The sequence below is a fragment of the Myodes glareolus genome, chromosome 4, assembly GCF_982192425.1.
Source record: "Myodes glareolus chromosome 4, mMyoGla1.1, whole genome shotgun sequence".
NCBI lineage: Eukaryota > Metazoa > Chordata > Mammalia > Rodentia > Cricetidae > Myodes > Myodes glareolus.
In genome coordinates this window covers 83,036,322-83,107,843 of record NC_142029.1, presented here as the reverse complement: position 1 = coordinate 83,107,843, position 71,522 = coordinate 83,036,322, and the positions used below count along the sequence as shown (strand labels likewise).

Here is a 71,522-nt window from a genome sequence, read left to right as displayed (position 1 = left end):
AACCACGAGAGCCAGAATCTTGAGGATCAGGCCCCAGTGAGAGAAAACGGTGTCTTTTGGCGAGAAGCTGATTTCAAACCATGTAGAAGGATATTGGTTTGTCCTTTCTCCTGCCATAAATGTATAGGCAGAGTCCCCAGGTTTCTTTAGCGGTTTAGAAAAAGCCATCTCAGTTGAATAGATACAAAATTTGGCCAAGAATGCAGAGGCAAGATTTCCCTCACATGTACTGACTGAGTAAAGGCCACCGGCCAAAAGTGAGCAGCTTGGGCCAAGAGACTGGCATAGCCAAAATGGCTGAGTTGTATAGAAGCCAGAGGAACCAGAGGGAGGAAAGCCCAGTTGAAAATTCAGGGTAGGGAAGGGGATGTACCAGCCAGCAGGACCCTGGAAGTGGTAGGAACTGAGGGATGCTGGGAGAACCTGGAGACCAGGTTCTCTTTGATATGTTAATGGACATCTCAGCTAGGCTTTTGTCCCAGGTGGATTAGCCAGTTTTTGGTAGACCCTTAGATTCTTTTGGAGATTAGAAACAGTTTGGAGTTCCAGTAACCAGTATCTTTGGGCTAAAAGGCATTCTTTTTCCATTTTAAAGAGATGAAACTCCTTGGGTTTAACTATGTTCTTCGCAGGCAATTAAAACACAGAAAAGGGAGTTGAGGCAAGTGACTGACCGAGTTCATAAAAGCAAGATGCAGTTCTCCTATTGAGAACTATTTGCTGATGTTTGTCTCCGTGAGGCTCTGGCCACTCTATGCTGAGTCGCTCCCATGATGGACCAGCATCCAGGCAGGATGATTTCTCAACTTCTAGAATGACATTGAAGATAAATTTTAGGCTGGTGATGTTTGCAAAGTCACGATCAGCAAGGAGTTTGGGGTTAAAGGCGAGCTACTCTAAGCCTGTTAGACTAACAGTGTGGTCTGTCCAGGGCCAGGAAGCACTGTAAGCACTGGCTGCGGTCTTTTGTCTTAAACCTTCAGGTGAGGAAGGGCTGTGCAGTTGTTTATTGAACTGGCTCAAAGCAGCTCTCTTCTGCCTTGCTTTCCTTTCTCGTGTCTCCCCCTCATTCTTTGACTGCCAAATATCTCGAAAGAAGAATCCACTCTGCTGTTTCGATAGCTGTCTCCCCATCATCCGGGCGAATCAGATGGACGAGGAAGCAATGTGTTTCTGATTGCTGGTGCCGCTGGCCTTGTTCCCTGTCCCTAGCAGGTCAGCGTAAAGAGATCTGAGTAGATGATTTATCTTCCTAAAATAAATGGCCACCTCCCGATTTTCCTTTTTGCTTCATTAAGGGGTCTTAAGCTGAGGCTATCCCTCCTGGCTCTGATCAGAGAACTGTCCCCATATTATCCCCGATCTCTGTCTTCTGTGTTGGAAATTTGAGTTATGCGAGCCTGGGGATTCTGGTATGAGAGTCCCACCATTGCCCTCCAGATTTGTGCCTTCCGTTCCTGGCCCCTGCCCATGTCCCTCAGTGTGTTCAGGGCAATCATCTCCTTCCCCTGCAGTTTGCTTCTCCCTTTGGCGTCTCTAGAGACACATCCCGAAGGACTTGGAGGGGAGGGGAATAACATACCTAGGCAGGAATCCTGACTTGGGACTTTTCTATGCAGTCTCTAGAAGCAAATTCCTGATTTCTCATGCTCATCACTGTGCGGTAAGCACGGGCTAACTTTTCCCATTTGCACGATCATTTTGCCTCTGAAGGGGGCTTAGAACAATCCAGCTGTTCAACAGTACATTTTCCCTTCCCTTATACTTCCCCAAGTCCATGTAAGTTCGTTGGAACCATCTCTCACCTAGGTGCCTCCTTCCCATCTTGAAGCTATTTAGGCTCATGTAGCCAGTCCCTGACCCCAGTCCCCGGCTTGCCCATCCGCCCCTTTGCCTACCGCCACTCACTAAAAAGCAGTTCTAAATGGAGACATTCGCTGCTCAAAAAAACCCTCAGTGCCTTTACCTTTGATTCCATATTTTTCAGGGTGTTTTTAGGGGGGTGGAAAGGTGAGGTGGGGTGGGGGAGGCTGTTTCGTTTTTATGATCTGCTTCAAATTTACTTTTTTGTTGTTGTTGCCAAATTTAGGCTGGCTCAGTCAGTCAAGCAAGCATACTGGGACCTTTGTGAGTGGGAGAGGCAGTGTCCCATGCAAAGATAATCACGCTGGAGGTTAGGGGGAGTCCTCTTGGTTCCCCAGTGACACCCCAAGTCAAATGAGTCTTCATCTGCACGTAGGTGCTAGGTTCCTATCGTCAGGGCACGTGGGGCGCCGGTGGTCCTGGGCAAAGGAGAAGGTCAGAGTGGTGAAGTCAGCAGGCAGCTTAGCATTGGAGGAAGTGCAGAATGGCCAATGACATTCAGCGAGCCTTAGAAAGCAGAGGTGATGATTTCAGCTCCGTGCATCAAGAATGATGGAGGTGGGGACTGGGGAGGAAGGGATTTAAAACAACATGGTAGTTCTTGGCGCATAAGAGACAGGTTTATTCTGGATTCTGAGGATGCAGGAACCCTCTGCTGTTTCTATTTCCTGGCGTCAAGCAGGTGTCTTGAAAAGCATGCTTGCTTTTTTGATTTGAGATCACTAGAATGATTGCTTTCCGCAGAGGTTCCAAGTTAATCTAGTAACTCTTTGTAACAAATATCAGGCTAATTGGAAACTGGATGTTTTGGACAGAAGATCCAGAGGTGGCATTTTGGTGTTTTGGTTGTTGAATGAAGAAAAGAAATAAAAGGGAAATGACAGGACTGCCCCTAGGTGTGGTGGAGGAGACGGTTTATTGTAGATGAAAGGGAGAGCAGAGCCGGAGGCAGGGGCAGAGACATCTGGGAGAGTCCAGAGAGAACAGAACCTGACCTGGGGACCTGGGCCATGTGAGCAGAGGAGGAAGGGAGAGCAAGAGAGGAGCTGCCAACCAAAAGTGGGCAGCTTGGGCCAAGAGACTGACCAAGAGACTGGCAAAGCCAAAATGGCTGAGTTACATAGAAGCCAGAGGAACTAGAGGGAGGAAAGCCCAGTTGGGAGAATTCAGGGTAGGGAAGGGGATGTGCCAGCCAGCAGGACCCTGGAAATGGTAGGAACTGAGGGATGCTGGGAGAACCTGGAGACCAGGTTCTCTTTGATATGTTAATAGACATCTCAGCTTGGCTTTTGTCCCAGGTGGATTAGCCAGTTTTGGTAGACCCTTAGATTCTTTTGGAGATTAGAAACAGTTTGGAGTTCCAGTAACCAGTATTTTTGGGCTAAAAGGCATTCTTTTTCCATTTTAAAGAGATGAAACTCCTTGTAGTTTGGAAGTATTAAGTGCAGGGGTCTATTCTACATGTATGAATTCAGCTGCTTATAACTAGTTAGGTCTTGTGTCTACTATTAGCAATGCACCCCCCTCACTCTGGATCTGTCCTTATTTAATAGTTAACATTTACTGAGTGCTTACTATGTGCCAGGCACTTTAGGATGTGGTTCCCAGGAAATTGAGCAGGAACCTAATGTAAATAGGAACGGGGAGATTGAGCATCTGCGAGCTCCTGGGTGTCTGGGACCTGCCTCAGCATCATGCCTGCCCTCCTCTAGGTCAGAAGTGGGCTGCAACTCAGTGATGGGCAGGAGCCTGGGGAAGGAAGAACAGCACGGGTGTTCAAGCTCCATTCTTGCCAGCCTCTGCTGGAATGGGTGGCAGAAGCATTGTGTATGACATGGAGTTGGAAGAATTGGAAGAATATCCCATCCCTGTCCCCAGTCCTTTCCACACAATCTTCTATCCCCCCCTCCCCCCACCTCAGGGTGAAATGTCAAGTGTTTATTTTGTAAATACCGATTGTTGAACAGTTCTGTCTCCTATTTACAAGAAGAGATAAAAGACTAATGGACTTTTCCTGTTGAGGGATGAAGAAAGGATGCCCAGGATGCCTGAAGGGTAGGAAGGGGGGGGGGAGCCAAGAGCCCTATGCGCAAAGTCCTTCCCATGAAAGCACTGTAGAAGGTCCCACTGGACCCTCGACAACATGGCTATTCGCACACTTCCTTGGGAAGAACACGGAGTGACGAAAAGTGGACCTGAGGTGGTGTCTCTAACTGAGGAGAGCACACCCTTGGAACATGGGTCTCGGGGCAGCAGGCAGGTGCAATGGCTTCAGGAAGTCTGTTCTGTGCCCAGATTTGTCCCAGACGTGGCACAGGCAATGGCCACCCAGTCAGCCAACCTCTCATTAAGGGGCTCGTCCCTAAATTTATGACTTTTTGACAAAGAATTTCTTTAACATGTTGTTGGAACCTTGTGTAGTGTTGAACAGGGTATTTGAAATGTAAATTTTCTTCATCAAAAAAGAATGGAATTCCGTAGAAAGTAGGACGCATCCCAGACAATTAAACGTTTCTCATCGTTAGAGACGTGTATCTCCCACTCCCTTACAGAGAATGCAATTAAACAAAGCTTCTAGTTCTTTAGCAACAAGCCCTGCCTCAACACACACACACACACACACACACACACACTGTTTCTCTTAGCAGTGCAAAAAGGAAGTTATGTGTGCGTTTGTGCGCTGGGCTTACTGCTTTATTGCAGATCCTTTGTGATTATGTTGAGAGTTGGCAAGGTGGCCTGGATTTTAGAGCTTCTTGTTGAAATGGACTGAATGCTGAGTGTCGGGGCAGCTGGGAGGGCAAGGGCACAACAATCTCATTTTATATTACTAGTAAGTCGAGAAATGAGTGAGATCTGGGAGGCTGTACCATCCTGGGAACAAAGCAGATCTTAGCTCCAGGGCAAAGATGAAGTGTTTAGTTGGGAGCCAGATATTGGCCAGGGGTTCAAATCAAGGCATTTCTTCCAGAAAAGAGGGAAGAGGGTGTTAGGAAAAGAGCCAAGGTCAGGCGAGAGAGTGTTCTCTGTGGAAAGGGCAAGGGCAAAGCCGGAGTACTAACCATCTGGAATGAGCAACAGACTCTGAACCAACCATGCGGATGAATTCCTTAGGTAGGAGATTTCAGAGTTCAACAGGGGGGTCTGTTGAAGCAAGTGGGGCCGTGGAAAACCTGTGACTCAGTTAGCAACTACTGAACACTAGTGGTTGGCTCTAGGGATCAAGGCTTCAACTCCTGCCACAGGGATGGGCAGGGTGTAGGACCCCCACTTTGGACAGAGGGCAGAGCTCTGGAGCTTGAATAAGAGCTGCCGTTTCAAACACGAGTGGTCTGGGGAAGTAACAGGACCGGACATGAAGACAGCTCAGCTGCTAGCATCCGAGGAGTGTCAGGCAAGGTCCAGCTACTGACTGCTACTATCGGCATGCCAGGGGGAGGAAGATGGGCGAGACGTGGTCCTTACTCCTGAGAGGGCCGTAGTTTTTGTTTTTTTCTGGGGGCTAGGGTGAAGTGCAAGAGAACAATCAGGGCCTTGGATCTCGGTCCAGCTCATAGATGAACACAGACAACTTTGGATTCCTTATATTTTTCACCGTCTGGCACTGGCCATTACTCTATTCTCCCATGGAGACGTTGAACTTCCCAACATTTCAGCCCTGAACTCAACCACCAAGACTTACACAGGCTTTGGTTCTCGCCCATTGAGCTGACATTGCTGGGAAATAGTTGTTTGAAAAATGATCTTTGGAATTTTGTATAAGATCTAATGAGGTATTTGAGATGTTAAACTTGATTTAAAAAAAAAAAACCAGAAAAACAAAAAACAAACCACAGGAAGGATCGACGCAGGCAATTCAACATGTCTGGTTGTTAGAGACTTGCGTTTTCCAGTGAATTCAATGAGCTAAAACCCTAACTCTGTAACAGCAATCCACCTTTATTACGTCCGTGCCATATTCAACATATACAGAAGTCACCTCCCATTCCTCTTGATACTGACAGAAGTAGGAGTGTATGTGTGTGTGGAGCTGCACTGGCCCAACACTGAGGGAAGGGATGACGTCGACTACATTTTATAGTCTTAGCCGGGAGAAAACCATGAGCCGGTTAATCATCGATTTGTGGGTTTTATTGGACAAATGGGAAGGGGAGAGGGAAGGAGGAAGGACATTTGAGAGCAGAGCTGGACAGAGCGGTTAGGCCCTAGGACATGGGTAGGGTACAGGGAGCACAAACAGTAACAACTGCTCTGCCCAGAGCGGAAGCACCAAGTTCAATTGCAGTGACTCAAAGATCCCCAGGAGAGAGGGCTCTTAGCAGCCTCAAGGGTAGCACCTGTGGGATCTGACAGGGCCTGGCTTGGCGACGCCTTGAGTTCAAGTGAGCTCAGCCTCTGGCTTCCCAGCCAGCCACTTCCGAGCAGACTAGCTCCAGTCTGCCAGAGAATGAGTCTGTGTGCACCATGGACTCCCTGGCACCAGCGCTGCCTCTTGGAAACGATGATGTTAACCTGGTGGCCTTCTGCAGCCACCTTGTCTCCTAGTTGGAACATGATTGTTTTCTCTTTCATTGTTCTGCTTGGACATTGGCCCAAGGGTCTGGGAAGAATAGGATATTAAGGAGTACTGTGGGAAATTGTGGTCAGTTTGCTAGTTAATTTCCAAAGGACTTGGCTTTGCCTATTATTTTTTTTTATTAGTGTATAGTGACTCTACAGATAGGTTTCATTATGACATTTTCATACATGTATATAATGTATTTTGATTATATCCCCCCCCAGAGGATTCCAATTAGTTCTGGAGCCCATGCCTGTGGTTGAGTGATGTATGGGTATGGGTAGAACACATGGTGGCAAACCTCTCCAGTTGGTTCTGTTCTCATTGGTGCCACCCCAGGGATGAGAATGTCAGATGGGAGAAATAAAAGGCTCTCTCTGCAGGAATCAGCTTTGTAAGGTAGCAGAGCCTTCTGTGCCCCCCAGAGGCCTCTGAGGCACGGATCCGAAATCTGCTGGAACTTCCATTCTCATAATGTCCTGGGTGAATGGTCTTGCCTATAGTTAAACCAAGTCTCTCCTGTTCATGGGTCCTTTAATTGCCTTCTGTGGGACTTTCATCAGTATTCCAGTAGTATGTTGTGTGCTCTCTCTGAAGAATGAAAAGTGGGGAGTCTCAGGCTTGGAGACAGGCAGGGAAAGTGCTGCCTGGAGCAGGCACTCACAGGTTGCTTTTCTTGAGGAGGATTCTTTTCTTTCTTCTAAGGACAGTGTTCTTAAAATACGGTGTTTGGACATGCCTGGTCAGGATACGTGTGGTTTTGAAATGCACACCATATACCATGTGGAAGTACTTTGTACCCTGCTAGCTGGAGACTGAGTCACAGAGGAATCAGTCTTCCGAAGAGAAAACCAAGACCCAAATAAAACACAAGAAAACCAAGTGTCCAAAGATGGAGCAGTTAGATTTGCTGCTGTTTGGCCTTTGTTTCTGCTCACTTCATTAAGGATGTGTGCCTGGGGCCAGCTTTATGGAGGCGGGTGGGGGGGGTGGCGGGGTGGGGGAGAGTGTGTGCCTACCTGAGTGTGGAGGCGGGGCTTGGGGAGTATCGCTGATCTACAGATGAGTCATGACTGAGGGACATGGGTAGAGAGCAGAGGAGGAAGACTGGAAGGGGGCTGCAGAGACCAGGAAAGAAAAGGAGGCGGCCTGGGTGGATAAGTGGGAGTTTGACCTGTTTTACTTGATGGACTTTAACAAAACGGTCATTGTTGGCTTATAATTGTGTCATGATTAGTAATTACCTCATGTTTTCCTCTTGAGGATTATAAGATACCAGAGTCAATTGGTTCCAGCCAAATATTCTTAGGATTGATATTGCATGCACGTGTCTTGTGGGGCCAGATCCCTGGCAAGTTCTTCCCTCACAACAATGCCAGAGTCCTTCCGATTTCCTGCCTCATGTTTTGTGTTTTTTTTCCTCTAAGTAAGACTTGCATATAAGTACAATTGAGAACTGTCAGCTAGTAACTGGGTGTAAATTACCAGCTGTGAAGAAGGTCATCCCGAGCCAAGAGATCCCCAGAAGAACAGCATGGCTCTTTCGTCAAGAAAAGTGATGAAATTGAAGCTGGGTGCTTATTAAACTTTGATCCTTTGTTATATTGGCTATTACACAAATTGCAGCACAAGAGATTTCCTGTCTCGAATGTCTGGTATCTAACTAGAGAAATTGGGCGGGTACTGTGGTTCTGGAGCTCTAGGCGGTCGGCTTCCTCTAATACAATCTTCTACATGTTGGACGGTATCTCTGATAGTTTCCTGACAGAGGGTGGCTGTGGTGCCATCAAATGGCAGGCCTGCTCCCAGACTGTTAGTGGGCTCAAGTTTGGGGCATTCTATTGAAGCAGAAGACATTTTCTAAGGTAGAAGTTGAGAAGGAAAAAGAAAGGGGAGGTGGGTCCTGGTTACAGGTCAATTCTTTTTTTTTCTTTAAATATTTATTTATCTACTTATTAAGTATACAATATTCTGTCTGCAGACCAGAAGAGGGCACCAGACCTCATTACAGATGGTTGTGAGCCACCATGTGGTTGCCGGGAATTGAACTCAGGACCTTTGGAAGAGCAGGCAATGCTAATGCTCTTAATCGCTGAGCCATCTCTCTAGCTCCCGGGTCAACTCTTCTGACATGTCCATGATGTAGATTTTGCAGGAGTGCTGGGCACACTTGTGAGGAATCTGGGCGGGAATCAAGGGGGTAAAGCAGCCTTTGCTGAGGAGTCTGGGGTCAACAGTGCCAGGAAGGAGGATGGCGTGCGTGGTCTTTGACAGATGGCTGAGCACAGAGAAGGTAGCACTGACCAAAGGTCTGGAGTCCACTCATGAACCCCAGGCACTTTCTTTCAAGAATTATCATACTGGAGATTCCTGGGGACTTTGACAAAGATTTTGCAGAGCCCCAAAAGGCAATTAGCGCGGGCAGAAGCTTGTTAAGGGACCTTTAGTAGGCAGGAGCTGCCCTCCCCAGGGAGAGCTGACCCTTGTTTCTTCCCGACCACTAGGCCTAGAGTTCAAGAGTCTGTAGTGCTTTGCTTCCCCACACCCCAACCCTACTCGAGTGGTCACTTTTGTGTTAGGCAGGACTGCTCCAGGGCAGGCTCTCTTTTCCTTTCTTCCCTCGGTCTTTGGCTTCTAAGAGGAATTTCTGTCCAGAGAAGGCATTTGGGAGGGTGAAATTGCTTGAAACAAGCAACCTTATATCGGTAGGGACTCTGCTTCTGTTAACTCCTCTAGAGCCTTTAAGGTGGTACCCTAGACTTTGGAAACATTCTTCAACCTTAACTAGATGATCATGTTTCTCTTGAAGCTGTTCTGGCTCTTTTTCTGGGACTCACTTCCTGAATAAACAGGAAGAGTCACTACACCGGAACCTTCCCTGGGCACAAAGGGTCCTTCCTGGTAGCTAATGAAGGGCATCTGATCTTTCGTAGAAATGGTGTCTGCTGAGTTGCAGCTAAGAAATAAGACTTTGGTGTTGGGGGTGGGGTGGGGACTACTGGCAATTGAGGAATAGGTAAAATAGCACCAGGGTCTTTGTGTTTAGTTGAGAGTGGCATCAAGGAATGCTTGGTGGCTTCTTTAGTGCCTGGCATCTCTATAGAGGATGCCTTGGTGCTTGATGCTACTGCGTGTACCACCTGTTTCACCTGGAGACAGGTGCTCACTGTTCCAGGCTTCTATGAGGGATAGAGCAGCTACCCCATTCTCGAGACTGGGAGAAGCAGCTTACAGGGGCTGGGCAGATTGCCAGCAGTGGTGGGCTTGGTGTTTGGGGACTCTGGTCCAGGTACCCAGGAATAAGTGGCCTGCCATGCAACGATAATTGAAATGACAATGGATCATACTTCTTAGTATGAAGTTACGTGGGTAATAAAATATTTGCTGTGAAGCTTCAAGTTTGGGGCATTTGCCAAGCTTACTTCCTTTGGTAATCTCAAGTACTAGCAACTGGATGGGTTCTTAACTGCATTTGCCCACTTACACTGGGCAGAGGAGGATCTTTGGCCCGCCAATGTCTTGAATCCAGGATGGTGCCTCAGTTACCTCTTGATGGGCAGGAGATGGCCAAAGGCAGGTAGATGTTCTGGAAATAGAAGTTGAGGTTTCTAAGTGAATGGCCATGGGGTAGGGGAAGACAGGGGAAAAGCCGAAATAGAGAAATCAGAATGGCTGGTCAAGGAGGGTGGTCACACACGTAGGGCCAAAACCCTGATGTCTATAGAGACTTCTAACTGGGGGACTGACTCACGGCGAGTCTAGAGTTAAAAAGGGGTTGCAGTTTCTTGGAGTCTCCCCTCTCCCTTTTTCTTGGTTGACTTTTACAGTAATGTATAGTTGCAATTCTAATGCAAAATCCCCAGCAAAGTGCTTGCAATTATAGAGGGGGGGAAGGGGAAGATGATTTCCACCCTCAAGGGACACACGGTCGAACTCCCGAGTAGTTTCCTATGCCGCTCTTCTTGCTCTTTCTAGATACTTTATTCTCTTGCCTTTGTCTCTCCCCGAATCCCTCTGATCTCCAATCTCCCAGTTTGCTTCCCTGCCTCTTGAAAAGTGGTGGCAGCAGAGAAAAGACTAGAAGAGAAAGCACATACTCACAAGGACACATCTGTTTGGTTAGCACACCTGCGTTCACTCTGTGACACTCAAGATGCTGGGTCCATGTTTAGTATGGATCGGTAGAAGTTTGGCTTTTCTTTTCCCCTTTTAAGTTTTTGCTGGGTGTTAACTGCGTCACATTTCTACAGGGGTGATTCTTTATGGGGATGCTTCTGTATAAACAAATTGGAATCCATTGTGTGCTTTTCATTTACTTTGTGGATTAACAATGGGCCATTACAATGGCTGAGCTAAGAACAGGACCTCTCCATCCCAGTGTAGCCCCCCCCCCCCAACCACATCCTTTAGCCTCAGTTGGCCGTCCCTGCGACAGTACACTGATTACTCTTACAGTACACTGGCTAAGCTCAGGGCATAAAGGTCTGTGACGGTAGCTTGTTGGAGTCAAGAGGGAAATAAAAACAGAAAACACAAACTCAAGAGCTAGGGTATTCTTCTCATCTCTTACCTCCCCCCCCCCTTTTTTTCTTTTTTGAGGCAGGGTCTCACTGTGTAGCTCTGGCTGGCATGGAAATGCTTTCTAGACTATGTTGGCCTTGAACTCATAGAAATCCTCTTGCTTCTGCATCCCAAGCACTGGGATTAAAGAGCCATCAACCACAGGTTCACCTCTTACCTTGATTTCCAAGACTTTGATGTCTTCTGTGCTTCTGCCATTCCCACCTGTGATATGGGGGTGAATGAGACCTTTAAGAATGGAAGTAGAAGAGATTCAGGACAGGGTTGCATTATTTAGCTAAACAGTGAAGGCTTATTTTGCCCCAAATACCTGCAGTCCTACCTGTTGAGGAGCTTGAAGCAGTAGCATTGATCTGTGTATTAAAAGAATAAGGTTCTCTTTTATCAGTATCATTCCTAAGAAGTAAATATGATCCAGATGTGCGTGTGTGATACATTTAGCTGAGAGTTAACTTGAGAGGGGAAGGCTTTTGGGCAAAGTCAGTAAGAAGAAATGTTTACTGAGACCCTCAAAGCCAAACCTGAGCAACTTAATGAACTAAATTTGTTTCTGCCCTTCAGCTAACCCATATCTGAATATGGAGTAAACAAAAGGTAGGGTCTTTTACATTTAAGGCTAGCCTTCACTTCTCATAACACACACATACACACACATATACACATATACAGATAAACACACACACACATAAACATACATACATGCATACATATGTATGTATGTATATATATATATGTGTGTGTGTGTGTGTGTGTGTGTGTGTATTCCCGGACCTGAAGCAGTACAGTATAAAAACACCTGGCTAAAAGCTAAGATCCAACTTACGTTTTCCTAAGTGTAGAATTTCCCTTTTAATTTTCTTTTGAAAAGCACTAAAGTAGTTGACAATTCCCACACATGCCCATTTTCAAAACTGCACTCAAGTTTGCCCTGCCAGGCGTGGGTGTATGTATACTTGTGTGCACGCCTGCACCTGTGTGCTCTAAACCGTGCCTTTAGACTACCTGACTAGGATCCCACGAAGAGCAAAAGTTTTTCAGTCGTTGGATAGTGTAACCCCATCCAAAGGGGCCCGTGGCGCCACGCGCTGCTCACAGAGTACGCGCAGATCTTTCCCCTCCTCGTGGTCAGTTTTTTTCTTTGTGATCAGTAATTGGCTTCTCTTGGTACGCTGAGATCTATTACAAAGCCAAACATCCAGAGGCCGAGATGAAATGACACAATTTGGTTATAATTTATGTTGGCCCCTGACATATATATTTTTTTTTTAATGATTTGGTCTCTAAGCAACTGATCTCTTAGCAACAAGAAGCACCTTTATAAAAGATGGCACACAAAGAGTGGCTGCCAGAAAAGCTATCCGGTTTTTAAACGGCTGCTCATCATTAGCAAAACTCACCATCTTCAAGAGTCCAAAAACTAGAAGTGACCAGCAGATCCAGGTAACCACGCTATTTGCACATTTTCCTGGAAAAAAAAAAAAAAGAAACCAAAAGCCTCATGCAACTATTGAAGAGAACAAAATTCTTTGAAATAGACTCATTTGATTAGGTCTTAGTTTGTTGGTCTTGTCTAACTTCTGATAAGAGAATGTATTTTTTTAAATATCTGCTTCTTGATTAAAAAAGATAAGTTGAACGTGGATTTTGTTATCAGCAAACAGCTCTCAGGACATTTCTTTGGCGTGAGAACAGAAGAGGGGAGCGGTTTATCTTCTGCAGATTTTCATTTGAAGGGACAAATAGTCTATATTGTGCAAAGATAGATGTGCAGAATGTCTCACCCACGCCACGCACACTCTAGGGGAATAAGTGTGGTTGTAGATTCTCAAAATATTGAACGAGTAGCAAAATTATTTTACTTCTAAACTTCAGCTGTTTGTTTAATCCAGTGTCAATTCCATTTGTTGCAGGTGGTAAAGGCTCTCTCCCCCTCCCTTTGGTAACACAGAAGCAGGCATTTTTTTTCATTAGTGTTAAAAGAAAAGTGCATTTCCAAACTAAAAATACTAGAAATTACAGCCTTCTGTGTCTGTCTCATTTGTTTTTTTCAGGTACTCAAAAGTTGATGTTTAAAATTCTCTCTTGAAAATTAGAGTTAGAGAAAGGAAACAGTTATTTCATCTTTAGTCTTTAAATTAAGATTACGTAATTATCAGCTCACTTTAGGGGTACTCAGTAGACAGGAAAGGGAGAAGAGGTTTTGGCGGGGGGGGGGGGGGGGGGGGGCGGGAGGGGGTGAGGGGAGGGAGCGAAAGAATCTTGGAAGCAGCATTCCCCGGGAACATCCCAGAGGACAGGGTGTCACAGCTTCAGGACGGATGAGTGGGGTGGTGGTTAGCGATGGTAACCGGTTTCTGTATGAATGGTGGCGCCTGCTTTCTTTAAATCAAATCACTTGCTGACAGCCTTTAGAAACAATGAAAGCAAGGACAGGCGAGTCGGAGAGGGGGGGATACACAATCAGGACAATGCCAGACACTTTGGAACGGATGTCTGGAACCTAAGAAGTGCCCCAAGAGCATGCTCTGAGGGCTTTTTTTTTTTGTTTGTTTTTGCTAGCAACTCCAGGCAGAATTCCTTTTCGTGCTGGCTGCAGTTGGAAGTTAGTAATGTGTAAATTTTTACTTGAGTTGCAGAAACTTTAGTAAGTAGTATTCTAGGAATGCACAGAGGAGCACTGCAGTGTGCTGATGATTGTAAAAAGGTGCCTGTGGCTTTCATGCTAAGGAAATTAGACAACTAATCCTATTGTATAATTTGCTGGCTGTGTTTTCAGTTTTAAATGCACTGTAGTCTCTTAGACACGGAGGAGGTTTAGAAGAGAAGCAAAGAGCCAATAGCAATTGTATTGCGAGTGGCAGGAGAGATTTTGGGGGCTCTTTTGGATTTTTCAAATGAAGCCATGGTTGTCTTCTGTGTGAGTCATATATTCTGAGTTTTGGCTATTCATAAGGTGACAAAGAGCCCAAGGTATAGCAGGGCTCATCATTTTTGGCTGACTTGATGAGCCATTTCTTAGGATGGATAAGCGACTGCAGGATTTGAGACGTACGATTGAAACACTCTGAACAAATTGGCCCTGTAGACTGAGCCAGTTCCTGCTCTGCAGTCTTGAGATCAGTCACTTCAGACCCACACATGCAAATGGGTGGTCTCCGTTTAAATGAGAATGACAGAGAGCTGGGACCCAGTCCGGAGAGCTTACCAGGAAGAGCTTTTATTTCAGGTCCCCACGATTTGCATCACAACCATACTGTCTAAAAACCCTCGGCAAACTTGGCAGTCAGCTTCCTGCTGACTAGGCTTGAGTCAGGTGTGAGGTGAGGAGATGGAGGTGGCAGTTAGTAGGTCCACGACTGTGTTGCTGTGAGGAAGTATATGCTCCATTATAACTCAGGACACCTTAATGCCCAAATGAACACAATCAGGACGGAACTTGTTCGACTCCTGTGCAGTCGGCCTCGGGCAGCAATGTCTCAGCCATCCTAAGTGAGACATGCCTGGTGCGATAGTTCCTGCGTTCTGTGGTGCAAGAGAAGCAAGAGTTAAAGCCAGAGCAGCAGTGGCTTTGGACCAGGTGCCCCCTGAGCGCTGGGCAGTGGCTGTCCTGTATGTAGTTTTGTTTAATCCTCACAACAATTGTGCATAGGTATCGGTGTCTCTATTTTACGCACATGTTAAGTAAGCCAGGTTCAGCAGTTTGCCAAGGAGTTCCCTAAACGGTGAATGGCAAAACTGGGAGTTAAACCCGGGCTAGTCTGATTCCCTAGCCTGTGAGATTTTCTTGTGCCAATGGCATGAGCTGCTTCTTAACGCATTGGAACAGCCCCCCCCCTCCACAAAGAAGAGAAGGCTCTAGAAACGGAGCAGGTCTTTGGGAGAGACTTGGGTCCTGTGCTTTCAGGGACTGCCTCGGTCTATGAACTGGAGGAGGACACTCAGTCAGGCTGTGGCGGCCGCCGCCCCAGGGTGCATGGCCATTCCTTGCCGTGATGTATGTCTCAAGTGAAGTAGGGTAGGACTCTTTGAGGTACACTTTTTGCGAGAGGAGAGCTGCCTGAGACAGGCCTCCCTGGTGGGAAGCCACTCCTGGAACACGAGAGCTGAAGAAGGCTGCTCCTCCAGAAAGAAGTCATAGCAAGATGCAAACTAGGTCTAGGGAAACCGTAGGACTGAAGAAGAGAAGAGCTGGGCTTGGTAGGTGTGGCCATGGGGAGTGGAATGACAAGTGTGAAGGGACAGGCTTTCTCCTGAGGGGAAAAAAGTCTTAGAAAAGAAAAGTCGCCTGTAAGGTGACTCCCCGTCCCCTTGGGCTTTCAGCATTGCCCTCATCGGGCTCAACCTTTCAAACGTCCCTGACAAAGGGCTCAGTCTAAGCAAGGTTCCCTCAAGAGCACTCTCCTGAAATGTTTCATGGTGACAGAAGGCTGGGGGAGGAGAACAAGACAGGGAAGACATTTGTGATTGGCCCAGAAGACAACCTGTCTATGCATCCCTGTTTCTTTTGGTTTTGCATGAACCAGCTCAGAGACTTGGGCAGTCTTGCTAAAAAGCCACAGATGGTTTGTGTAGATGTGAGAGCGCTACGGTTCTCTCTTCAGTCTGGGAAAGATGTCGATATATATGTACAGGCAGAAAGATTCTGCACTGCTCTATGGATCCACAGTGGTTTGGGGGTGGGACTTGGCATGGTCATTAAGTGAATACAGAAGCAGAACTTTACCTACCAAATTCAAATCCATCCTGGTCAGAGGGTTGCTAGCGTTTCCAAAGGGTGTAGTGGACAGCTCCCCCCTTTCTCCTTCCTCCTTGCTGAGCTATGACACTTTTCTCTGGTCATAAACCAGATAGCTTAGGAAGTCTGAAGTGCTTGCTTATAGGTGGTTTTCAGCTTTGAATAAGAACAATCCTTGTGCAAAGCTGGACGAGAAGGCTTTATGCCTCTGGTTTATAGCTCCGGTGTCTTAGAATTCTTGTGTGCGATGAGACACGCTCTCCCTCTTTGTGTTCCTGCCTGGTGTGTGGTGCTATGACACATGCTACATGTGTCTGACACCCTGTGAACTTAGCATACATGTGACATGCTGCAGTCCACTCCCTGCGTAGTGCACACCAAGTCTCCTTGTACCTGACAACTCTGGGCAGGAGACGAACCCTGGGCTCATGTTGGTTCTTAGAACTACATAAATTATGATCGATCTGGGAGATGACTTGGAAATTGCACAATTTGGACTTCCCATTTAGAGGAGATGCTCTCAAGTCTCAAATTAGAGCTGAAGATAGAACCTAGCTCTCTTGACTCCCAGTCCAGTGCTCTTTCCGCTGTATGATAATAGTTGTTATTCCTATGGAAAAGGTAATAGCACAGATCACTACCCCAGGAAAAACTGTGGGTATTGAGTAAGTTTAAGGACAATGACTGCTCCACAAAAAAAAACATACAAAAATTATTAAAAACATAAAAGTGATTTAGCAGTGCCCCATAATTAGACGTCTTTATTCTTTCTGTGATGTAAATGTGTGGCTTATTGCTAAAATGGAAGACACTTGGAGTGCCCAAGAGCTCGTCAGCCTTATTAAAACCCCACAGTTTCCTCCCTGAGTGGGTAGAGAGCAAGAGAGGAGGGGAAATGACCCCTCCCATCCTGAATCCTAGTGTCCAAATAGATCACTCATTTATATAGTTGGCGGAAAGGAAATGAGTGTGTATCTGCGTGTGTGAGTCGCAGAGCTACAAACAGTGACAGATGCTTTGAAGAGGTCACTCTCAGACTTGCTTCCTATTGGAGCAAATTTCCTTCCTACTGGTCGCACTTCCTGTGCTTTAGTCTGGCACACTCCTGGTGGAGGATGCAGCAGAAGGGCCCTGCCATCGCGGGCCGGTTGCAGAAACTCTGATGACAGTGCCCAAACCTTGAGTGGTGGTGCCAAACCTCATCAGCCTGGAGCTCCCGGCCTCACATCCTGCGCTGACACCTTTGTGTGGGCTTGACCTTGATAACCTGGTGTGTTGATGTTCTGAGCAGAGGTTCTTCTGTGTTTAAAGATCAGAGGACCACGCCAAAGGGTGATGTTTGTTGAGCTAGTCTTCAGTGTGCGGGAATGATGTCCCCAGTGGTGGCTCAAAGCTCGTGATATAAAGCGAGATAAGACATGCTCCTCCTAGTCTTGAAGACTCTCGCACTCCAATGATGCTTGTTTATAGTTAACTTGGGGACCTGTGTTATTTAAGAATCCAGTTTAATAACAAAGTACTTAATAGATGTACTTTAGAACAAATCGTGAAGGTTGGAAATGATAGAAGAAATGGTAGGCCATGAAAATGTAGAGCTTCTGTAGAAGGTAGCTTGGGGAGGGCTGTGGGAACTGTCAGATAAAACAGGCAAAAGCATGGAAGGGCAGGGTGTGGTGGCACATGCTGGCAACTCTAGCATTTGGTAGGCAGGGGCAGAAGGATTACTGCAAGCTGATGCCAACCTGGTCTACCTAGTGAGTTCTAGGCTAGTTAGGGCTACATAGTGGAATGCTGTCTCAAGCAACAGAAAAAAATCAAAAATGCAAGCGGAAAAGAACATGGAGGAAGAAGTGGATATATCACACAGGACTAGGTAGCCTTTTGCTTCTTCTTTTAGTTGAAGGAATCCCACATGGAGGGACAATGCAATGAGTTTGGTGTTGGGTTAGCATTTCCTGGTGTGTGTGTGTGTGCGCATGCGTGCGTCCGTACAAACATCTATTAGCCCAGGTAGCACACCAGTGGTAGAACAAGGAGAAGACACTCAAGCACAACCCACGAGTAGTTGTCTAGGCTCAGCTACGGCAGAGTGTGAAAGGTTACTTCCCTGAGTGCAGATGGTGCCATGTCACCAGAAAGGCTCAGCCCAACTTGAATGACAACGTCTCCATGGCTGCACAGATGGAGTCTACCTTCCAAACACGCCAGCACCTCCAGGGACTGCATGCAGCTGGGGCAGAATTACCCAGGCTGGGAGGGTATCCTAGAAGGAGGGGCTGGAAATCTCTAGTTAAGGGTGAACTTGTCCTCTCCAATAGTTCCTGGAGTCTTATTGGAGATAGTCATAATTCTGCAATATCTAACACCGAGAGAAAACTCCAAAAAACAGCCGTTTGATTTTGGTGAGTAGGAATAGGAGACACATTAGAATGCTATCTGCTATTGTAAGTTCTTGCTTTTTTGTTTGTTTGTTTGTTATCTATACACCCTATTACAAATAAGTGCAGAGGAAATGGTTTTATTATCTACTTAAACACTGACTGAATCAAACTTTTTTTTTTTTTTGAGACAAGGTCTCACCATGTATCCCTTGGCTGGCCTGAAACTCATGTAGACCAGGCTGGCCTCAAACTCAGGGACATCTGCCTGCCTCTGCCTTCAGAGTCCTGGGATCAAAGGTGTGCACCATGCTTAAGGAGACAAACTTTCGAGATTCTTGAACTAATCAAGAATGGCACTAGTCACAGGGGATGTATCTCCTAACCTTAGACTAGTTTTTTAGAAAGCAACGGAAGGGGCAGAGTGATTGGACAGAGGGAAGGAGACACAAGGATGACAGCATCATCAGATGTAAAGAGAAATGTGGGCTTTTCTACTTGTTTGGGTGGAATTGTGGGTGAGCGTGTTTGCCTGCAAAATTTAGATTTTGGAAATTCTAAGTAAGAATCTTGTTAGGAAGCACATGGCCTCTTTCCCCTTTAGCCTCAGCTTTTCTGTTCCGTTGACCGAGTGCCTGCTGGGAGAGTTCTCCAGGCTTTCCAACAGCCTCCGATCTGCATTTTTACCTGGATCAAAGGCCACGATTTTTCCTACAGTGCTCCAAAAATATTAGTCTGTCTTCTGTTTGGCCTATGCTTGGCCTCCCCTGGCTTTGTTTACATCTGGGCCTGCATCTGCGGGAACCACTAGAGCTTGCGACACAGCTGGATCCCATGGCCTTGCTCTGTGTACCTCCTCCCCTCGCACTCAGTAGTGTCCTCAGCACTACTCAGGAGTTTATTATACTTTTCTACTTTCCCTCCTCAGAAACTCTCTTCTTTTATAATCACTTCGTGGAGTTTGAATGCTCCCAACCCCTCCATTCCCAGAGAAAAGATTGGCAAGAAAATAGAAAGCCTTCTACGTCCCTCCTCTAGCTAGGGCCAGGCCCTTGGCACCCTGTCCCTTATTCCCTGGCCTGAGACCTGAGTTTGAGTGTACTTTGTAAATCTTCAGCTTCTTTCTCACTGCTGGTTTCTTCCTCTCAGCTCTTAAATATATACTGGGATCTGGATCTTCTTTTACACCAAACTTGAGCCAATAGACCCCTATCAATGCCACACCTCCCTCCAGCTGTCACTCATTCTGTCTCCTCCCAGTTGTAGCTACTTTGAGAGTTAGGTAGACTCCTTTCTCCATTCAGTTCTGGCTTCCGAGTCACCATATATCAAAGAAACTGTTCTTGCTGCAGCCACTTGGAGCGTCTCACTTGAACCAAATTAGGTTTAACTCAGACTCACTTTCTGATCAGCGTTTTTCTTCATCAGGTCTTCCTTTGTGTCTTCTATAAGATACAATGTCTCTCACCATCCTCTTCTATAAGATGCAATGTCTCTCACCGTCCTCTTCTATAAGATGCAATGCCTCTCACCGTCCTCTTCTATAAGATGCAATGCCTCTCACCGTCCTCTTCTATAAGATGCAGTGTCTCTCACCCATCCGCTCATTTTTCTTCTAACTTCAAATCCTTAAGTTCTTAGGAAGCCTTGCTCACACATTCTCCTTTGACAGTTTCTGTTTCTCCCATGGCCGTAAGTACCATCTCTACAGTCACTGAGGTTAGGTACCTGGTTTAATCTTTGCTAAAATATCACCTTGTCATATCAGTTAGAGAACTGAATGAAGGGCTTACTTGACTGTTCATCTGTAATGTATTTCTCTCTCCTCTAGACTATCAATGCAATGGGCACTTACTGTCTTCTTTAGTCACTAATGCTACAATCTGTTGGGTCAGCTTAGAAAATAAGTGAACAAGCTTAATGACTAACTTCTGCTAGATGAATCCACATGTGTCTTGACGGCATTGTCTAACCTAGGAGATGTCACTTGTGTATTTTCTCTAGATTTAAGTGGGCAACTGTTTGTATTGTAGAACAGACATTTGAGTATTTTTTGCTAGAAGTGGGGACATTCTATATCAATGTTAAGAAAACATTACTATCAGTTGTTTGTGTGTGTGTTCTTCAGGTGTATAGATGGGAGTTGTTAGTGATTCCGGAAACACAAGGAGAGCGAGCCCAGTTCTCGACAGGCAGCTTGGGCATTATGGAAGGGCTCTCTCGGGTTGGAATGGATGAGGTTTTAGCCAGGAGTGTTGGAGCTTTCTTAAGGTCTAGGGGCAGTAGCTGTCGCTACACGAACGGGAGCGGGGTTGTTCATCAAATGTTGATCAGCCTCGTGTAAATTGCGTTGAGAACTCTCCGCACCTTCTGACCGTTTGGTTTCACTTAGATGGGCTTCCATGTGGCCAGAGTGTTGATAAGAAAACTCGGGGCTGTGCTCTGTGAGTGGTATTTAGGGCCCTGATCATGCGAACTCTCATGATCAGACAGCTCATTTGGATTATTTTCTTCTGCCTTGGAGTTACGGATATGCTCAAGACCATGTCCCATAATGCCTATTTTCTGATCTCCTGTGCATGGTGGTGTACACATCTGGAGGAAAAGGCTGATGTGGTGCAGGCACTGGAGGGTCCTGGAGGATTAGATTCCTCTGGTTGGTATTGTTAACTACAGCAATAAGTTGTTGGAGTTTCTCTTACTTTGTAACAAGAACTAACTCGGCTTGTTGATTTCCAATACCAACCTTCTTCTTGTGGAAATCTAAAAGGATCATTGCCTCAGCATGGCCAAGTCCCAGTTGACATATCTCTTGTTTCTCAGCACATTCTTTTTTTTTTCTTTTTGGTTTTTCGAGACAAGGTTTCTCTGTAGCTCTCAGCATATTCTTGCAGGCACCTGCTGCCTCACTTGCGGCCTCTTGTAGTTGCTGATATTGTTCTTCTACTGTTACACCAGCTAAGCTGTCTCCTAAGGTGTCTCCACGGGCTGTTGCAACTCCTGAGGCAATGGCTGATAGCTGAGGGGATATCCCATGCTCCAGATTGTTAACCCCAGATCGATTAAGTATTCGTACAAAAGGAGCATCTTCTCGGTGGCGTGCTAAGCCCTTCAGTGCTAGTTTAAAGCTATCCACCTCTGTTCTAACCTTAATTGTCTGGACCAATCGATGGAGCGTGATTTGGTCCCCTTCCTTGTGCAATACACGATCTAAAACAGTTTTGACAATTAAGAGCTTGGAAAACAGGGCCTGAGCCATCAAATTGGTAATGATAATATCATCAGCATCATGCCCTGCAACTAAATTAATCCCGTGGTGAATTAACAACATAAACTTGAAGGTAAAGGCTTGCATTGCTCTCATGATCCCGAAAATAATCATCATAAGGCCAGAAGTATGCCAACCCTAGGGATAGCGTAGTAGACCTTGTTCGGTATGGATGGCTACTTGATGCTTAACCTTTTCTAGACACGCCCTCTCTCCAAAAACAAGCTGTTAGGAATGAACCACAGAGCTCCACAGACCCAGGTGGAAGTTTATTAGAAAAGGGTGAGGATGAGGGGGGAGGGCTATATCGGCCAACCCGAAGAGGAAATAAAGATCAAAGGGGCAGGCAGAGCTTACTTAAATAAAAAGGAAAAGTTTGTGTATGCATACAGAACCGCCAAGCAACGCATGACGTAAAGATGCACGGTCGCAGGGCCCCTAGGCTGGCTAGATATTTGCCTGAATGCCGGTGGGAGCATCCTGCCCGCTGACGGGGTCAGTATAATGCTGGAATCCTAACATAAGCTGCAAAATAAAAGGAATTGCCCTACTTTTCTGTGTCTAAGAAAGTCTGTCTTGTCCCACGACCTGGCCCTATATCTGGAAAGAACTCATTCAAATTACTATTGGTTTTGTTGTCCAAAACTTGGAGCACAAGTCCACTCTTCTTAAGGTAGTGCTGTGCAGCCCTAGTTTCAAAGGCCTCTCGGTTTCTCTCACACGCATGATGAATGCACAAGGCCAGTAAACCACGGTCTAATAAGTCACCAAGGACAATTCCAGCTTCTATTGTGTAAATTATTTGTGAACAGCTCGACGGGTTCTGGGACTCCAAACGAGAAAGTTTTAGAACTTCACACAAGAGATTCAACAGGTTGTGTTCCGAGGTTAAGGATACTATGTAATTCAAAGTCTTCTTGGGCTTCTAAATAAGAGTGTAACTTATTGCTAGGCGATTTGAGTTTTGCCATTTTAATATGTTCTGACAAGCTTGGTTAGATCTGTTATTGATACAACTAAATAAAGTTAATGTTGATTGACTATGCCGATATTGGAGTTAATGAAGAATCTTCTTCCTCCCTTGACTTTTAACACAACCTCTGATGATACGTGTGTTAATAATGCCTATTATTCATGTCTCTGATTGTCATGAGCATGTTATGTCTGAAACATAAACATGTTCTATGTCTTAATACAACGTCGAAATTTGCTGAATATCAATTTAACAAGCAATGTTTGGTTTTGGCCGCGATATGCCGAGCAGCATCACTTTCTTCAATAGGTCAAGGGAAACACTGGCTCTTTCATTCACATCTTTTAAATCACATGTGTGTGTGTATGTGTGTAGGGGAGAGAGAGAGAGAGAGAGAGAGAGAGAGAGAGAGAGAGCAGGTGTCTGAGGAGGTCAGAGGCAACAGATCCTTGGAGGCAGTAGTATAGGTGTTTGTTTGCCACATGATCTGTGTGCTTCAGCTGGATCTGAACTCTGATCCTCTGCAAGAAGAGATCTCTCTTAACCACGGAGTCATCTCTCCAGTCCTCTTTTGTTCAAATCTTAATTACTAAAATTAACTCTCTAATCTTAAAATTACCTTTAAGACAGTAAATATAATCTATCAATATAGGTCAAAAGTGTCTGAAAGGTCACAGCAGAGTTCAAAGATGCCTGGGAGGCCAAAGTTGGGAGTCTCATAGAGATGCAAAAGAGGTTGGCTGAGTGTGGAGCGGGGTGGGGTGCACACGTGGGGCGGGCAGGGGGCAGAGAGCTAGCTCCACTGGAGGGCTGCTGTAAGCACCTCTGATGCTGATGCCGCCTTTGAGTCCTTTCAGAATCAAACTAGAACTACTAGAGTGGGGTGCTGTGGAGGCAGGCGAGTCCAAGGGCCGGGCTGGGACCAGGCAATTGAGGGAGTGGACCAAAGAATAAGATCCAGGCGAATGACCAGGTGGACAGGCAGAAGACAATCTGCGTTGGCTGTGTCAACATCAAGGAGCCTGGCCGAGCTGAAGCTCACGGGATAATAAAGTCTGTCTTGGTTTCCATACCCGGTGGCCAGTGAGATGAGACAGGTGATTATCGGGATCAGAACAACTGCACTTGCCCGCGGCCTCTCATTGTGGGGTACAATCTAGGCAGCTATACATTCCTCTCAGGCGGGTGTGTCTCAGGCTTGGTTTTCCTGATCTAGTTTCAGGACACCTATGAGCTCCTATAGTCCCAAGTTAGTCTGATAAATTTATAACACAGCATCCTTCCTACTTTGAGGAGTAAGGTACTAGTCAGTGTTGTGGGTGCTGCAGGATGGGTGGTCTTTTATGTGCCCAACGAGGTACGCAGTCGCCTTGCATCCTCAAAAGGGAGTGAGGAATTGCCTGTAAGACGGAGTCAGTGCGAAAAGGCAGCACTGACACATTGTGAGGTAATGTAAGGCAGGCCACAGGCTGATCTCAGCGCCGGCGAGGTTGCTGTAAAGGCCCTCTACTCCCGCTCTACTCCTTTGCTTGTAGAGCAAACCATTCAACTCCAGACTAGTCCAAGGCACTATCTGTGAGCGTTTAAACCGCTTTCCATCTCACTAGGCTCAACTGTCTCCATTTTGCCTCTCCCCAGGCTGTGTGTTCATGCTATGGCCATCGGTGTAGCCTTTTAAAAGTGACACGACACTGAGTCACACTGGATGTGTACTGCAGCACGGGTTGACCCAAGCAGATTTTTTTCCCCCACTCAAAGCACAAGTTTGGTTCTTTCCCTGACTTTCTGACAGCACTTTTCCTTAGCTATCCCATTGTTGACTAAGGCTTTAGTGATTCTTCAGGACCAGTGTTTCGAGATCCATTTTCTTGTATGTTCTGCGTCATCAGAAATCCTTTGAGTGGATTTCTAGGTCTTGGACAAAAGTTGCTCAGGAAATATCCCTGATTCCTTCACCCTTGCCTGAGCGGGGCTCATGTCTCCATTGTTACTCTTTGGTAATTTGCATGCTTCCTTTCTTTGGAGGTGTATCACATAACCCTGGCTGCTGTTTGCATTTGTTTTGCTATATTTCCCCTGGGCCTGACTGTCCTGAGCCTTAAAGCAGAAGCCAGGTTGTCTCTGTGTTCCTGCCGGTCATCCTCCTCCCTCGATACTGGAAACTTGACACCCTACCTTGCACTTGGAGTTTGCAGTTCAAGAAGCCTCAGTGACTCAGTGAAGCAGAAATATGATTTGGGCTCTTTTTCTCCCTGACAAAATGCATCATTTGTCTTTGCTCACACTGAAAATCCTCATCCTTCGGTCTGCCCACACACCCTGGCTTCCTGCGGAGTCTCCCCATCTGCCTGGCATTTTCTTCCCACCTCTAAAGAGCTTTCCAGGCTCCTGTGGCCCTGGCACCTGCACCATCAATTCCTGCTTATGGTTCATTTTTAAGCCAGTAAATCAGGCGAACTACATGGTTGAGTGCTTCATATTAACAGAACTGTTCTATCGGTTTTTGTCTCTCTTGGCCTGTTATGGTCCGTCCCTCTCCCCCGACCCAACCAGTTGCACCACTAAGAGGAAGCTTTTAAGTAACAGCTGTCTCCTTGACCAAAGAGCCGTTTATCCTGGACTGACAACCCTATGTGTAAGGCCCAATTTGCCCCTCCCAAACCTCCCTTGAAGTAGAACTGGAGCACAAGACATCTCTCAAGTTCTTTTATTACATCATATTTCCTTGCACTTAGCCAAAAGGAATTATCCATCACTAAGTATTTCTAAACATAATGTACTCTGAGAACCAATAGTTGCATAATGAACACACCATTTTTTATTTTTTTTTAAGCAAGAAGGGAAATTTGGGGTCTTTGGTGACAGCATTGATTATTTTTCTGTTGCTGTGATAAAATACCGTGACCAAAAGGAAGTTGCTTATGATTCCAGAGGGTTAGAGCAGGAGTGGGGAGTCAACTTATTTCATTGCAGGCAAACACGGGTGAAGTACTTCCTATAGCAAGTCTCCACCCCCTAAAGGTTTCATGTCATCCCCAGAGAGTGCCACATGTTATGAGCACCACGTGTAGTCAAGAATAAGCCACTAGACTGCACGGGAATAAAGACGCGTTAGAAACGTCACCATGGATGCATACACCAAGTTCTGAGTTGAACTGTGGACATGGAATGTAAGCAACATGGCCTGGCCTGGGAGAAGCTGGTGGAAGAAGGCTCAGAGAATGGCAAACTTTGTGGAGAGGAGATTGTAACTGGGAAGTGGGCAACCCTCACTGAAAGGAAACAGGGCCCCTGGAGTACTATGTGGGACCTGCGTGAGGAGCCTCCAGCTCTTCTGAAGCAGGAAGGATGTGAATATGTATCAGCCGTAGTGCATTTAAAAAAAAAAAAAAAGCAAAACCAAGAAGCCGCAAAGATAAGATGATGATTCCAAGGCAGAGAGGCTCTGGGTCATTCTCGTCTTGCTGCTCAGTCACTGGCCAGCGTTGGGCAGGCTGACCTGAAATCATCCCACCTGCCTCCTCAAGTCAGTGTGAGAACAATTCAAGAACACTTCTTAGAGCCATGGCACAGAATGAGTGCTTGATAAATGTGTGCATATAAGTACATGGTGTGTATATATCTGCCCCGTGTACACGCATGCACACACACAATGCCTTTTGTGGTCCTCAAGGAAGCGTAAAACTGAAGTAGTGCTCCCGCTGACTCCTCAGTCAAGAGCCCCCAGGCCTACGAGCCTCAACCAGAGGCATCCATGACTCCAGGATCATGGAAGACAATTAGATTCCTTACTATTCCAGAATCACTACCATACCATAGAATAAACTCTGCCTCTGGTGTAGGTCATGAGGCGTAGATGTGAACTCATTTGACGGCAGCCATTGTCACCACCACCCACAGCAGCAGCCATATCTCAGTGCCAACATTGCAATAGAGAGCCTGGGCTGGCTCCTGTGGAGTCAACTCCTGGGACTAACCACTCAGTGACAAGAAACTGTCTGAGCCTGGGCACTTGAGATCTAAGGGAGAAGCATCAATGGCAATGCCATTTTGAGGGGGGGGTAGACAATCCATCCTGTGCTTGTGTATACAAAGCTCACCCCTCGTCTGACCCCCCTTTTTCAAAATTCTTGGTGAAAAAACTTTTTCCCATTTCAGTGTCTTCTTTTGGCTTTTATTTGCTGATTTTCTGAGCCAGGGTCTCTCTGTGGCTGTTCTGGAACTCGATCTATAGACCAGACTGGCTTTAAACTCCCAGAGATCCGCCTGCCTCTGCCTCCCAAGTGCTTGGGATTAAAGGTGTGTGCCACCACTGCCCGGCCCCTATCTTAGTATCTTTGTCTTTTGAGGGATACTATTTTATCATGACTGTTAGCTGCCCCTTACTGGGGAGTAAATATTTAACCACTGTCCTTGGAGAGGGAATATGTTAGCCACTGTGCTTGGTGTTTGGTGGGAATGAGCGCTAAAAGTCCTCATGTTTGTTGAGAGAGGCAGGTGCTCCTTCATTATATGGAAAAACTTGTCCAACAAACATTGTAAGTCTGTTATGCGGTATATTTTTTAATTATGTGTTTATTTTAAATACCAAGTTCTATATAGGCATGTGTTGGATGTCAGGGTGTCTAGAGATGAGCCACAAATGAGTTGTGTTAGGCTCTCATTTCCCACCCTTCCACGCTGTACTCCTGGAGCTGGTACCAGTATTTATCTTTGCCCCCGTGTGCGCCAAGTCTCCAACCCTCAGGCTCGAGGAGGTGATGAGTAAGATATTAGATGCCCTACAATTTTAATAGGAACAACAGCTTCTTAAATGCATGCTACCGAGCAGGGTGTGATTACCCAATCCTATCATTCTGGCTTTTCTTGGGAAAAAGACAGGGTGATCAGGAGATCAAGGTCACCCTCAGCTACATAGCAAACTTGGGACAGTCCCAAGGTATACAAGACCCTGTCTAAAAATAAATAAAATAAAACAAAGACTATTAAAATGGCCTGTTTCTGGTTTCTTTGAAAATGGAATCTGAAGATGATTTTATTAATTTTTGCGCAGGGTGGAAGAAGGATGGGGTACCAGATTTTAAAGAGCTAGTGATTGGTTTATTTGATAAGTTAGCCATTGATAAATTGTGCAGGAATGGCCACTTTGCCTCTGCCACGATGTTTGAGGGTAACTTAACTCTGTCTAGTTCTGTGTGAACAGAGCGAGGGCTCTCATAGAGCTGGATGATGATACTTTGAATCTGGATGAACTATCTGGGTACCTTTTCCGCTGTGGGGACTGCAATGTTTAGCATGGTAGTTTTCACAGTACTAGATACAGCTGTATCCTGTGTGACCTGCAGATTCGTAAATGCATGCTACTGAGCAGGGCATGGCTACCCATTCCTGAGATCCTGGCACTTGGTGGCTCAAGGTCACCCTCAGCTGCACAGAGCAAGTGTGAGAAAGAGAACTGTTGCATACCCATCCTTAAAGAGCTTGCCACACCCTCGTTCCTACCCGGAAGTGACCCCATTCCTTAAACCGCATCCTATCTTCCGGGTGGCAGATTTCCTTGTATCGCCAATAGAGTCTTAATTCATTATGACTTTTTAAAAATATGTGTTTGGGTGTTTTGCCTGCATCCATATGTATGCATGCTACAGGTGTGCCTGGTACCCACGGAGGCCGAAAGAGGGTGTTGAGTCTCCCGGGACTGGAGTTACAGATGATTGTGGGCCGTGAGTGCTGGGCATCATCAAACTGCAAGAGCAGCTGGTGTTCTGAAGCACTGAGCCACCTCCCCAGGCTCCCGCATAGATTTTTAAGACCAATGATAACACCTTCCCTATAGAATTTGGCATCAGTAGCCAACAAGGCACAACTTTGGTCTGAGCTGGGTTCAAGTTAGATATCAGAGATAGTTTGCCTTCCAGGATTTGGGTTACCTAACTTGAACCCAGTTCTGAGTAGTAGAACACGGGAAAGCCCCCCCCCCCACCTCTACTCATTCATAAGCATATCAAACTGTCCTCAAGGACCCATTGAGTATAGATTCCTTCAAGTTACCTTTGCTGGGTTTTTTTTTATGGTCTCTCTTCGTTTCCTATATCATAACTAGGAGAAATGAAATAGGCTCTAATTGTAGTATAATTTTGAAATGGGGGAATGCTCCCACATTGGATGAGAGCGCCGCCTCCTTCGCCTACAGGCCCTTAGCAAGCTCTATTCTCTCTGCATGGATTAACCTACCTACCTCTCTGTCATTCCTTCTGGCACACGCTCACCTCACTTAAGGCATCCAGGCACTGTGAGAGACTTGCTGTTACTCATTCCTCCGCACTGAGCACGGCGCCTGACTCTGAAGGCTCCCTGTGAATGGATGGATTGTTTGGGCGACTATGAGTGGCCCACTGGCAGGTCCCTAGCCGGAGACGCTGGAGTTGGAAATGTTATCCTCCAGAGAACAATACATGGTGAACTTTTCCTCCTAAACTCTGGAAGAGTCAGTCTGAAGCAAAATTTTGCCTGCCTTTTGTATCACTTTATGTTTTCAGGTGTGGTTCTCTCAATCAAATTATTTCAAAGCAAAGAAAACTGTCCTGCAGAGAATCTGGTCAGAGTGCTAAAGTTACAACAATATGGAGCAATGTGGGTAGAGAGTTATTCCCCACTATGCTCTCTAATTTAATGCAATAAACCCATAACAATATTGATTATGTCTTACTTCCAAATTCTGGCTGGTTATAGGCCATCCTGAGGGCTGGTCATAGACTGTCCTGAGGGCTGGTCATAGACCATCCTGAATTTTCTTTTAGCCATTTCCTTCTTAAGACTTGACTCTTTGCATGTTTATACTATGTTCTAGGTGAGTTTCTCTATAGCTGTGATAAAACACAGACCCAGGGCAACTCGGTTTATTGGCTCACACTTTCACATCACAATCCATCTTATTAGAGAGTTAGGGCAGGAACCGAAGCCGGACCAAAGGCAGTGGAAACAGTGGATGAAAGCTCGTTAGTGGCTTGGTTTTCATGGCTTGTTCAACTGCCGTTTAAAACAAACCTGGGCTGCCTAAAGTAGGCTGGGCCTCCTGCATCATAGAAGGGCCCACGGGACCAATCTGATGGAGGCAGTTCTTCAACCGAGATCTTATCTTCCAAAGTGCCTCTAATTTGTGTTAGTTTACAAAAAATTAACCACTACACTTTCTTTTGTAGAACTTTGCTTCCTTCCTTGAAGTTTTCCTACCTGGCCGAAGTCTTTACCAAATCAGTTCTCAGGGAAATTGGTTCCATGTTTGTATGTCTGCTTTCATTTTGTCGTCTCTTCCTAGAATGGATCTCTGAACACCTGTGTTCTGTATCTCACAGGAGACCCTCACTCAGCGGAGGTCAGAGCTCTTCAGTCTTTATTTTAAGGATGTCACCAAAGCCACTTTGGAATTGCTGTTTGAATCTGTGGTACCGAAAGCTTAATGCCCTGGGGGAATTTATGATGAACTGAGTACATGTGCCAGCCTTTCTTTTCACTCCAAATCTCTGGGACTGTAAAATTGATGTGTGTGTATGTGTGTGTATGTGTGTGTGTGAGAGAGAGAAAGAGAAAGCATTATGTGTGCATGAGTATGTGTAATGTGCATGCATGTGTGTGTGAGCATTGTGTGTGCATGAGCATGTTTAATATGCATGCATGTGTGTACATGCCTGTGTGTGTGAGAGAGAGAGCATTATGTGTGCGTGAGCATGTGTAATGTGCATGCACATTTGTGCATGCCTGTGTGTGTGTGCGTGTGTGTGTGCGTGTGTATCTGTGTTTAACTCTCAAGGGACCTCTAAAAAATAGCCCTCCTTTGGGCATAAATTCTGGAAGCACAAGCATGGCTGGAATAAGTCTGGTAAATGAACTAGATCAACAACATGACACAGAAGAAAACAGGATACCCAACAGATACAGGGTAGGGCCGACATCAAACAGGGATCTGCACTTGGAAACAGAGGCTTACCGAGTAGGAGGAGACCAGAGATAACTCCCAGGAGTTTCTGATCATCTTCCTTCCTTTACCAAGCAACTGTAGAGGGAACTCTGCCAGAGAAACTATGGGTATGGAAGGGTAGAGCTAAAAGCACAGGTTACACTCAAGCCCAGAGGTGTATTCTGATGAATGGTGTCTGCTGCCCCTTCTAGAAGAGATTAGAACACCATCTGTCTTCTCTTCCTTCCCTATAAAGTGGGCAGGCAGAGGCAGCCAATGGCAATTCCTGATACTCAATGACCTGATAATTAAGAATCACCACATAGTTGATTAAAGCCAAGAGAAAAGTTGTGAGGACACAGATTTACTGGCCCATCAGCTTAAGCCCGTGGAACCCACTGATCGAGCATTAGAGACACCACAGCAGATACTGAATACAGTATTAGCAGCGGACCATGTTAATATCTTGGTCTTTGAAGCAAAATATGTAACTCAATAGGCTGGAAGGCCCAATAAATAACAACTAGCAACACAATAAATGAAATAAGAATATAGTACAAACACAAAACAGGAAATACGGGGAATGCAAGTAGGAAATAGGAATTAGTACATAAGGCCTCATATCTGTATCAAGAAGAAAAGAAAGTAGGGTAGCGAAGGTGGTAACATGTAAAGAGTCACCAAAACTTTCCCAGGACTGACGCATGACAGAGATCTCAGTAGGCTCATTCTTCACTTGGTGATGGGCAAGTTGCTTTAGGCAGAGTAAGTGGTACTTTGAACCAGTAGAGAGGGTGGATAATCCAGCTCTGGCCTTCCTGATGATGAGCTAAATTAGACAGAAATAGAAAGCATTTTTTTTTAAGGTTCACATAGAATTCTGGGGATTCGCCTGGGGATGCAGCGTGGTGGCAGAGCTTGCTTAGCGTTTCTGAAGCTGCGTGTTTGATCACTGGCACAACCAAAAATGCGGAAAACACGGCCTGAAAAACAAAGCTTGGGTCCGCATGGGAGAAGGTAGGCCCTGTGGCAAATATCAGCGATTCCACATCTGTTCAGGCTTTCCCAGTGTTTTCCGAGTATCCTCAGTTTATCAATGACAAGAGGATCATGGGGTCATAGAGCTGTAGGGAACTCAGAGACCATAGTCTATAGGTCCTTCTAGGTTTCCAAGTGAGGTATGCTTACATGGTGACCTGTCCCAAAATTTACATCTCTGTAGTGGCTCCCAATGATACAACTCTAACCTGGAGATTGGTTCCCTTGGGTCATTTCTAGGGCTGTTATTACCTGCACCCCTCCTTGAAGACAGAGGACTGATACTAGCTTCGAATTTTTCTTAGATTTATGTATGTGTGAATGTTTTGCTTGCATGTGTATCCGTGTACTGTGTGCCTGGGGCCCAAGAAAGTCAGAAGATGGTTTCAGATTCCTGGTACTGGAGTTATTATGGATGACTGTGAGCCACCGTATCGGTGCTGAAAACCAAACTGCAGTCCTCTGCAAGAGAAATGGTTTTAGCCCCCGAAGCCCCTAACATTAGCCTCTATGGACCTCTAACTATGTGCCAGGCACTTGGCAAGGCTTTGCCTAATTTCCTCCTCATGGTACCCTTACTAGGAGACACCATTTTCTGATGGAGAAACTGAGGCAAAGGTACAAGATAGAGGATGTGCTTGAACGTAGGAAAGCTGGTGGTAAGGGGAGGAACCGGAAGCAGCCGAGAGTTTTGCCTGTCATTTCTTTTCCCGTTCTCTCATCCGTATATGCCATTTCCCCAACTTGGTAACTTGGAAAAATTGGCTATCTGCTCACAAGGCCATGCCCCACCTTTGCTGGAGTGTGACTTTCTCTTCTCTGTTCACACTTGTTTAGTCTACCCCACTGGACACCTATGCAGCCTGACTTTTGTTGTATTTGTAGACGTGGGATTGTTTTGACTAAATGAATAAGTGGAATTAATTATTATAATTATATAAATGAATGCATATGTGTTTATATACTATGTATTATTTATATATAAATAATTCCATTTATTCATTAAGGGTATAACTTCTTTGTGTGCTTGTGCTTAGGGTCTATGATAATGGCCAGGATGTAGCAGGTTACTTATTATTTGGAGTGAACCAGCATGGGCATTCTATGAACTAGGCTCCTCTGGGAAAAAAAAAAAAAAAAAAGAAAATGAGAAGGACCTTCATTTTTGGTATCCTCAGTGTAAGTGTAGCTCCAGACAGTGGCAGGCTGTGATGGCTCCAGGGTCACAGGAGGGGTCTTGGGGTTCCAGGCATGCCCCTTACTCTATCCTTAAGTCATTTTACTGACCCCATGGGTCGAATAATCTGGAACTTTATCTTAATCAAGTCTTCCTCTGCAGTTAAAAATGAGCAATCGCCAAGGACATTTTACTTACAAACTGGAAGCAGTGATCAATTAGTCAGTGGAGGTGGTCCAGAACTGCAAAGAACTTCTCGGAGGCTGGACGTTTGAAACTCAATGGAGACTAGATGAGCCTCAGGGAGTTCAGAAACCTAGCTCTGGCTTTGAATATTGCATGTTGATGATTCCTGACTGTGTTTCTCCAGAGAGCCTTCATTCCAGCATCAGAATGGGCCTGGGGCTTGAATGAGAATAAAAAGTGTTAGAGATGGTGGTCGGGGCTTCATCACGCCAACCTTCATAACCTCCAGCTTCAGCTCTGGTTAAATCGGCCTTCAGGCACCACAGCCTGTATAAAGTAGTGATTCAGAAGAAAAGGAATCGAGGTGAAGAGGGCCAAGGCACTGATAAGGACTGCAGAAGCTAGAGAGTGGGGACAAGGTTAAGAATGTTGGGCATCAGAACTGTGGGGAGTTGTGCGATCCAACCCCCTTGTTAATAGATAAGGAAATGGAGGTCTAGGGAGGTTAAGTAACCCCAGTACTTCGGGGGTCATTTAGTATTTTCCTTGCCAGAGAGTGGCCCTGCTCTAGGACATCTCTGTGGCCTCACAGTTTGTTCATTAAACAACAGATAAGCTCACTAGGAGAGATCAATAATGCAGCTGCTATCTGACTGTTTGGGTGGTAGCTATAGGCCACTTACTGTTGGAATTTGGCATCTGTGATCCCAGATTGGACAAGAAAAACATTTCTTCTGGGGATGTATGAATGCATTAGAGGTTTTTTTTTTTTTCTTTTTTTGACACCTGACCTAAAAAGTTTAAGACGCTAACCATCTATTCATTCACTTCATTAACATTTATTGAGCATCTATAGCAGCCTCTGTGAGATCTCAGGGAAGGATGGGCTAAGTCGTGCGCACTCCAGAGACAACTGACTCTTTGAATGGGGGTGGAGAACCCTTAAAAGAGCCTCTCATATTCAGGTCAAAGAGTAGAAGCGAGGCCTCCTGGACTTCAGAGTGACAAATCTTGGATACCAAGGCTCAGGTATGGATTTGGATTTTGCAATAGAAATAGGACCACCCTAAGAATTACGCATTCTCTTGGGGACTTCCTATTGCTGCTATCAAAGGCACGTGATCACATAGCTTCAATTGTCGTAGAGACTTTAAAAGCCAAAGAGTGACAACAGACCCCACAGGTGTGTGGCCTGCAAGGTTTCTCCCCAGCCCCATCTCTGTGTCCTGCAGCCGAAAAGTCACTTGCCTCGCCAGAGTTTAAGCCCCTTGGGAAGTGAATGAGTTCCCGGGGCTGGTTAGCTGAAGAGTTGAACTCAGCCTTCTGACCCCAAATCCTCAGTGTGATGGTGTTCCTTCTGCCCGTTCTCCTTTCAGGTTAAAAGCCAAAATTTGACTGAAAAATTTTGAGGAGGCAAGCAAAATAAAAATAAAATGAAATGAAATGATAGGAAACAACTGTGGGGTTTTGTTTTTTAAAAAATTCTTCTTTTCCTTCTCTCAGGGGCAGGAACAGAGAGAGAGAGAGTAAAAAAAAAATATGGTTTTGATGTCAGACAAGCTCAGTTGGATCCTAGGCCTCTTGTTAAGCTTCTGGTCCCCCCCAAATCACCATCCTTGTCATGTGGTTCGAAATGCTTTTAATTGCCAAGGTCTCAAAGACTTAGGAGTCAGCCACTGCTGACGTCCAGGCGAGGTAACACTAGGTACCACGTTGGGAAGATAGTGGACCGTACACTGAAGAAGAAGAGGCACCATCAGGGGCACAGCCGAAGCTGGAGCAGAAGGATGTCCTTGCCTTGGGTCTGTTGGAGGTGGATGGGTAAGTTGTGGAGAAAGTAGGACTTCAGTGAACCTTTTGTGCTAGATGCTTGGGCCTCAAAGACGAATGAGAAGTCACCAAAGATAACCAATGGGCACTGTGAGCTTGGGGTAGGCAGCGCCAGCATGTGCCTTTCATTTACTGTCAGGTCTTCTCAGGTGAGGAACTCGCTGGGTGAGGTCTCCCGGTGTGCCTCTTGCTCCCCCCACCCGCTTTCTGCATGTCTAATTAGCCTGAAATCTCAGTGGAAGCACTGGGTGGGTCAGACACTGGCCCTGAAGTTGGTTCACGACAACCACATATTGCTTGTGGACTCTTGATTTCTCTCTCCTGTTTAGGGAACAAGTAACTCCCAGTTGGAAGTTTGCTGAGGAGGATGACCAGCCATCCCCAGCCCCGCTCCCCGCACCCATGTCAGTCAACAGAAAGCAGGTAGCTGGATGTGACAATGGCTAAGCCGCCTCCACTTTAAATGACCATGAATGAGGAATCTTACTCTGCTGAGTCTCCTATAGCTGCTCCCTTTTGAAAGGGGAAGGTTGCTACTATACTTTAGCATTTCCCCATCACTGATAACCCCGGATTCCTCACTGTAGAAGACCTTGAGCAGCTAAGCCTGTGGCTCTAGAGCATCTTGGCCCAGCCCTGGCACTTTGGGCTTATTTGTCTTACTGCCTTCATCTCCAGAGACAGAATCAGATGTAGCAGCTTGTTCTCTTTTTAATTAAAAAAAATAGCATTTCCACATATCCATTTTATATTTAATAATACTCTTTGATCATACCTCTTTGTTCTCATTTATCCCTTCCCCTCTCCAGAAAAGTCTCTTCTTAAGTCTCCCTCACACATTGAGCAAAGGTAACTTAACAATGACTACATCACTGAGGAATAGGATACCTCTTCCTCCAGCAACAACCATTAACTATGCTTTACCCCTTAATGCTTGCTTAATGGAACCCTCTGAGACGTTTTATATAGTGCCTTCATGGTCAAACGCAAGAGTCCCTGGGGCCTGGTCCAGAAAGTAAATGAAGTAAGAGATTTCTAGCAGGTAGGAGGTAATTCTGGCAAAGACGGAAGCTGACTTCTCTAAGGAGGAGAAGAGACTCGAAAGAGCAGGGAGACACGAAGGTGGAGGTGGAGGAAGATGGGGATGAGAAGGAAGAGGAGGAGGGAGGAGTCAGCAAGTGGGATGCTTGGAGGTCAAGGAGGAATCGGGCAGAGTGGAGACCAGCGGCGCATCCAGGTGAGGATGTGCTCGAAGCCCTTACAGCCAGGTAGAAGCAAGAAGGGTTTTTACCAGGACACAAGTAAAACTTGGCCAGAAATAATCTAGTCTTAAGTATGCAGGACAGAATGAAGGGAGGACCTGAAAGAAAGGTCACCAGGGGGAGTGAAGTTAGGACCTGCTCGGGTCTGCAGTGAGTACATCTGAAGACGTGGATGTGGTGCAGGAAGCAGGATGCAGGCGTGAAGAAGAAAGGCACACACTCCTGTCTGTGGGGAACTCACGTTCAAGAACAGGAAACAAATGGAGATACAACTTTTAATCAGTATTCCATTTTACTTTAAAGAGATTTGGACAATGTGAATGATTTTATTTTCAACATCTCTGCAGATAAAATAGAACTGGTCTTATGAGGGTCACACGTGCATGACTAAACATGACCAAGCATGACCAAGCAAATTTCAGAAAAGATGTCAATTAGACTCCATAATGTGAGTCTTTGGAGGCTGCATCATTTACCTTAGATACTGAGCATGAGGAAAAGCTGCAGGCAGGCCAGAGCGGGCGCTGGACGAGGAAGGCTGTGCTACCACGCTGCGCGGCTGTCAGTCTACCCCCCTCAACATGCTTGTTACGTGTTCAGCTCCTGCAGGCACTGGGGCTTGGAGCTACCCAGAGACTGATGGTCTCCCAGGAACCCCCAGATTTTTCACTTTTAAAAACGAGTATTAGAGAATCTATAAGGAAGATTCAAACTGTGCTCACCCAGCTGCTGAGAATACCTTCTTATCGTGAATTGAGCAGAAGACATTGGGAGGAGCCATTGTACAGTTAAACACAGTTCTATGTGTTCTCTCTGAGAGGGACCTTTGAGCCTCTGGGCCTTGGGTCTTTGTCAGAAGAAGACCTGGGCTTGAGGACCAGAAAATGGGCAAGCGTGAGGCTAGGAAAACACAGGTAACCCCCATCTTTCCCTTGGGCAGACTTGGCTGGGTCCCAGCAACCCAGGACCCCTGGGGCAGTAGAAGTGCAATCTCTTCCCCGGAACAGTCTGAGAAGGTGGACATTGGAGCTCTAGGGAGAAGAACTACAGAAAGAAACTGGGTTAGGGACAGGTGGCATAGGCTTGAAGAGACTCTTGGGTGAGTGCTGCAGGAGGGAGGGGGAAGGACTATGGTCTTGCCCACTAGAGGTACCGGAAAAGGGACTCCACATCTGCTTGGGTTGGTGGGGGGGGGGTGGTCTGTCTCCAAAGACACAGGCCCATGAGGGGAGCTACAGGGAATGCCTGGTTCTTACTGAAGTGGTCTTCCTCTCCCAGGATGTGGCAGTGGTCCCAGTCAGACTCACCCTTGCCTGTAGAAGGGCAGCACCTGCCAGCCCAAGGATGCCCCGTGCACTGGGGGAATTCTGTGAATATTACCTACTTATGAATAAATCTATCAAATCTGTTTTTGAAACATGTAAAGTTGCCTTTCTGGAGATGCCAATGATAATTCTTCAAACATTAAACATTTCTGTACCCGTAAAAAGTAAAATAAAATACAGTCCAGAGGGTCAAGAAATTTAAAGGGAATACCTTGATTTAGGGCCAGGGCATTTTGTGGAACTATCTTGTTGTGACTGGACATGGTGGGGCTATGATGGGAAGGGTAAACGGGTTAAAGGGGACAGGGGAGGTGAGAGACACTAAGATTTGAAGCTGATACAAGAAGGTTTGGGTCTGGAGGTTTGGAGGGGTTTAACTGTGGAGTCATGCTGAGGCATCTAAGTGGGCTGTGTACACAAAGCAGCTAGAGCTGAAGGGGAAAAGCCAAGGAGGGGGATGGAGGAAATGCCCCCAGAGAGGTGAAAGATGTAGACGGGAAAAACGAGTCTCACAGTGTGAAGCACGGGGAGGGGGGGGAACACGACACTTAGGCTGGAGATGTCTTGTTCAGAGGCCTGAAGAATAGGCACAGAGGAGCAGGGCAATAGAAGAATAGGGAAAGTTTGCACAAGTCACAGGGCAGATGCGAGGAGGAGGGGTACAAGAATCCAGTGCCCCAGAGTGAGATCAAGAAGCAGCAGCAGGGGATGGTAGTGCCGCCCGCCCAATACTGGTTTACTGGAGGACCTAAGTTTGGGTCCCAGTTCCCATGTTGGGCAGCTCAGAACTTAGTGCAACTCCAGCTCCAGGGAGCTCTAGCTCCCCCTTTTGGCCTCCAAGGGCACCCGCACTTAACATTAAACCCACACCACTTAATATTTTCTTTTTTTTTTTAAAGTTTTTTAAAAAGAGGATAAAGGCACAGATGGGGCAGTAGGAAGGTCATGTGCCATCACTGAGGGGTCGGCGTCAGCGGTGTGGTGACGTAGAAACCAGGCAGTGTGTCTAAAGAGAGGCAACCGGCATGGGTCTTTCGTCGTGAAGGATGAGGCACTAGCGAGTCAAGAAGTGAGAGGCAGGAGGTGAAGAATGAGAGTTGGCAGAAGCTGGTGTTGTGGAAATCACACCGAGTTACAGGAGTAGAAAGGGTGAAAGTGTAGGTGGGGTAGAGAGTGAACTTCCAGGTCAGGAAAGTTGGTGCTCAGCTTCCCCTCCACTGCTGGATCTTACACAGCCTCTTCCCAGCACTCAGGAGGCTGAAGTAAAAGGGGGGTGAATTCAAACTCAACACGGACTCTGTGGTGAAACCTTGTCTCAAAAACAAACAAAGACCAAGATGGAGGTGTAGCACAGAGTATACGGAGGCAGGCCATTGTGACTATTGGGTCAGAGTGCTCATGTGCCAATTGGTGGAACATCCCAGAAGAGAGATTGGCCGTATCAGGGTACCAGACACGTCGTCTGTGCCACTTACTCCTTTAGTAAAACTGGGAGATTAAGATACTATATTTTTTAGTTTTTTTTTTTTTTGTGTGTGTGTGTGTGTGGTGATTCATGCCTTTTTAAACACATACCAACTCTGCATCTGTCATCTGTCACATCTCCTCGTTCATTTAGGATGCTGGCGCTTGTCCCCAACTTCTCCGTGTGTTTTCTGTAAAACCATTTCTCTCCCCAAGGTTTCCCTTTTTCTCTTCTGAAATTAGGCACTGGTGTCCTGAGACCAGTCTCTGAGTTGCTTCCTCATCCACTGCTTTCCACAGCCCAGGGGTTAATTTTGAGCTACGCACCACTTCTGCCTTTGGCTCAGAACTGCTGCCCCAGAGCTCCTGGACATTAGTACTCATGTGTTTCAACAGTTCCCAGAACTCACATTTTCTTCACATTCATGATGAGTTCTCCACACCTCGGCAATGGAGAAGAGGATCTAGGGAAGAGGGCAGGTGGAGGGGAAAGTTCTGGAAGGAATGGAGGGAAGGGAAACTTCAGTCAGCATGTAATGAATAAGAAAACAATAATAAAAAGACAACAAACCTGTTTTCGTCTGAGAGAATGGCACCACCATCCCTCCATGCAGAAGTTTCTAGTACGGTAGCTTAGGAGCGGTATCGAACACTCTTGTCAGTTTTTACCTCCTGAGACAATAGCTCTCCCAACCCTCTCCTTCCTACAAAACTGTGGAAGATGATCAGCTGCCTCTCCAACTTCCACACTTGCTCTCTCCATAGTATTCTTCCTACTGCAGCCAGAGTGTCTTAAACTTTCTGAAACTGTGATCTTATTGATTTTCTATTCTTGTCCTTTGATGCAGAGGACAATCCTTCAAGCCGAACTACCGCCGTCTTCGTGAGTTCAGCCATGCCTACTTGCAAAAGGTCATTGCCTCCTGTCTACTGGGAGGCGTGGGAGGGCTATGGGACCCTCACCTGAGTATCCAGACATTCCTGCTAACCAGTTGTATGCAATTCTTCCCTAACTGCACGTGAAGACAGGAAGGGGCTAGAATATACAAAGTGGGAAGGACTAGGGAGAGGATTTAATCTATATATCTATGCACCTGTGGGGGAGTGAAGAGCCACACCTGGCATGGACTTTCCAGTGAGGCTGCTGGAGGGTCACCTGCTCCTAACCTCAATCTTTCACCCATATTTCTGTAAGCGCCCCTAATCAACTCACTGGCCCTCCAGAGTGGGCTGTGGTGGGATCACACCACAGTTGTCTTCAGGACCTTCACAGGAGGGAATAGATGTTTATATCTTCCCTGGGGAAAGAATTCTGACAACCCTCTTCATTTCTTTCCATTTCACACTTTGTTAGCCTCTCAACTCCCAGCAGCTTCATCACAGCCTACAAGAATGGGTCTGGCCCAGTGCGCCCCACACAGCCTCCCTTTTTTGGATCTCTGAGTCCGTTGCTTTCTGTGCGTTTTTTTTTAATTTATAAAAGTTTATTAATTTATAAAAGTTTCCATTTTCGCCCCTCCTCCCAACACCCTCCCACTCCCCCCACTCCCTCTCCTCCTCCCTCTCCATCCCTAAGAGCAGTCAGGGTTTCCTGCCCTGTGGGAAGTTCAAGATCCTCCCCCCTCCCTCCAGGTCCAGGAAGGTGAGGATCCAAACAGACTGGGTCCCAAAAATCCAGAATATGCAGAGGAAACAAGTCCCAGTGTCATTGTCAATGGCTTTTCAGAAAGACTCCGGGCCAGCCACATTCAGAGAATCTGGTCACATTCAGAGAATCTGGTTGGATCACGTGCTCGTTCAGTCCCAGTCCAACTGGCCTTGGTGAATTCTCATTAGATCAGTCCCCTTGTGGGTGAACGCACTCCTCATGGTCCTGCCTTTCTTGTTCATGTTCTCCCTCCTTCTGCTCCTCATTTAGACCTTGGGGGCTCAGTCCAGTGCTCCAATGTGGGGTTTGTTTTGTTTTAACTAATGATTCTTTCTTAGCACCATCAAGCTTCCCTGCCCGTGTCTACCCTGTCTACTACTCCACAGTCCCTTAACTTCCTAGGGCAGAATGTTCTCCAGCCAAAAGACTGCCCCCCACTAGAAGTCACTCACTTGAAAAAACAATCAATAAGTTTTTAACTGTTCCTAAGACCCTGTCAACTCCAGGGAGCCAAGGTACCACCTGTCTTGCTTAGGAGTCTTACCCTGGGAAGAGTCCAAAGAAGGGATGCAGTAGGGGAACCAACGTGGCTAGGTGATGTTTCTTCAGGAATGAGGGACTTAAAAGAGGGAGCCTGAGGGGACTGCAGAGAATGAGAAAGAGGGCAGACTCTTTCGTGCGTGCGTACTCCTCTCAGAACAGCCAGATAGTCTCCCTGGTGGACAGATCACTGTCAGCTGAAAGGTAGGATGTAGTAAGGTCTCGTCAGACCTGCAACCCCTCCCTGCAGAGGCTTTTACCAGGATATCTGGGGATCCCTTCTGGCACTATGGGACTTAGGGCTGTGTCTTAACCCCAAGGTTGCTGGGACACCAGAGGTCTTTGGCAAACTGAGGACTTTCCATAGAGGCTTGACATTTCCTTACCCTGAGGTTGGAAGGGCATTAGGTGCAGGCATTAGGTAGGACACCTGAAGCTACATATAGCACACAGGTAGGCCTGGAGAGATCCCGTGTCCAGAGCCCCTGTATCAGGGGGGCCCAAGCCTGGGGTGCCATAATAGGTAAAGACTACCTGAAGGTAGCAATAGAAGGACCTGAGGCGATGGCCCTCAGAAAGTGGAGACTCAGGTAGTAATGCTGCTCTTGAAGGAGCCATGCACTTGCAAGTTGTGTGTGTGTGTGTTTTTGTGCGTGTGTATTGTATGGCTTTTCTAAATGTGAATAAACATGTATTTACCCCTGATAGGTCATTGACAACAGATTAAAAATATGGTTCCTCCCAAATCTAGTCTAGTGAGACAAGGAGTTTATTGATGTCACAGGTGAGTCAAAGGCAGGTGCTTCACCAAAAGATCCACCCCAGCATGGGTGATGACCCACAGATGCGACATACTAGGAGTGCTCTGAGCAACTTGCAGGCAGCTCCAGTGAAGGAAGGGACCCTCCTCCCCGCTAGCAGGCTTTCTCACTTCTGCCGTGCTGGAGAGGAACCTTAAGTATCAGCTTCATTCTCAACATACTGAACTTGAGCCTCCTGTCTGCCTCCTGGAAGAAACCTTTTAATCCACAGGAAGTAGGCTACGCATATGCACTTTGGGGTAAGAGCGTGGTGTGGTGCCACTGGCAGGGGACTTGAAGCTGCTGCTTGGAACTTGCCGGGCTTTTCAATGGTCCTGCACTGCTATTCAAAAGATTCTGCTCAACCCACCTATGTAGCTCATCCGGGTGTTCCACCAAACACAAAAACCAAAGATTAGGGAGACAGGAATTTCAGAGGAACTGTTCACCCGTGTCATCCAGACATCACAAAACCTTGATCCGTAAAAGGGCTCATTCTAAATAACCTTCCCTCTAAGAGATGGGAAAGGATCCTATCGTAAATCCCCCAAGGCTGCCACAGTAAGCAACAGCATGGCACAAATAAAACCTGGCATAGGAGAGGACCATGTGGGTACCAGTCCCGGCTCCGCCATACAAAAGCTGGAAGTATTATAAAAATCCCTATTCTCCCGTAGGGGTTTGACATCCTTTTTGAGAAGCCAGCATTTTTTAGCCCGTTTGAATACAGACATATGCAGCCTCCACTTTGAGTGGCAGTTGGCTACTGTAAACATGGCCATGTAATTGGAAATTGTGCAAAACAATCCTGAAGCTCTAGAGAATATTTGTTATTGTTCTATGACCTTTAAATTTTCCTGCCAAAGCATCACTTTTATCACTACTTATGCTTCTATAGAAAAACAAATAATGAATATTTCCACACATAATAATTTAAAACCGTTCATATCTTTAAGTGATTTCTCTTTGTCTTCTTTCTTTTTTCTCTTTTCTTTTTCTCCTTTTTCTGTGTGTGTGTGTGTGTGTGTGTGTGTGTGTGTGTTTTGAGACAGGGTTTCTCTGTGTAGGCCTGGCTATCCTGGTACTCACTCTGTAGATCAGGCTGGCCTCAAACACAGAGATCCACCTGCCTCTGCCTCTTGAGTGCTGGGATTAAAGGTGTGTGTGAGCATTGCCAGGCCTATGCAAGATTCTTAAGCTGGGCCTGGTGGTGCAGTCTCGTAAGCCCAGAACTATCAGGCAAATGCAAGGTTCAACTCAGCCTGAGCTTTATAACTTGAACCTTTCTTCTTTTTAGAAAAAAAAAATTATCAAAAGTATTTGATCATTGCTTTCTTCCTTCTCTTCCATCATTTAATTTGTTAATTTTTAAAAGCCTTCTCATTTTAATTGTCTGGATAGGAATGTACTATACGTTTAACTTGTTTTAATGTGTGTCTGTGTGTGTGTCTGTGTGTGTGTCTGTGTGTGTGTCTGTGTGTGTGTCTGTGTGTGTGTGTCTGTGTGTGTGTCTGTGTGTGTGTCTGTGTGTGTGTCTGTGTGTGTCTGTGTGTGTGTGTCTGTATGCGCGTGCACCATTGTGCTTCAGTGCCGTTGTGGAGGTCAGAGGACAATGTGAGAGCTGGCTCTCTCCTTCTACCATGTGGGGTCCAGGGCTCAAACACAGGTTGCTAGACTTAGCTGTAAGTGCCTCTACCTGCTGAACTATCTCATTGGCCTGTTCTCCTTTTCCTATTGAGCATCTTTTTCTCTGCAAAGATAAAACCCCTCAACCCATTCAAAGTAGCTACTCATTAACAAAGGAAATAGCCAAGAACAGCTGCTGACTCTTCCATCTCCACTTAGATCAGTCGGAAAACTGTAATAATTGACTCAACACATGCCAAGCGTTTTTCAGTGTCCTGCTCATTATTATTTAAATGGTAGAGTAATATAATGAGTTAACAGAATGATGAACAAACTGAAGGAGTTCAGTTGTGAAGTTTCTATAGTTGCTAGAAATCAAAGGTTGTGTAGCGATCTGGGGGGAAATAGCACATCTGAAGAAAGCTATGGCCTTTCTCCTCTTGAGAGTGCATGTGGGGCTGCAGAGGCCCCTCAGGAGCTGAGAGTGTTGGCTGCTTGCAGAATGCCCGCATTCAATTCCTAGCGCCTGGATCAGGCAATGCACACAGATGCTGCACCTCTAGCTCCACAGCTCCTGATGACCTCTTCTGGCCTCCTCAAGCACCTGCACACACGTGTGTGTACACTCATGCAAACACATACACATAAAAGTAAAATCTTATTTTAAAAAGTGTATGTGAAGTCAGGTGGTGGTGGAGTACGCCTTTAACCCCAGCACTAGGGAAGCAGAGGCAGGGGGATCTCTGTGAGTTTAAGGTCAGCCTGGCCTACAGAGTGAGTTCCAGGACAGTCAGGGCTGTTACATAGAGGAAACCCTGACATCCAATTCACTTTTGTGAATATAGAGTTCCAGTCTTAGCAAGTCCCTTAAACTTCTGGCACTTTCTACATAAGGGCAAAGCTTGAAGTGTGTCATCTGCTACTGGAAAGTAGATTTGATGATAATGATACAAGTTTCTTCAACTTGACTTCTGGAACTACTGCCATTCCTCAGTTTCTCCCCATGAGCCGAGCTGATGAAACATGACCGAAAGACCCAATGCACTGTTGTTGAAAACCAGCTGGGTCGGAAAAGGGCCATTGCTGGGCCCAGATGACTGGAAGACCAAGTGGCACCCCAGCCTGCTGCTGAGGTTTGCTTGCTCTGGCTATTGTCTTTCTCCATCTCCTTCTTTTTGTTTCTCCTTTTTTTATTCTCCCTCTCCTACCCCCCACCCCACCCCATCTCTCATGATGACCCCAGGAACATTGTTTAACCAATCTGGGGTTCTAGTTCCAGATCCCCATTAAAGCCACCAGAGAGAGACTGTCAAATGTAACACATCTTGAATCTCACAGACACCCCAGTGAAGACTCCTGGAACACTTTGATGGTGTCCAAGGAATGCATTCTTTCTGCAAAAATATATGATCTGGGGAAGTGATTTTGATCAAGGGAAGGAATTAGGACATTGCTTGTGTTGTTTTAATTTTAACTATTTTATATTTATATATTTACATTTTGTGAGTGTGTGTGTGTGTGTGTGTGTGTGTGTGTGCGCGCGCACACACACGTATATACGCATGTATGTGAGTCCTGGAGGCTGAACTCAGGTTGTTAGACTCACTGGTAGGAGCCTTCCACCTGCGCTTGATTTTTTTTTTTATTAATTGTATTTGCTGTAAAGCAAGAGAATTGCCTAAGTAGCAGCTACTGCTGAAGTAACAGTGTTTGCTCCTCTGGAGTCGACTCTCAACTGAGCTTGCACGTCACTCTACCCACTCAAGGGCAGGATGATAAGGTTCTGTCAGCCCAACTGTTGAACCGAACCTGCGTCTACCAAGGTCATCCTTGTTTTGACTTGTAACCACACATTTGTCTTGTCTAAGTGTCCAATCGCTATAAAACAGAGGGCCCAGCCCTCCATTCCGACACCCTTCGAAGAGGCAGGAGCCAGAGCCACGCTGGTCGATTGATTTTCTAACCTCGCTCCTGCTTCGTTCCTATAGAGCTTTGAATTTTGTTCTTCTGACGCCAATTATCACAAGATGTTCCTGGAAATGCTGAACCCCATGCACTATAATGTCACCAACATGGTCCCGGAAGCTATGCCTGTCAGTGCCATGCCCCTGCTGCTGATCATGGGCCTCCTCCTCTTGATTTGGAACTGTGAGAGCACATCTTCCATACCAGGTGAGCCTCCGCTTTAGTTCTCGACCTAAGGAGATAAGGAGAATGTTCCAGTGGGCCCTTTGGTCCACGGCAGCAGAAACTAGTTTTGTAAAAAGACAAAGAGCAAACGTTGAGAGGTTTCTGGAGACACAGCTGCGCTAGCAAGTGAGCACCGAATGGGCGCTCCGCACGCGGCAGCTGAGCACATCACAAGCTGTGTAGATGCTCCCTCCAGGCTGCAGACTGCTTTGGCACAGCAAGTACCTAAGAGGCAAGCTTGAGATGGAGTGGAGCAAGGTAAAATGCTAGGGATTTTATCAACAAAAGAAAGAAAGAAGAAATTAAAAAAAAAAAAACCAGATTCAAATTCATTCCAGTCTCTGGGCTGCCCTCCCTTCTGTCTTCTCCATTCTCCTTTGCCTCAGCCACACCTTCTCCCTTCTTTGCATTTCTTCTTTCTTTTAATCTTTCTCTTCCCTTTCTCTTATTGGCAGCACGGTGACAGTGACAGTGGTGTCACCATAAGGGTTGAATGGGAGCTGTGTAGTGGGAGAAGAGTAGGGACTGAAACTGTTCTCTGGGAGCATCACATCCTGATGGAGTCGCCAAGAAGGTCTGTGTGTCAATCAAAAGTCGAGACTGGCATACTTGTTTGGATCATCCCAGGGAAGCATTTTGCCGCTGCTGCTGAAATGATTGATTATCAGATTAATTCAGAATAAACAGAAATTCCAGATAATGTCTCTAAATTCAGGTGTGAATGCCTCATGGTTATTGCTAGTTTCTAACTCCACAAGATATCCAACAAGGCTTGTTTCAATGCCACAGTAACCACCCATTCACAAACACGCCAGAGCTCCGCCCAGGGCAATTGAAAGTGGCAGCTGGGCTGGGGAGAGCAGACGCACAGTGCTGTGTCTGTATTCTTTCTGAAGCTTTCCAGATACTTGCCAGCCTCTCAGATCCAGACTTGTACTTTAGGTTCTTTTAGTTTCTAATTTAACTGAGTTCTCTTCTCCTTGGTGGGGTCCCCTTTGGGGGAGGAGGACTAGGAGCTGAAGGCTACTCCTCCATGGCTTTGGCTTGGATATGGCTCCCACAGATTTCCTTTCCTCTGTGAGCTCTTTGATCGGGGTAAAGGAGTAGTTGAGGTTGAGATTTGAGGGTGGGGTGCAATAGACTGCTTTTTCCTCCCCTCCCTTGTCATAGGCTCAGGTGCTAAAGTCCAAGCCACCTGCCTTATAAGAGCATCTTGCAATCAGAAGAGAGGTCGGCACTCCGTCTGTCAAGGAAGCCACATACTCTCAAATTTTTAGTATAAGAACAACCTGGAAGGCGGGAGCTTGCTAGCCAATCCTCAAACCCTTTCCCAGAGTGTTTAAGTTGCAATGACCTTAAACGTGTTCTCGCTAAGTAGCTCTGGCTATCTCTCTGGCCTGGAGCTGATTATATAATGTAGACCACGTCTGTGCTGAATTCAAAGAGATCCTCCAGCTTCTGCTTCCTGAGTGCTGGGATTAAAGTCATGCACCACCACACCCAGCTAAAATATGTACTTTGAGAAGAAGTGAAGTGAGAATTGACAGCTCCCAGGCTTAAATCAGGAAGCCAGACGGCACTTATTTGTGTCTACCTCTTCTGGGCCAGGGCTCAGGTACTGTCTGTCACCAGTGGCATCCACCTGGACAGTACAGTGATCCTCAGCTCTGTCTGAGGTAGGGCCTCTGGGTTGATACTCTAAAACCTTCCTTGGTGGTGTTTCTTCAACAGCAGAGATTGAGAGCCACAGAGATAGGTCCAACCCCTCCATATGACAGAAGGGGGAAGCCCCTTGAGAGATGCTCTGTGTTGCCAGGCAACATGTTACGACAGTAAGAGAAGCCGGAAAGTCCAAACAAAATAAAGGGCTAACTAAATCCTGGAGGAGGGAAATGACTTGCTGATGCCCACTTAGAAGGAAGATAGAAGCCCCTGCAGAAGACCAGGAATCCCAAGTCCTGGGCTGTGTGTTCCCACCTACGTACATGCTTTGCTTTGGAAATAAGAGGTCTGGTCAGTTCTCTTTCAGGGGCATAGCCCAGGATTCACTGACTCCTGTCAGGCATAGGAAATAAGAAAAGCGGCTGTTCTCCTAGCTCTTGCTTGTATCATGGCTCTCTGGGCTCTTGGAGTCACAAGTTTTAGGGTACTCTGGACCCTCAAAAGCCTAAGGGAATTCAAAAGGTGTTGTGGTTTAAAAGCCCTTATTAATAAGTTTCAGTTAAGGCAGCTTCCTGCTCTGTCAGGTGATGTTGGTGACAGTGCCTTTTTTGTAGAAGAAACTGAACTCGAGGAGGAGCAATTTGATCCAGTGTGCGATGGTTCGGGGACTCAGGTGTAAGCTGCTCCCTTTATGCTTGCTGAGAAGTCTGTCTAGACCTGGTGCTTGGAGGCGAGGGGTGTGCAAAGAGCATAGATGTGGGTTCTGACCTGGAAAGTGGCAAAGACTGGCTGATATGGAGGGGGAGGAGGCTGCAAGAGTTGGGGAGTGAAGAATGATTCCTACGGGAAGTGGTGTCCCTTCGATTCTGATAAATATGTGTGTGTTTGTGTGTGTGTGTCAAGAACAACATTCCAAAGTTCATGCTTTTTATTATATGCACATACCTTGTTTATTTTAAGACATTTATTGAGCATCTGTGTTGTACTAAATTACTAAATGGTATTTTGTTTGCAACACATATTTGATACATTAAAAGTTGATGTATCTGATATTTTGAAGAAATATCTATTCAATCAAACCTGCTTGCTTACATATTTGAAAGAACATGCGGTTATTATTTTAATAGAATGTCAGTCACCTATGACATAATGTAGTGCTAGGAGAGTCAGAAGACTGAAAACTTTTGGTTCACAAATATATGCACTCACTCATAAGTGGTTTTTAAACATAAAGCAAAGAAAATCAGCCTACAAATCACAATCCCAGAGAACCTAGACAACAATGAAGGACCCTAAGAGAGACATACCTGGATCTAATATACATAGGAAGTAGAAAAAGACAAGATCTCCTGAAAAAATTGGGAGCATGGGGACCATGGAAGAGGGTTGAAAAGGAGGGGCGAAGAAGGGAGGGGAGCAGAGAAAAATGTAGAGCTCAATAAAATCAAAAAAAGAAAAAAGAAAGAAAGAAAGAAAAAGGAAAGAAAGCCTTTGGTTCTGTTGATCTTTTGTTTCAAAGATCTTATCTTCCAAAAAGGGAGAAGAGGTCTGATAATTCTGTTAATAGGAATTCGGTTAAACACTGTTTGCCAAATTTGAGAGTAAACATCCAGCTGAGATGATTCAGCTGAAAGTTTGTACCATCTAGATTACCACATAACTCTTGTTGGCTCATGCAACTAGACATGTTAGGCTTTATAACAATTTCACAGACAACATGGAATTTTAAAAAAGATTTAGGAAAATTACTTTACATGACATTTTTTAAGTACAGAATTATTTTTATCTAACTTTTTACCAACCACTAGTAAAATAAACTCTACTGGGTTTTAATTGGAATCTTGACAGTTGGGAAACTGAGGCAGGAGAATCTTGATGTTCAAGGACACTCTGAGCTAAATCATTTAACCTTATCTCAAAAAAGTCAACAAAGTATAATGGCACATGTCTGTAAAAATGTTGGGAATATAATGAAACCTATTACTTTGCAAGCTCACCTAAAACTCTAGTGGAATGAATTCAAGCTACAAGTTCATTTGTGGCATGAACCACATAGAGTTCCCACATCTCCCCCACCCCCCGCGCCCCAGTTCACACTATGAATAATGCTACCATTGTCCACGTGAGCAAGACTAAGAGCTGACTGCTGTTCTTGGCCAAAATCAGACCCTGCTCCACGAACTCTAGTGTAGATAATGTTCTTCATTGTAAAAATGAGTTCTTAGGTTTGTATTACCTCATGAGATTTTTTTTTCTTAAGACTCCTTTTTATAAGCTGAGCCTTAAAGACAGCGGATGTTCTGAGATTGGACATCATCCTTGCAGATGGAAGGAAGCCAGGCTCAGCTCTGATGGAGTCATTCTGTCAGGTGAGAGCTTCCAGACGAGAGCGGCAGGATGCCATTGAGTCCATCGGCTTGTCTGCTCTCGCAGTTTCTACGTTTATTGCCATGCACATCAACCGATTTTTATTTGTGACTCTCAGAAATTAGCATGGCGCTGAAATGACAGGTCAAGAGAAGCAAGTGTGAAGCCATGGGCTTTTCACACGTGAAGAGGTAGAGAGCCTTGTGGTATACTTGGTTTTGTTTTAAACCACATTGAGTGACTCACATACAGACCAGAAGATGGAAAAATAAAAGAGTTGTTTAATATGAAAGAACATCAATTCTGGTGATTATTCAGAAGTTCACTATTATCTCATGACTTGTAGGTCCTGGCTACTGTCTGGGAATTGGGCCCCTCATTTCCCACGGCAGATTCCTGTGGATGGGGATTGGAAGTGCCTGCAACTACTACAATAAGACATACGGCGAACTCGTGAGGGTCTGGATCAGCGGAGAGGAAACGCTCATTATCAGCAAGTGAGTCTGTGAACGCTCATATCAGCTGGAATGGCTGAGGGAGGTGCAGCCCAGGAAGAATGTGTGCTCAGTGTGTGCCAGTCCTGGGTTCAAGTCTCAGTATCCAAATGCGGCTACCGCGCATTTAAAGGAGCTTTGATTGCTCCTTTAAAAGCAAGGCTGAAGCTTTTCCTATTTTTTTTTTATTTTAAAGAACAGTATTGAGTTTTTCCTATTAAAAAGAAATCCATATTTTGGTACAGCTACATTTTCCCCCCTGTGGAAATGAAGACGAGAAAATGTCCATGTAGCAGTCTCATACTGTGGATAAGCAAAATAATTGAAAGTTTCTTGAGCTGAAGTCAGAGACACGTAGATAAAGAACCCCACAAAGCTGGGAAGTCTTTTAAAATCTCTCTGAGTCGTGAGTATGAAAACCCAGGGTCCAGGAGGTTTTGGCTAAGCATGCTTTAGGGAAAACAGACCATTTTTTTCTGCTTTCCTGAGATTTTGGTCTTATTTCTACGAGTCACTGTACAAAAAATAAAAACCAAACCCAAACAAAACAAACCCAAACCAATTCCCCAAATCTCTAAACAGCAACAAAGGAGAGGCTGATATCTGCCTGGCAGCTTTTAGCGTGGTCGCCCTGCAGGCTTCTGAATACCTACAAGGCAGCAACCAGCACAGAGAGAAGCCACCAGCTGCTGTCCACTGGCTGTGTGCCAGTGTTTTGGCCGAGCCACCTGAGCCACCAATCAGGATCAGCAGTGCCCATTAAAACCAAAGTCCTCTTTCCCACACTGTTAGGTTTAGGTGGATTGCATCCATCCTAGGATTAACTAAATACTCATCAACTATTATTGAACTGTGTTTTTATTCACTAGTTTTCTAGTCTATTGATCTGAGAAGATGAAGGAATTAGAAGAAGGCATATTCTACTCGACTTCCCGCTATCTCAGCAAAGTTATCTACAACCACCATACCACAAATATTTTAATATTTATAACCCCTGGTAGAGCTTTTCCCACAAGCTAAAACCTACCAAGACATTTTACTGATTCGTTTGAGCCTTTATATTATTTTACCAAATCTAATAGTACCCTTGAAGCTCAGTTCTTTGAAGTAAATACTGAAAGGGTCACAGGAGATAAAAAAAAAAACAGCCCATAATTCCAAATATTTCAATCTACCCAGTAATGTTCTGGTTCTATTCAATCCCTTAGTTTTTGCCTGAGGTTTCTTTGTTTCATGTGACAGCACTTTGAGGAACGGCTAAGGCAGACCACATCCACACAGCCATGAGCAGCTGTGGGCAGAAGTGTCGGGCTCCTCATGGACCAGCACTGAGGTTTCCTGGCAAGATTCCTTGAGCAGCAGCAACCCCAGAGCTCAGAGCTTGCTAGAAATGTCCATGCTTTTACTCCACCAGCACTCACCAACAAAGACCTGGACTAGGACCCCACTGTCTGCTGTGACTCGGATGCATTGCTCTAGGGACACCATCACAGTTCGGCTTTGATTTGCTGTGTTTGGTCTGGCCAGCTCTGGCCAGCCTAATTCAAGCCAATTTGACACATTTTCTCTATGTCTTCAGTGTTCTAGACACTTTTTCAATTGGTTATTGCCTTAAAAATGTCTTGGAAATGTTGCCATTTAGGTTTGGGGACTGGGGCAGTCTTTTCTGCTTTTTCACGCTTTCCCAGCGGCCAACCTTCTAGCTCTACTCTACTTAGCATGGCTTCCTCTCCCATTTCCCTCGGCAAACTGGTGAAATTAAGCCTCAGGGAATTTATTTAGAAGCCTATCAGCTTGAGCAGCGGTTCTCTCATGGGCGAGCCAGCCAGGGAGAGCGTAGGAATCCTAGCGCGTGGGCTCTGAGATCAAGCGTGGACGTGGACAGACAACGGTGCTGTTTAAGATCCCTGGGTGATTCCAGACAGCAGTGGAGCTTGGGAAAATCCCACCGGAAAAGGAGGTAAAGGTTGTTTCTGGAGCCAGAGTGTCTTTCTCTGGGACTAGGGCAAACAGAGAAGCAGCTCTGGAATGCTTCTTCTCTTACCGCGTTACCCTTGAGGCTAGCCAAGGTGACTGGGTGTAAGACTAGATTTGAAATGAGAAACGATGGATTTGAGAACAGAAGACTAGGTGAAGTCGTTCCCAGAGAGTGGACATTTAGAAACTTAGGTCACCAGACAAACCCACTGAAGTCCACATACAATTCCTAATGCGGGGTCCTCATCACAGCCAGAATCACCCTACTCTTCTTCCTCAGGAAAGCAACTTTAGTGACTCTGGCCAGCACAGACACAGAGGTACAGACACAACCTATCTACCCTCCCCGCAGCTCCCCCAGTTCATTTCTTGTTATGTTCCCTCAGGCTTTTCACTTGTTGAAGTCTTTGTGTTCTCCTTAATTGCCTCCAAGCCCTCCATTTCGTTGTTAAAGGCTGAGCTCCTCTCTGGAATAGGACGACTTTGTCCCCGTCTCCCTCCCTTGCCCGCTCTTCAAGTCTTTTCCAGAACTACCTGTACCTCTTGAAGCGACCCCGCTGGACCTCAGTCAGATTGTTGTTTTGATTTGAACGGCTTGCCAGATTTCTTTTCCTTTTGAAAAGTTGGAGGTGTAGAACCGTTACTGCTGTGTGGTAACTGCGATCCAACTTTTCCAATCAGCCTTGCCACAGGGGTCCAAGGCTGCAGGATTTCGGGGGAGGCAGTCAGGAGGGGTGCTGCGTGCGCATGCGCGCTGCCTGCGCAACTCGGAGGCAAGGCTCAGAGATGTGCGTGAGCCTGCAGCAAAGCAAGTGCAGTGTCCTTGGTCAGTTCCGCTCCACACCCTACAGATGGTACACTGTCTGTCCAGTGTGTGTGTGTACACACGGGTGTGTAACTTGTCACAAATACAAAAATAAAGCAAGTGACATTTATAAAGGATAATTGACAATTAATATGCCAATGAAAGTTTCATTTGCACACCTGTCTTAATTATGCGTAAACTTAGAAGGAATTCAGTCAGTTCACATTAAGAGTGATGTACTAGCTGTTAAATCTCAAACCCTGAATAAATGGTTGGGGTGCCTATTGAACATTTCAAAGTGGAGCTGTCTGCCAACTTCTCCCATTACAGGGTATGGCTGGCACACCCTGACCCCTACCCTAAGCTACTTCGGCCCAGACTAGGTTGCCTTTCCCCCAACTGCCTTTTCTTATATAATCCAGCCATTTTGGTTCCCTGGCCCTTTTGGTCTATCCATTACCTTACTGACCAGTCTCTTGGCTCAGGTCACCCACCCCAGTCTGTGGCCCCTGTCCCCTCATCTCCTCACATGGCCCAGCTCAGTCTGGCCATGTTCAGTCTGGACTCTCCAGACGTCTCTGTCTCTGCCCCTGCCTATATTCTCACTCATTGCTGCAATAAACTTTCTCCTCCACCGCACCTAGGAGCAATGCTCTAAGCAGGCCCCTCAGTTAGCTCTTTGTCCCGGGTTTGGACTTAACGCTGACAGTAACAATCGGCTCTTTATTCCTTTCATAAATGAGAAGATACTAACACCGTGCTCTGTTCATTCACAGCAGGATTATATCTGGAGAATAAAAATGGCTCAAAGTTCCCACCGTCATGGGACAACAGATTGTTAGTACACTGTGAAGAAACAAGGGAGGTGTACAGTATAGCCATGTATTCCCGAATGATGGACACATTCTGGGAAACGCAGTCTGGGAAATGCATTCTGGGAAGCACATTCTGAGGCTACTTTGTCACTGTATGAACATCTTAGAGTGTATAAGATGGTCACTATGGTAATCAGGTGACAAGATCCCACAGGGCCACATTGTTAACTGTGTAGTCCATCTGTGATGGAAGCGTCTTTATGAAGTGTATACATTATAGCCAACCTTTCCGTTTGCCTGAGATTAGGGGATTTTCTTTTTTTCCTTTTTTTCCCCTTTTTTTCTTTTTTCCCTTCCTTCCTACCTTCATTCCTTTTTTTCTTTCTTCCTTTTGTCTTTTTTTTGATACAGGGTTTCTCTGTGTAGCTTTGGAGCCTGTCCTGGAACTCACTCTGTAGACTAGGCTGGCCTCAAACTCACAGAGGTCTGCCTGCCTCTGCCTCCTGAGTGCTGGGATTAAAGGTGTGCGCCACCACCACCTAGCTATAGGGGATTTTCTAAACTGGGGAATTTTTAGTGTTAAAGTTGAGACAATCCAGAGAAAACAAGTATATATGTACTATCTGGGGGCGGGGGCAGAATTGGGAAAAGGTTAGGGGAGGACTTGTTGTGGGGAGTGTAGTATAATTGTGAGTGGGTTCCTAGCTTGGGACAGGCCTCATTGATGACAGACTTAAAAGGAGGAATGGGGAGACACATTGATAAATAAGGTGGAAGACTGATTGAAGATGATTCCTGGCGCCAACTGAAGGTTTCAACGTGTTCACACACATACGTATAGATATAGACATGGGTGCACACATACACACACACACACGAAAATGGAAAGATAAAATGTCCTTTTCAAAAGACTTGAAGACATGATCCAGGCAGAACCCTGGAAAAAAAGTGCATCGTACAGAAAGAATAGCAGAAGCAGGGGTCGTGAGCCAGGAGCAGGTCTGAATTGTTCAAGGAACTTCAAAGATGGCAGAGGGGCTGAAAGGAAACGTGAGAGAAACAAGACGAGAGACACTTAGACATCTGGGCATGCAGCTCCTGGGGTTGTGGTGGGAATGGTGAGCTATCGAGCAAATGGCTCATGAGGAGGAAAGGGGGGTGCTGTGTGAAATGTGAAGATGTTCTTTCATGTGGAGGGACTGACCTTGAACAAGGACATCACATTTCAACCATGGCAACAGGAAAGAAGGCTGAGCACAGAGTTTGGGTCCCAGGGAGAGAGGGAAAGGGAGAAGGAGAGGGAGAGGGAGAGGGAGAGGGAGAGGGAGAGAGAGAGAGAGAGAGAGAGAGAGAGAGAGAGAGAGAGAGAGAGAGAGAACGGACAAGGGAGATTGAATAGAAATACCACACTGGAGGCAGGAGGGGTTGCCCACTGTGGTGACTGATGTCTTAACTTCAGTCATGGTTAAAGGTATAACCTCTGACCTCAGTGGCATTACCTTGTCCACTGTCTCTTCTGAACTTGGGGGCACCACTGGCAAATCCTCACTCTCCCCAACCGGACATTTCCCTCAGCCTGGATTGCTGGGGAAGTTAGGGTCACTTCAGGGTCAGGTCTCTATGACGGCCAGAAGGAGTGTGGGCTGGGACCTCTTGTCCCTCAACGGTCATCTCCTTCACAGCCAAGTTTACTCTGTTTTATAAACTGCCTCACTTTGATAAATGTCCTTGCTTTATAAACTCCAGACTGAAAATAGTTGGGACAATAGCACCCCCTAGGGGACACACGGATTTTAAACTCTGTTAATGGTCAGCAGGATCCACAAGACAAATGTAGTGTATGAATGCCTGGGAACCAGGGCAGAAAGGACAGCGCTTTGTCTATCTCTCGAGTACTGAAAATCTTTAGATACAAGGATGTGAATAAAGAAGGTTAAAAAAAAAGTTCTACTTTACTTGTGGAGCAAGTTAGGAAACGGGAAGAAAAGCTAGAGGTCTTACATTAATCATCAGTAATTTCAGTCCATTTTTTTCCTAAGTAAAATTTAAAATGTCAGATTAATTTGTTGACACTCAATTTGAGACATTTGAATTTTTGTTTTTGTTTTTAGAAGGAAAATCTCATCAGAAACTTGAGCCATTTTGTGATTATTATTGGAAACTGAATTGAGAGACTTTGATAGTTTTTATTTTACGTTTTCTTCTGAAATAAATGTCAACTAAATAAGTTATTTCTTAGCATTATTATTATTTTAGAGTTTTCTCCCTCATTTCCACAGGCATCCCCCTCATCCTCTAACTCAGCGTGTATATTATGTAGAGCTGAGCGGGAGAGCAGGGGCACCGCACACAGCTGAGCAAGGCCTGGGGTTGCTACAGCTAAACATCGAGGCGGGCCTTATGGTGCGCAGCTGAACAAGGAGACAGGATTAGCTGCCCTCAGTAGGAGCAGCTCCTGTAGGGAAGCAGGCTTCAGGCCGTAAATATTCAGGCGGAGACGTGATGGCGGAGGTTTTCTGCATGCACTGTCAGCATCCGCACTTGGACCAGAAAGGAAGGCTCTGCCGTTTCCTTCTGACCATGGCCACGGGTTTTCCCATCTCTCCACAGTGATCCTTCGGGGCTCAGAAAGTAGAAGTGATTCTGTTGACCAAGGATGCTCTCATGCTGCCCGGCATGCTTGTTGAACCTGAGTACTAGAAATCAAACTTTGCGTTTGGATCAACGTGCTTCTGCTGAGAAAGCCCCCACACGGTAGTCAGAGTGAACCGCCATAAACGCCTTTCCCGTGTTGGATTAACACCAAGGCTCCCTTCCTTCACAGGTCCTCAGTCATGTTCCATGTTATGAAGCACAGTAACTACATCTCCAGGTTTGGCAGCAAGCGTGGGCTGCAGTGCATTGGAATGCATGAGAACGGCATCATTTTCAACAACAACCCAGAACTGTGGAAGACAGTTCGCCCCTTCTTTATGAAAGGTAAATGGGAATACGCTGCATTCTTTTCTGAGATCTATGAATGTACTACTTTTTTTTAAAAAAAATTATCATTTAAACTTTGCTGTCACATAATTTTGAAATAATACTGATAAGCTTCTTATACCTTTGCCTATGCACCAAACACCGTCCTAGACACTTGACATTGTAATTCTACAGCAATGTCATATGGTGAAATGTCATATTTTACCTGCATTTTATAGGCGAGAAAGCTTTAAGTTTCAAACAGGTTAAATTACTTGCCCAAGATTCCAACATTAGTAAATGCTAGCCCCCAGAATGCAACCCCAGAGTCTATGATTGTGGCCACAACAAACTGAAGAGACGAACCTGCCAACTTAGGGTCATTTCAATTAAGAATTTAGTGTTTTAGCTCAATGTTTCATCTAAACATGACTAAATAATGCATTGGCAGACCTGCTGTCTGTCAGGCCAGAGGCTTTAAGAGAGAACAATAAATGAGAATCTTAACACAGGGAAAGACTCCGTGTGTTGACTCATGCAGCCTCTAAGTCTAACGGCTTAAGAAATGAAGTTTGAGATTCACACCAGCAGAGCAAGTCAGAGGTGAGCAGAGACTCAATTCCAAGCCTTCTCTCTGGCTCTTACCCCTTACTATATCCTTCTGAAAACAAAGTGGTTGAGGACCACACAAAGCCAGTTTTTGACACTAAATCAAGCATCAGGAAAGATAGCCTTGCCTTGGCAATTTTGTCAGAGATGGCATCCGGAGCTACATTAATTTTCGGTATGACCATGTGCCATCAAAATTCTTCTTTCCATGCAGGTTCTAGGTCTTTAAGCCCCAACCACACTGCTATAGACACAGCACGCTTGCTTCCTCTGGCTACTGTAAGATACTAGTCCGCTTGGGGTGAACGATATGTGTGTTGTAAAATTCTGCAAGTCAGAAGTCTGTCATGGTCTCAGCAGGGATGGCAAGACGGTGGATGGGAGGCATCCTTGATCTTACCTCTTCCAGCTCCTGGAGCCGCACCTTCATTCCTTGTCTGGTGGGACAGGTCCCGCCCTCCTTGCTCTGCTCTTCTCTGCCCCACCTTCTCTTATGACCTCAGATGGGAAAGTTCCCTCACTAATGACTCTTGGGATTCATTTGGGCTTATCACGGCGACACACCACAATCTCCTCTTCTTGAGGACACACACGAATCATTTTGGGATGAGGACAGTAGACAGCTTTGGAGACGTTTTGAGTGTGTGTAACCATGTTGGAACAGATCACTCTCCCTGTGCCTTACAAGACTGACTCTGGATTAGTGGATAAGTGCATGTCTCAGGGTTATAGTGGGCTCATATCCTAACACTGCCACTTGCTATTCATATGAGGGCTTCCGTCAAATCGTCTAGTGTCTGTGTGCTTTATTTCTCTATCCGCAGAAGTTAATGAGTACTAGAACCGGGCCTTGAGCTGTTGTAAAGAACAAATAAAACATGTCTGACTTCGTAGGAACACACATTGTATTTTACTTTGTCGTTTGACTCAGATCGTAGATACCAATAAAACAATGATAAGCAAGACTTGATTCTGCCCTTGAGGACCGCGGAAGGCTGGGTAAGGTGGGCCTATATATCACCAAGTACTTTCTAGGTGAGGTTGCACCAGACTGCAGAGACTAGACACAGAGGTCACCTAAAGTCACAAAGGGGCCAGGAAAGACAGTCCAGGGCCGTGGGTGTTTATAATGAACTTTGAATGAATGAAGTAAACTCTAACTAACAAAGTATACCAAAGGAAGACACTGTAGGAACAAAGAATGGTATATTTGACAGCAGAGAAAGAGAGATCATCATGTCATGTCCAGGAACCCTCCGTGGATGAACACGAGGCCCAGGGAAAGCAGCTCTAAGTCACTTAAGACCCTTCATATTAAGCCAAGGACTCCAACAAATCTCAAGAGTTACAATGATTCACTAAATATTTTAGGAAAATGATGTGAACATCTACATGTATGTTAGAAAAATTCCTTTGGTCTCAGACAAAAGTTTAACAAGAACAAAGCACAGCTACGAACAATGAAATGGGGGGGCTGTTGTAGTGGCCAGGGGCAGATGGAGGAGAGGTTACGGGGACAAGGACTGTTAAGAGAAGAACATTCTAACGGGACTTGGGGATTTGTCCGCACGTCTTTGTAAATATTTTAGATTAGCCCTGTATACGTAAGATCGGACTTTTTAATAAAATGTTATAAAATTAGACCCCAATTAAATTCCAAAAATAGGAAGCTAATTGCTTACTGAAAAGCACACTGAAGTGCCTGACATTTTTATAATTAATGAGAGTCCTAAGTGTCTTGATGACTCTCCTTTGGGAGTTGGAGTCCTTTGGTTTTCCAGGGAAAGTATAAAAATTGGGACACATTTTGGAGTCTAAGTCAGTAACGTTATGAAGTGTTAAGCTATTGGGGTGTAGAGAAGCAGGTGAGCACAGCTGTGGAAAAGTTTGTCCTGGGAGAAGGGAGAGAGGTCAGTAGGAGTGTGGGGAAGTTGTGTGCTGGAACTGCCAGAGGAACTATTTGTTGGTAAAGTTTGGTTACTTGTTGAATCTCTTTTTGACCAAGGTAAGAGGACTTTTTTTTTTTTTTTTTTTTTTTTTTAGAAAAAGACAAGAGTACTTTTAAGTACATTTAAACATTAAATTATATCTACATACACCAATGGCCATAACCAATCATATTTCATTCTGTTGGTCTGTGAAACATGGCTTTGAGTTCTTGGTCATAGAGGCAAATCCTGCACGCACCTGGAAGGAAGCCATGAGTGACATGTGGATCTGCCCCTTTCATACGAAGAGCTGAGTCATTAAGGGATGATTTGCCCTGTCTTGAATATGATCATTACCCAGAGAACAGAGGACACCAGGGAGGGCTTTCCTACCACTTGGAGGGAGGCTCCTTCTTCTGGCTTCTTGAACACCTCTGACGATCTTTAGTGTCCTTAGGCTGGTCCCTCAGTTCTCCACTGCTCCCTTTCTCTCCCTTCCCTTTCTTCTCCCCATCCCTCACTCCCAACACACACTATTTACCACACTCTTTCTTGACAAGATCTTACTCTGTAGCCTCTCCTGGCCTGAAACTCACTATGGGGCCTAAGCAGGTCTTGAACTTCTAAGAACCACAGGCCCTAGAGAGCTGGGATTATTGGTATGAGCCACCATGCTGGCAGCTTCCTTTTTTCTGATATATGTTTCTCCTTTATAACAGAATGTTCTGATTTGAGAGAATTATTGCCTTCAAGGTACACTCAAAATTTCCATGCCATTTTAAAACCTTTTTCAGCAAGTCTGAATAACAAAAAACATAAAAAATAGAGACTAATCCTGAAGAAAACTTAAAGAAATTCTACCATGATGGGCTACTGGAGTCAGCGTGGTAGGATGGTCAGAAGCAGAGCAAGGGGAGGGTAAAGCCAAGTCACTCTATCTGTTTTCATTCATTCATTCATTCATTCACTCATTCATCCACCCATCTGCTCATTTACCCATCTATACACGCATTCATTTACTTGACAAGTCCGTGTTGAGGGCCCTCGTGCAGGACTGATTGAAGTACAATGCTAGTCAATAGTTGTCACCCTCTTTTAGGAGTTGCCCAGTCACCGAAGCCTGCAAAGCAAACGAGGAATTGCTCTGCCTGCCATTACTGTGTAAAATAAACCTGGAAGTAATCAGAAGAGAGGCTAAGAGTAAGAGTAGGGCATGCATTCATTGTTTCTGAGACGGGCATTGCACATCTCCACTCACTAAGAGGCGCCTTAGGTGAACCGGTTAAGGACCAGGTTCCCTGGTTCTGCACTGTTATCCTTCCCCAAGCTAAAATGTAAGAGAAATGTGACCCTGACCTAATCCAAACCATCATCTCAAGGGAGACGTGTACAGTAAGTGTAGAAAGCACTGTTGGTTATTGTACCCAGAAAAATTGCTATTTCATCCGTATCTCACAAGTTTAAACTAGGGTTTAGAGACAGGCTTGAATTTGAATCATTAAGTAATATTAGCTCATTTTTAGTCAAAAAGGTAAGTGCTTCTTACAGAAAACACAAGAAGGTATAGAGAAGATTATGGAAATTCCCACCCTATTATTGAGTGTAAAGTTGCTCCTGCCATAATAAGGCAAGAACAGCCTGCTTGTGCGCGTCCCGGTGTTTATGACGGCCCAACCTCTGTGCTTCAGCTCTGACAGGCCCCGGCCTCGTTCGAATGGTGGAAGTGTGTGCAGAGTCCATCAAGCAGCATCTGGACAGGCTGGACGACGTCACCGACAACTCGGGCTGCGTGGACGTGCTGGCCCTCATGCGGCACATCATGCTGGACACCTCGAACAAGCTCTTCCTGGGGATTCCCCTGAATGGTACTGGAGTTTGAATTGTCATGCATTCTGCCAGCTTCTAAACTGGGCACCTGGGGACAGCACATTGGAGCAAAGTGCAGCTTTGCACACTGCTTTTGGTTAAGAAGGCATTTCTAAGTAGTCCTTAGGCTACTTTCCCTCCAGTGTTTCTGTGTGTTCATTTGCAGGTCATAAACTTTCAAAAGAGAGGTCAACCTCCACCTCTGTGTATCTCCTGTGTTGCTCTAGGACATAGTATTCTATTGTAGGTTAACATTATCAGTTAGTGTGGTCATTAACATAGCCTGGGAAATTAGATGTATTTAACCATTTCTGAATAAATGACCTTTCTTTTTTTTTTTTTTTTTTTTTTTTGGAGACAGGGTTTCTTTGTAGCTTTGAAGCCTGTCCTGGAACTTGTTCTTGTAGACCAAGTTGACCTCAAACTCACAGAGATCCACCTACCTCTGCCTCCCAAGTGCTGGGATTAAAGGCTTGCACCTCCACTGCCCGGCTTAACTATTTCTAACCATTCTTTTGGGCATGACATATATGCATGTGACTGTTTAATTATACATGTACATACTCCCTCTTTTAAAGCTACTCTATATGAGAACTTGGCTGCATATGACAAAGTGAGGTGACAATGCTGCTGGTAATGACAGAAATGATGACAACAGATGCCAGTAATTTAGTATCTACTATATCCCAAAAAATATGAAAACACTTTATGTAGATGCCTGCCACTTAATATTGATACCAACCTGACATCTCACCTTCTCCACTAAGCTGGAAAAGATGAATGTTTTAAAATGGACACATTACTACCACCACCCAGAAGCAAACAGCTATTTGCATAAATCCCATTCTGCTGCTGACATTAGTATGGGACTTTCCAAATTAATTTATAACCATGTTCATGGGTGCGTCCATTCACTCAGCCAGTATGTGTTGGCTGCTGCTCAAGGTTCTAGGTCCTGGGGAGAGAGCCAGGAAGAGGGGTCCAGTTTTCACCTTGCAGTGGAGGTATATGGGCAGTAAAACAAGTAAATACCAGACTAGGAATTGGACAATAATCAGTGCATGAGGCAAAAACAAGGCAGGGTGAAGGGGCAGAGATTGAGGTGGGGTAGCAGTGTTCTCGTGGTTGAGTGGTCAGGAAAGATCTCTTCACAGAGGACATTCACAGCCTTGTGCAGAGCTGAAAGAAAGACAGCTAGGCAGGGCAATGATGCTGATGCCTTGGCATTTGTGGAAACCCTTCTGGGCCACCCATGTGTTAGCTGACTTACCACATCTGAGCAAGATTAGCTCCGAACCCTCCCTTTCTCCCACCAGCTCTTCCGGCTGGGAGGAGACTGTCTTCACTGGTGGACTATTCTTCGCGAGCGCTGTAGACACTTTACCTAACTATGCATTTACTTTGGAAAGGTTTGGTGCCACCTTTTGCCTGGTCTGCTTCCAGGCTTCCTGCATACATTTCTGCTGAGGTTACTTAGAGACATGCTGATCCCGCCTGGGTTTCCCCAAGCCTGAATTATCAGGAAGGGTTGTGTCAGGGAGCTGTAGACCTCTTCCTTAATCAAGGACTGGGTCCAGACTCTGATGCCACAGCATCTGTATAACCTGACTGGGTTAGTTTGTTTCCTTTATGCTGGGTATTTGTTAGACTCCCAAGCTAACCTGCTGGCCACACCAGCTGCACCTATAGTTTCTATCCACTGTAACTTTCTTTATCTTCAGGACAAAGACACAATCACTCCCTTGGCAAGACTATAAGGATTCAACTTAAAAGTTCTGTAAAGCAACCCAGGAGTGATTGGCATTTTGGCCATTGAAAATAAATATTGATTCCTTTCCCATTTGTATAGAGGTCTGGTGTAATGTCAAAAGAATAAGCAAGGACTCTCTTTTTCTTTATTATTCAATTTAACTTACTATCATTTATCTGTGATTAACAATGCACGAGGCTCAGGACAATGCGTTGGTGGAACTGAAATGGACTTTGCACTTTGGGCCAACTAGAGAGAAGTCTGAAGACTGTGTGCAGAGTGGTATAAAATGAACATAGCCCTGAGAAGTGAGACATTGAGGAACTCTTAGTTAGGTGGGTAATCCTAGTACATGTGAGGTCCAGTTAATACCTCGGCTAACCCCAAAACCCAGCTTGACTGTGTTTTAGTAGCACAACAGGCTTGGGCTTTTAAAATTAATATCATCAGAGAGAGAGAGAGAGAGAGAGAGAGAGAGAGAGAGAGAGAGAGAGAGAGAGAGAGAGAGCGCACTGCTGTGTACCTGTAGTTAGGGGACAATTCTGGAGCTGTGTGTTTCTCTTCCTGCCTTTATGGGGAACTGAGTTGTAATCATCGAGAGGCAAGCTGCCTCACTTGTCCAGACAACATCCTTTCAGGTGCCAGGAGCAGGGATGCAGTAACTGTAATTTCCCCTCAGTCCAGGAAAGTCAGAGTGCGTGGGAAAGCCCAACCCTAAGGGGATATGAGAGTCGGGGCTGTGGTCTCAAACACAGACTTGAAAACTGGCAACTCTATGGTTAACTCAGCCAATTCAGATGGCAAGTAGATAAATTAGTAATAAATCTGCCTCGTAGTTTTATGTAGCTAGGTCATCCACTGGAGACCCAAGACTGGTAAAGGAGTCGGCCTGAAGTACTGCTCATCGGCTCTTATTTTTCTCGGTGAATTTGTTCTTGTTTTTATTTCACAGAAAGTGCCATTGTGAAAAAAATCCAAGGTTATTTTAATGCATGGCAAGCTCTCCTCATCAAACCCAACATCTTCTTTAAGATTTCTTGGCTCTACAGAAAGTATGAAAGATCCGTGTAAGTAGCGCAAGCTTGGAGGGCTTACAAGCGCAGTCAGACTGCGCGCGTGATTGCGTCTTTGCTGCTGTTGGCCACTTTGGTACGTTTGATGCTCCGCGGAGTGCAGAGGGCTGTATTGGTGAAGTTCCTTGTGAGGCATTCAAAACACGCTAGGTGCATTGGGACAGACCAAAGGCTAAAGCCTTTGCCAAGAATCTGCTCAGCAAGGAGCCCAATGTGTGGCCTGAGGGCTCTCTGGAATTTTGAGTTGACAGAAAAGCCCGGTTTCCTGTATTGTTGATATTTGTCAGGACTTTCTGCATATCTAGAAAAATGGAAGCACAGAGTTAAAGTCACAGCTTTGAGATTGCTATCAGTGCTTAGAAATCTCAGTTCACACTGGTACCATAAGATGAATGTTTCATGTAATTCACGAATATTTGTGAAAAAAAATACAAACTCATTCACTCACGAGTGCCAATGGCTTTAAACGAAGCAGAGTGTGTTTTGCGGGATGTCTAAACTGAGAAAATTTTGACATTTCTTTCCCCCCCCCAGCAAGGACTTGAAAGATGAGATAGCTGTTTTGGTGGAAGAAAAAAGACAGAAGGTTTCCACAGCGCAGAAGCTGGAAGACTGTATAGATTTTGCAACTGATTTGATTTTTGCTGAGGTATTGACCTGAATGAATTACAGTTCCCCACCCAATATATATATTATGATGGTATACCATTATTTAAGGAATCCTCCTTACAACTGTGGCATTTTTTTTAAATCTCTCTAGCAGGCAGTCTAATAAAATAGCCTAAACACCAGACATTTCATGACATTTATCATTCAAGCTCTTCTATATTGTAATATAATATATGAAACCTCCAGGAAGTGAGGAGACCTAAGACACTAAATAAAGGCATCCCTCAATATCTGGAATTCCAGAACCCTTCCCAGATACCAAAATATAGGGCTGTTCAAATCTTACCCCTACAATGCCACAGTACTTGGTACCTTATGTCCTCCCACAGGGGTTTGTTTGTAATACTTAATACACTATAACACTGTGCTAAAAGTTATGACATTGTATTATTTAGAGAATGACTACAAAAAGTCTGTACCTGTTTAATAGAAGCACAAGAAGAATATATGTGATGCCCAGTTAGTTCGCTCCATAGCTGCGGAACTAGAGTATATAGAGGGTCAGTGGTACATGGGTAATTAGCTATTTGTTTATCTTTAAGGAGAATGTTAATATGTAAAGTATTGGTGCAGAGATCTGTAATTTCATTTTGTTGAGATTATTGACGCTTGAGTGTCACCTCCCTCGTTTTCTGGAACTTCAACTCCATCTTCAGCATTGTCTCCTCTTTTCAACTCTCCAGAGGCGTGGAGACCTGACTAAGGAGAATGTGAACCAGTGCATTCTGGAGATGCTGATCGCGGCCCCTGACACCATGTCCGTCACTCTGTATTTCATGCTGCTTCTCATTGCAGAGTACCCTGAGGTCGAGACAGCAATACTGAAGGAAATCCACACTGTTGTTGGTAAGCAGTGATCAAATAAACGACAGCGCTTCAAAAATTCCCTTCAGAGTGTTGGCAGCTTCTCATGGCTTAAGAATCTGATAGCACATGTCCTTGTGGTATAACTGAGTATATGCCCCAAAGTGGTATTGCTGGGTCTTGAGGAAGGTTGTTTCCTAATTTTCTGAGAAATCGCCACACTGACATCCAAGGGGGCTGTACCGGCTTGCACTCCCACCAGCAATGCAGAAGTGTTCCCTTTTCCCCACAACCTCTCCAGCATAAGTTGTTATTAGTGTTTTTGATCTTGGTCATTCTTACAGGTATAAGATGGAATTTCAGAGTTGTTTTGATTTGCATTTCTCTGATGGCTAAGGATGTTGAGCATTTCCTTAACTGTCTTTCAGCCATTTTAGATTCCTCTGTTGAGAGTTCTCTGTTTAGGTCTGTACCCCATTTTTTGTTGGATTATTTGTTATTTTGATGACCAATTTCTTGAGTTCTTTGTATATTTTGGAGATCAGATCTCTGTCTGATGTGGGGTTGGTGAAGATCTTTTCCCATTCTGTAGGCTTCTGCTTTGTCTTGTTGATCATGTCCTTTGTTTTATAGAAGCTTCTCAGTTTCAGGAGGTCCCAATTTATTAGTTGTTTCTCTCAGTATCTGTGCTACTGGGGTTCTATTTAGGAAGTGTTCTCCTGTGTGAATGCGTTCACCTATGTTCATAGAAGCATTATTTGTCATAACCAGAACCCGGAAACAGCCTAAATGCCCCCTAACCAAAGAATGGATAAGAAAAATGTGGTACATTTACACAATGGAGTACTACACAGCAGGAAAAATAATGACATCTTGAAATTTGTGGGCAAATGGAAGGATCCAGAAAACATACTGAGTGAGGTAACCCAGACCCAGAAAGACAATTACCATAGGTACTCACTCATAAGTGGCTTTTAGACATAAAAGAAAAACCAGCCTACAATTTACAACACCAGAGGACTTAGACAACAATGAGGACCCTAAGAGAGACATATATGAATCTAATCTACATGGAAAGTAGAAAAAGACAAGATCTCCTAGTAAATTGGGAGCATTGGAACCTTGGGAGAGGGTAGAAGGGGAGGGGAGAGACAGGGAGGAGGGCAGATAAAAATATATAACTTTATTATTATTATTATTATCTGATAGCAAATGTAAAACCTTAAAAAATTAAAGTAAATAATCCTGCCACATCTTGATTATGCTGGGTAGGTTAAAATAATAGTTCCTCTTATTTATATGCTGCATAAATGATAAAAACAATATGTGCTTATTGAAAATCCTAATTCATTTTACTGTCTTAGGGCCTCATTCTCATCTCCACCACTACTTGTTTTCTGTATGTTCTTCAATAGGATTTTGTGTGTGTGTGTGTATGTGTATGTGTCTGTGTATGTGTGTGTGTATATGTGTGTATGTGTGTGGGGGGGGAGGGGTTGTGTGTGTACACACACCACAGTATGAATGTGAAAGTCAGAGGATAGTTTGCAGAGAGTCCGTTCTCCCCTCCCAAATGAGTTCTGGTGATTGAGTTCATGTTTTCAGTCTTGGTGACATACATTTACCTGCTTAGTCATCTCCCCAGCTTGAGACCTTATTCCATGTGTGCACAGACACATATATGGTCAAGGTTGCCCATCTTAGAAAGTCATACTATAGTACTAGTATGTAACCTAATTACAACCGTCCACAGACCAAGTCCCTTCTCCATTGTTTGTAATGCCTACTGCAGTGTAATGCTTTATAAATAGTTACTATATTGCATTATCTGGAGAGTAACTGCAAAATAAAGGCTGTGGATGTTCAGTACAAATACAATAAAATATATTTGATGCTGTTAGTTAAATCCATAAATGGAGAACTTGAGTCTATGTTCTGCCTGCCTCGTGGGTTACATAAGTCTTCTTTAGTGAGCTCACCTAGGAAAATGGCTGTCGGTTGTTTACAGAAGTGTTTGTGAATTTTACTTGGCCGCAGGAGGAGCGGGGTGGGGGGTTAGCAGAGGCGAAGTATGGGCTTCCTTCTCCGCGGCAACCCAGTGATGTTGGCCCTTTCTCCCATTCTTTCTGCCTCCTCTGCAGGAGTCCCCAGGTCCGCATTGGGTTCTTCCACGCTCATTTTCATGGCTCTAGGTCAGCATCATCCTGTCCCCACTCAGCTTTAGAAGCACAAAACCAGAACTCTTTCCTGGGAGAAAACAAATAGCTTATTAGGGGCTGCCCCCGCCTGCGGGATCTGTTTAGGGATTGTTACTAAGCAATGGGAGAAGATTTAGCACGAGATGGACTTTCGGGGCTTTGCACAGTGCTGGTGACAGACGGTATTGGTTGTGGAAAGGCACCCCCTTTAACCAGTGATTTTACAGCTGCTTGATGCAGTTGCCACTAAGGAAAAGCTGCCTTCGTTTCAATGTAAGAAAAGGTTCTGTAGGTGCTCGGCGAGGGGTAGAAGAACAAGTAGACAGGGTAACACTGCCCCAAATCCCAGCATGCTTTCTCAATGTTTCCCATCAGACTTTTCGGGGTCTGTGCAGAGGGCAAGGGAACTCCATTCACCGGGTTGGCTGGTAGACTGGTGGGAGAAAGAGAACTCAGTTGTACTGGAATGAAGAGAGAGGGAACTATGGGAAGGTGGAGCAGAGGAAACTGATTTTGAGTGTGTGCTTTGGTCAGACCTCTGATACAAGTTCCTTGAGCGTGAGACCTGTTTGTGCTTCCTAGTGTCTCCCTGACTCTCCATCAGACTCTCAAAGTCGGGAAAGCAGCTGACCACGGTACAGCATTAATGCTCCCTCTTGTGGTTCACATACTCAGTACTTCCTAGGAATAAATCCTGGCAGATATGGAAACCTCTGCCTTCTTCTCTCTGCCTCTCACCCCAGTAGGGTCCTTGGTTATAGAGCACAGTACTTAAGATGCAGGCTCTCTTTCTAGACTTTTCTCACTGAACTAGATCTTCCTACATGCCTTGGGACACCTTAGTACACTGGAAACTCCTGGTTGCTTTGATTCTGTAAAAGTGGTGGCTCATTTGAGGGTGCTTGTAGATCTTGCCATATCTGGGACAAATCTAAGCCTCTTTGACCAATGCCAGGCCAGGCTGAGACAATGGGAGCATCTGTTACCCCTCGATCATACCCAGAGTTAGGTGGGGCACTGACTTTTCATGGTGGGGAGTAGTAGCCATTTTCCAGGACCAATTTGTTTGTGGTCGGATATGGTGGGCCTGTCAGGGACATGTGCGGGAAGGTAGCTGCCCAAATGCCTAAGGCGTGAACGTTATAAAATGATCTCGGTCCATGAGCTCCCCGATTCTGCAGGACGCCGTAGCCCCTTGTTTGAGATGGTTATTGTACTAGTCGGCTCACATATTAAGAGACAACGTAAATGTTCCTTAGAATGTGGAGCAGATGGAAAACCCGAAAACGTATCCCACAGATAAGAGGACTATGAGATGCGGAGTTGGTGTGGCCATCGTGGAACTGCAGCGTGCATGTCCCCTCTGAAGGGGTGGCTGCCCCGCCCCATCTTTAGGTGGGAATGCGGCTCCAGCATGAGCAGATTGTCAGGAAATCCTTTTTGTTGTTGTTATGAAACATCTGAACTTTTATAAAGCCCCGTGCAGACCAAACAGAACACACTTGTTTCCACTGGGTGTTATGCATTAGAATTACAAGCATTTTTTTTTTCTAACCAAGAACAAATTGCTCTATGGGGGAAAAGGGAGCTGTAGTGTTTATCATGTGTAAAGCTACCGTCGCGTTCTGTGTCCTTTTTATCTATTCCGCAGGTGACAGAGACATAAGGATTGATGATATCCAAAATTTAAAAGTGGTGGAAAACTTCATTAATGAAAGCCTGAGGTACCAGCCCGTCGTAGACTTGGTCATGCGTAGAGCCCTGGCTGATGATGTGATTGATGGCTACCCAGTCAAGAAGGGAACGAACATCATTCTGAATATCGGAAGAATGCACAGACTCGAGTATTTCCCCAAGCCCAATGAATTTACCCTTGAAAACTTTGAAAAGAATGTAAGAGCTCCTCTTTAGACCTCAGCATGTTGTTTTTGGTGTTTTTAATTCTAGGAAGTTGAAGTCATGTAAATCCAGACTGGACAAGACAGACAGACAGACATGATTCACATTAATTTTTACGGTAACGAAAAGTTATTAGGGGACCTGGTGGAGTGTCACACTCCTATAGCCATAGTGCTCTGAGGGAGACGCGAGAGGGCCAGAACTCCGGAGTCATCCCAGGCCACAGACATCTCTCCTCTCTCCCTCTTTCTCTCTCTCTCTCATAAGAAGCTTGACACTAAGGAAATGCATGTCTTTTATCATCATTTTATCCTTTAGATGAGGTCACACAAAAACAAACTTTGTCTTAGTAACTTGCAATGCACTAGGAAAGCTGAAATTGTCCTGCCGAGCTTCTGAATAGCTAATGTTGCCCATATGGTGATTTGCCCTGCCTTACCCCAGCTTATTGACATGTAAAGCAAAACCAGGGACCATCTGAGGTCAGGACGATCCGGGTCGCAAGAGGGGCACGGTGGATGAGAAGGGTTGCTTCTTTAGCCCCAGCCGTGTGTCCCAGGGAGGAAGCGGCATGGCTGAGAGTCCAGCCAGGCATTCTGACTGACAAGTGTTTTCAGAGCAAATCAAAGACGGTTGCACGACCCTGCCTAACCGTCTACTCTCTTTCGTAGGTTCCCTTCAGGTATTTTCAGCCGTTTGGCTTCGGGCCCCGCAGCTGTGCTGGGAAGTACATCGCCATGGTGATGATGAAAGTCACCCTGGTTACACTTTTGAAGAGATTCCATGTGAAGACATCGCAAAAACAATGCGTTGAGAACATGCCCAAAAAAAATGACTTGTCCTTGCACCCCAATGAGGACAGACACCTTGTGGAAATAATTTTCACTCCAAGGAATTCAAACAAGTAGATCAAGCAGTAAACAGCGTGGGCAGTGTCTCCTCTGGAGCATACTGTGTCAACCTCACGATGAACTTGTGACGACCTGAAGCATTTTAGGATCACAGCTCCTGCGGTTTGTCAGCAAGACGGCCACTATCCAGAGAGCCAGGATGCAAAGCAAAAGAGAGACTGAAGCCTTAAAGGACAGAGCCTACAAAATAGACGGGGGGGGGGGGAACGGGGGGGGGGACAGGTCGCCAGTTAATCCTGTCTGGTCTCTTGCCAGAGTTCCGTCGCTGTTGTCGCCAGCACATCTGCCAGAAGTTGCTAGAAGGGCCAGGCAGACCCGCTACTGTGAATAAAGAATTAAGGTGTGTTTGTGTGCGCGTGGTGAGAGTGGGTAGGGAATGACACCCCAGACTGTTCCCACAAGCTAAGCCCAGTTGCTTCTGATGAGCCCACATGTAAGCTGCTTGGGGCAGAAGTTAAACACGAGGGCACCCTTTCCTACTGCCCATTCATGCCTCCAGATATGTAGTTTGACTGTAGTAGGTATAGACTCAGGTAAACAGACCTAAGTAGTACTTGCCTGAGTAAAATAGATGTGGTGTAGGGAGAAAATCACATGGATAAGGATTTTTTTTTTATGTTTGCACTATTGCTTAGTTCCTTTAGTTTGGGAAAGCCCTCTGTGTCTTTCCCTTTGGGAAAGTTTTAGAAAGGAAAGCCCTCTGTGTCTACATCTAAGGCAGCATCCCAGGGGACCTTGACTTCTGAAGAATCATCTCTCGATTTGACGTACCTTCTTACCTCCCCACCCCATGTGACCCCATTCTTTTAAAGAGCAAAGGTCAATCCCTTGTAAATCACTTTTTCATCCTACCTCAGATTTAGTAGTTCTCTTAGAGATTTAACAAATAACTGGCTCATCGAATCACTATAGCCATGAATCAAATATACACCGTGGAATTAGCTCTCCAGGAGTCACATAAGTGGTTAATTTTCTATCCATCACTTCGGGTTCCAAAGCCACTCCAAATATATATAATAGTATTCAGTAACTTAAAACTGAACATTAAAGCTCTCTTACAAACATGGCATGTCCATTGAGTTGACAGCCATCATGCCCTGCATGAATATTCTGTCTGTCTTACTGTTTAGCAACAAGGCCGCAGACGAGTGTAAAATATGTATAGGGGCCCTGAAAGCATGAACTCTCTTTTGCTCTTCACCTCTATCCTTTCTGCATTCCTAATCTGGCTTTCCTTATTCACTGTCAAGATCAGCTCGACATAGACACGCTTGTTCATAGGCAGTCTAAAAAATTCAAGAATGAACCTTGTCAGGAAGGACATATTTGAGCTTG

General features: G+C 45.5%; 1 protein-coding gene across 1 annotated transcript; it reads left to right on the top strand.

Annotated features, from left to right (window-relative positions):
- Nucleotides 1-44,965: 44,965 nt before the first annotated feature.
- Nucleotides 44,966-70,377, top strand: Cyp19a1 (cytochrome P450 family 19 subfamily A member 1). Its single transcript, XM_087905068.1, has 9 exons — nucleotides 44,966-45,381; nucleotides 49,775-49,925; nucleotides 56,344-56,498; nucleotides 60,706-60,882; nucleotides 63,586-63,700; nucleotides 64,241-64,355; nucleotides 65,059-65,221; nucleotides 69,029-69,270; nucleotides 69,948-70,377. Exons 1-9 carry the CDS (start codon nucleotides 45,237-45,239, stop codon nucleotides 70,182-70,184), a joined length of 1,500 nt encoding a protein of 499 aa, XP_087761194.1. The 5' UTR covers nucleotides 44,966-45,236; the 3' UTR covers nucleotides 70,185-70,377.
- The last annotated feature ends 1,145 nt before the right edge of the window (nucleotides 70,378-71,522 follow it).

Bases quoted from the DNA above. Each gene is read 5' to 3' on its own strand.
- Cyp19a1 (XM_087905068.1), top strand. From the start codon at position 45,237: ATGTTCCTGGAAATGCTGAACCCCATGCACTATAATGTCACCAACATG. The intron at 56,499-60,705 runs GTAAATGGGAAT...TCTGTGCTTCAG, and splicing joins TCGCCCCTTCTTTATGAAAG to CTCTGACAGGCCCCGGCCTC. The intron at 65,222-69,028 runs GTAAGCAGTGAT...TCTATTCCGCAG, and splicing joins GGAAATCCACACTGTTGTTG to GTGACAGAGACATAAGGATT.